General features: G+C 56.7%; 7 protein-coding genes across 7 annotated transcripts; 5 read left to right on the top strand and 2 right to left on the bottom strand.

Moving 5' to 3' along the window:
* Positions 1–3: 3 nt before the first annotated feature.
* Positions 4–3268, bottom strand: LOC133215420 (kunitz-type protease inhibitor 2-like; the record flags this gene model as incomplete). The annotated part of the gene is made up of 4 exons (XM_061359446.1): positions 3022–3268; positions 1522–1680; positions 1028–1075; positions 4–176 (listed from the first exon to the last, which is right to left on the bottom strand). Coding segments are annotated over exons 1-4 (627 nt in total), but the record flags the coding sequence as incomplete, so codon positions are not given.
* Positions 3269–4559: 1291 nt separating this feature from the next.
* Positions 4560–6503, top strand: LOC133215421 (protein phosphatase 1 regulatory subunit 14A-like). Its single transcript, XM_061359447.1, has 4 exons — positions 4560–4796; positions 5884–5964; positions 6100–6132; positions 6417–6503. The coding sequence occupies exons 1-4, from the start codon at positions 4560–4562 to the stop codon at positions 6501–6503; spliced, it is 438 nt and encodes a 145-aa protein (XP_061215431.1).
* A 2453-nt stretch (positions 6504–8956) lies between these two features.
* Positions 8957–22713, bottom strand: ZC3H4 (zinc finger CCCH-type containing 4). Its single transcript, XM_061359449.1, has 14 exons — positions 22544–22713; positions 16628–16847; positions 16041–16151; positions 15690–15912; positions 15163–15305; positions 14994–15081; positions 14156–14301; positions 13878–13985; positions 13678–13794; positions 13376–13480; positions 12949–13295; positions 11822–12189; positions 11461–11709; positions 8957–10359 (listed from the first exon to the last, which is right to left on the bottom strand). Exons 1-14 carry the CDS (start codon positions 22711–22713, stop codon positions 9053–9055), a joined length of 3702 nt encoding a protein of 1233 aa, XP_061215433.1. The 3' UTR covers positions 8957–9052.
* A 537-nt stretch (positions 22714–23250) lies between these two features.
* SAE1 (SUMO1 activating enzyme subunit 1) lies at positions 23251–30896 on the top strand. The gene is made up of 9 exons (XM_061359444.1): positions 23251–23386; positions 25001–25112; positions 26576–26749; positions 27101–27243; positions 27669–27771; positions 28826–28931; positions 30125–30269; positions 30600–30669; positions 30791–30896. Exons 1-9 carry the CDS (start codon positions 23283–23285, stop codon positions 30881–30883), a joined length of 1050 nt encoding a protein of 349 aa, XP_061215428.1. The 5' UTR covers positions 23251–23282; the 3' UTR covers positions 30884–30896.
* Positions 30897–36008: 5112 nt separating this feature from the next.
* CCDC9 (coiled-coil domain containing 9) lies at positions 36009–44686 on the top strand. The gene is made up of 12 exons (XM_061359443.1): positions 36009–36077; positions 36781–36885; positions 37937–38026; positions 38166–38381; positions 39384–39464; positions 40923–41105; positions 41193–41365; positions 42308–42454; positions 42527–42590; positions 43343–43559; positions 43653–43730; positions 44610–44686. Exons 1-12 carry the CDS (start codon positions 36075–36077, stop codon positions 44684–44686), a joined length of 1434 nt encoding a protein of 477 aa, XP_061215427.1. The 5' UTR covers positions 36009–36074.
* Positions 44687–51507: 6821 nt separating this feature from the next.
* On the top strand, positions 51508–52560 carry C5AR1 (complement C5a receptor 1). The gene has a single exon (XM_061359450.1). It carries the CDS (start codon positions 51508–51510, stop codon positions 52558–52560), a length of 1053 nt encoding a protein of 350 aa, XP_061215434.1.
* A 2891-nt stretch (positions 52561–55451) lies between these two features.
* On the top strand, positions 55452–62671 carry DHX34 (DExH-box helicase 34). Its single transcript, XM_061359445.1, has 16 exons — positions 55452–56087; positions 57289–57600; positions 57684–57947; positions 58417–58519; positions 58604–58821; positions 58932–59106; positions 59176–59369; positions 59472–59573; positions 60030–60257; positions 60342–60509; positions 60587–60698; positions 60796–60902; positions 60988–61245; positions 61607–61783; positions 61857–61986; positions 62535–62671. The coding sequence occupies exons 1-16, from the start codon at positions 55452–55454 to the stop codon at positions 62666–62668; spliced, it is 3318 nt and encodes a 1105-aa protein (XP_061215429.1). The 3' UTR covers positions 62669–62671.
* The last annotated feature ends 5614 nt before the right edge of the window (positions 62672–68285 follow it).

Raw genomic sequence — 68285 nt, forward strand, 5'->3', positions numbered from 1 at the left:
GGGGCGCTCACCGCGGCCGCAGCGCTTCCAGCACTCCTCCCGGCTGCCGTAGTTGTTGCGGTTGCCCTGGCAACCGCCGTAAATGAAGCGGCGGCACGCGCCGTCGCGCGGGCTGTAAAACCAGCGCGGGAAAGCGGCGCGGCACGGCCCGGTCTGCGCGGGAGCCAGGCAGTGCTCTATGGGGGGAGGGGTAAAGAGAGGGCATCAGTGTGGGGAACGTATATAGGGTATGTATATAGGGAGTGTATATAGGGAGTGTATACAGGGAACGTATATAGGAGAATGCATAGGAAGCGTATATAGGGTATGTGTATAGGGCATGTATATAGGGAACATATAGGGAACATATATAGGGAACATATAGGGATTGTGTATAGGGAACGTATACAGGGAACATATATAGGGCATGTATATAGGGAATGCATAGGGAGTGTATATAGGGAACATATAGGGAACGTGTATAGGGCATGTACATAAGGAATGTACATAGGGAACGTATAGGGAACATGTATAGGGAACATACAGGGGACGTACATAGGGCATGTATAAGGCACGTATAGGGAACGTATATAAAGAATGTATATAGGGAACATATAGGGCATGTATAGAGAAATGTATATAGGGAACATATACGGCATGGATAGAGAAATGTAGGGAACAGGCTGCCCAGGGAGGTTGTGGAATCTCCTTCTTTGGAGACATTCAAGACCCGCCTGGACACGTTCCTGTGTAACCTTATCTAGGTGTTCCTGCTCCGGCAGGGGGATTGGACTAGATGATCTTTTGAGGTCCCTTCCAATCTCTAACCTACTGTGATACTGTGATACTGTGATAAGGCACGTATAGAAGTACATATGTGGGGCATATATAGGGAACATACGGGGCATATAAAGGGAATATGTATGGCACATATAGGGCATGTATATAGGGAACATAAAGGGCATATAGAGGGAACATATAAGGCATGTATAGGGCACATGTATAGGGCACACATAGGGCACATGGGGCGGAGGGGGCAAGCAGTTACCGGCATAGCTGGAGGCAGTGCTGGGCCCAGGCAAGGAGCGGAGTGGAGCTGGGGTGGAAACAGCACCAAAAGAGCATTATTTGGGGTCAAAAAGGGCAGAAATGGCTCGTTTTGGGGGGGAAGAGGCCAAAATGAGGAATGAATGAGATCTAGTGGCTAAAAGCTACACACACCCCCCCCAAAATGAGCCGATTTGGGGGGGATTTTGGAGGTGTTCAGCATCCAAAAGCACCTCAAATGCCCCATTTTGAGCTTCTTTCGGAGCAGTTTTGAGGCCAAACCATGAAAATCCTCATTTTATGGGGTGGGGGGGGGGTGACCCCCAACTGCTCCAAAAGACCCCAAATATCCCATTTTAAAGGGTTATTAAATAGGGTTTGCAACCACACACCCAACCCCAAAGCAGGATTTGGCCCCGTTTTGGGGCTGTTTGCCTATGGGATCGAGTGGGAACGATCCCAGCGCCTTCCCAACCCCGTTCCCTATGGATTCACCGCAGCTCTCCCGGCATTCCCGCTCCGTGGCGAAGTTGTTGGCGTTGCCGTCGCAGCCGCCGTAGGTGAAGGCCTGGCAGGAGCCGCTGGTGCTGTTGAACCAGAAGCGCGGCACCGCGGCGCGGCACCGGCCCACGGCCTTGGGCAGCCAGCAGGGACCTGGGGGGAGAGGGTTCATGGTGGGGATGGGGTGGGGATGGGGATGGGGTGGGGATGGGATGGGGATGGGATGGGGATGGGGGTGGGGGATGGGGATGGGATGGGGATGGGATGGGGATGGGGATGGGGATGGGATGGGGATGGGATGGGGATGGGGATGGGACCCAAGGGATGGGCTAATGATGGGGTAATGAAGCAAAGAATGGTGATGATGGAGCTGCGAATGGGAAGAAAGGCAAGAATGAAGGGAATAATGGGGATAAATTCAAGAATGGACCCAAAAAATTGGACCCAAGAAGGAGAATAAAGCAAAAAATCAAGGAAATAATGGGAATAAAGGCAAGAATGAAAGGAATAATGGGAATAAAGGCAAATATGAAGGAAATAATGATAATAAAGGCAAATATGAAGGAAATAATGGGAATAAAGCCAAAAATGAAGGAAATAATGGGAATAAAGGCAAATATGAAGGAAATAATGGGAATAAAGGCAAACATGAAGGAAATAATGGGAATAAAACCACAAATGGACCAAATTATGGGAATAAAGCCAAAAATGAAGGACATAATGGGAATAAAGCCAAGAATGGGCCACAAAATGGGAAGAAACTCATTAATAAAATGAATAATGAACAATAATGAGTACGGACCCAAAAATGGACCAAATAGTGAGAATAAACCCAATAATAAACCCAGTAATGAGAATAACCCCAATAATGGGCCAAATAATGAGAATAAACCCATTAATAACCAAATAATGTACCCAATATTGAGAATAACCCCATTAATAACCCCAATACTGAGAATAACCCCAATAATGGGCCAAATAATGAGAATAAACCCATTAATAACCAAATAATGGACCCAATATTGAGAATAACCCCATTAATAACCCCAATACTGAGAATAACCCCAATAATGGGCCAAATAATGAGAATAAACCCATTAATAACCCAAATAATTGGGTCAATGATGACAATAACCCCGATAACAACGGGAACCCCGTTAACGGCCCCGATAACGACAAGAACCCCGTTAACGGCCCCGATAACGACAAGAACCCCGTTAACGGCCCCGATAACGACAAGAACCCCGTTAACGGCCCCGATAACGACGGGAACCCCGTTAACGGCCCCGATAACGACAGGAACCCCGTTAACGACCCCGATAACGACCGGAACCCCGTTAACGACCCCGATAACGACAGGAACCCCGTTAACGGCCCCGATAACGACAGGAACCCCGTTAACGGCCCCGATAACGACGGGAACCCCGTTAACGGCCCCAATAACGACCCCGATAACGACAGGAACCCCGTTAACGACCCCGTTAACGCCATTACCGGGCACGGGGAGGCCGCTGGGCCCAGGCCGGGGCTCGGCGGAGGCCGCGGGGAGGAGCAGCAGCAGCGGTAACAGCCTCCCGAGCGCCGCCATTGCTGTGACGTCTCTCAGGTGCGCCGTCTCGTCCCGTCCCCCACCGCGGCTAAGCCACGCCCCCTGCCCAGCAGTGCCGTCACAGTTGAGGGCGAGGCCACGCCCACGTCGAAACCACGCCCAGATGGCCCCTCCCCGCCCCTTCATTTGCATGCGGCTCGCGAAACAGCGCTGCAGCGTCGCTGGTGGGGAGGTGGCGGTATGGGAGCTATAGGGAATATAGGGAATATAGGGGTCTATGGGGCTACTGGGCACTATGGGAGCTATAGACCCTATGGAGCCTATAGGGAATATAGGGGTCTATGGGGAATATAGGGGTCTATGGGGGTTACTGGGCACTATGGGAGCTATATACCCTATGGAGCCTATAGGGAATATAGGGGTCTATGGGGAATATAGGGGTCTATGGGGTTACTGGGCACTATGGGAGCTATAGACCCTATGGAGCCTATAGGGAATATAGGGGTCTACGGGGAATATAGGGGTCTATGGGGGATACTGGGTGCTATGGGAGCAACAGACCCTATGAAGCCTATAGGGCGCTATAGGGGATATAGGGGCAGTGGGGAATATAGGAGCTATAAAAGGATATGGGTTTAGGGGAGCTGTAAGCGCTATAGGGCACTATGGGGATATAGGGTCCCCCAGCAGCTATAGGGTGCCATAGGAGCCATAGGGAGCTACGGGGCGCTATAGGGACTAGGGGGCCTATAGAGTTAGAAGACCTTTGGGTGCTATAGGGCTCTATGGGATCTATAAGGTACTATAGGCATTATAGGGCTCTATGGGGACTAGAGGGTGCTATAGGGACTAGGGAGAATATAGAATTAGGAGAGCTGTGGGCACTGTGGGGCACTATGTGTGCTATAGGTCTCCATGGGTGCTGCAGGTCTCTATGGCCGCTATAGGGCTCCATGGGTGCTATAGGTCTCTATGGGTGCTATAGGGTGCCCTGGGCACTAAATGTCTCCGTGAGCACTCTAGGACTGTATGGGTGCTCTAGGGCTGTATGGGTGCTATAGGTCTCTACTGGTGCTGTAGGGCTCTATGGGTGCTATAGGTCTCTATGGGCACTATAGGCCTCCTTGATTGCTATAGGGCTCCATGGGTGCTATAGAGCTCCATGGGTGCTATAGGGCTTCATGGGTGCTACAGGTCTCTATGGGCACTATATGCCTCTATGGGCGCTATAGGGCGCTATGGGCTCTATATGTCTCTATGGTCTCTATAGGGCTCTATGGCCACTATAGGGCTCCACGGGTGCTATAGGGCTTCATAGGCACTACAGATCTCCACGGGCACTATATACCTCTATGGGCGCTATAGGGCTCTATGGGTGCTAGTGGTCTCTATAGGGGTCTCCCTTTGTCCCCGCCCCCTTTAGTCCCCGCCCCCTTTTAGACCCCGCCCCCTTTAGTCCCCGCCCCATTCCCTGCGCCGAGCGATGGCCGCGCACCGCGTGGGGCGGCGGCAGGGCCGGGGCGGGGGCTCCCCGGGGGGGGGTTCCCTGGGTGGGGGTGGGGGGGGTTCCCCTGGGCGCCCCCCGCCCTCCGCCCGCAGCCCCGCGCTGCAGCGGCGCCCGGCCCGGGCCACGGTCAAATACAACCGGAGGGAGCTGCAGCGGAGGCTCGATACCGAGAGCTGGATCGACAGCGGGCTCCAGGAGCTGTACCGGGGACGGGTACGGGCACGGGCACGGGGGGAGAACGGGAGCGGAGCGGGGGGAGAACGGGAATGGAGGTTGGAGAGAGAACGGGAACGGGAGAAAGAGAACGGGAATGGAGCGGGGGGAGAACGGGAATGGAGCGGGGAGAGAACGGGAACGGGAGAGAGAGAACGGGAATGGACGGGGGGGATAACGGGAATGGGGGGGGGGAGAACGGGAATGGAGGGGGTAGAACGGGAATGGAGGGGGGAGAGAGAACGGGAACGGGAGAGAGAGAACGGGAATGGAGGGGGGAGAGAACGGGAATTGAGGGGGTTGGAGAACGGGAATGGAGCGGGGGAGAGAGAACGGGAATGGAGGGGGGAGAACGGGAATGGAGGGGGAGAGAACGGGAATGGAGCGGGGAGAGAACGGGAATGGAGCGGGGAGAGAATGGGAATGGAGTGGGGAGATAACGGGAGCGGAGTGGGAAGAGAACGGGAACGGGACCGAGAGCGGGGAGAGAACGGGAACGGAGCGAGAACGGGATCGGGACCGGGAGAGAGAACGGGACCGGGAACAGGGGTGGGAGTGAGAACGGGATCGGGAGAGAGAAGGGGAACGGGAACCGTGATGGGAGACAGAACGGGAGCGGGGGCAGGAATGGGACCGGGAAAGAGAACGGGAACAGGACGGGGAGAGAGAACGGGAGCGGGATCGGGACCGGGAGCAACAACGGGACCGGAACCAGGGGTGGGAGTGATAACGGGGCAGGGAGAGATAACGGGAGCGGGGTGGGAACGGGAACGGGAACAGGGATGGGAGCGAGAAAGGGAGTGGGAGAGGGACCGGGGGTGAAAATGGGACCCAGAGATAACGGGAGCGGGATGGGAACGGGAACGGGAACGGGAACAGGGATGGGAACGGGAATGGGACCCGGGGGTTACAACGGGACCAGGACCGGGATGCTCAGCACCAGATCCCGGCTGGAGAAGGATGCTCGGGATGGGGACCGGTTGGACCAGACCATGGCAGGGAACGGGGGGAGACGGGTGGAAACAGGGGGGTGCCAGGGATAGGGGGCACCACTGGGGACACCGGAGCCCCCCCATGTCCACGGCAGGAGCAGGAGATACCGGATGAGGTGAACATCGACGAGCTCCTGGAGCTGGAGACGGATGAGGAGCGAGCCCAAAAGCTGCAGGTTGGGGGGGGGGGGGTTAGATTGAGGGGGGGGGCCACGCGTGTTTGGGGGGGGGGGACACACGCGTAACCCCCCCCCTTCATCAATGGTTGCATCCATCCCTGCATCCATCCCTGCATCCATCCCTGCATCCAGCTCATCCTCAAGTCCTGCAGCGCCGATCCTCAGGTACGCACCTATGGGGAGGGGGGGGTGTTTTATAGGGCGGGGGGGGGGGGCACATACATTGGACCCCCCCCTTATGAACCCCCCCCCTTATGAACCCCCCCACTTTTGGTATCTCCCTTTTGGCTGTTGTGGCTCCAAACAGGGCTTTAAAAGGCAAAAACATTCATTGAGGGTTGTGCCCTTTGGGGGGGGGGGGGGCACTTCCTTTTCCGGGGGGGGGGGGTAATTAAAGGGGGATGTTAATAAATGGGGAGGGGCTAATTAATCCATTACCCCCCCCAAAGGACTTCATCCAACAGCTCCTGGTGCAGCTCAAGGGGCTCCCGAAGCAGCAGCTCCTGCAAAGACCCAGCCCCGAGGACCCCCCATAACCGAGGGGGGGCCACAAAAGGGGACCACCCCCCCACTCCCCCCCCCCAGCACCCAGCACCCCCTGGGCTTGTATTTAACCATCCCCCCCCCCCAATAAACCCTTATTGTGCCGCATGGGTGGGGTGTGATTGGGCACCCACCCCAAAATGGGGACCCCCCAAAATGGGGACCCCCCCATAATTATGGGGGACACCCCCAAAATATGGTTACCCCCCCAAAATGGGACACTCTCCCCCCCCCAAAATGGGACCCTCCCAATATATGGGCCCCCCCCCAAAAAATGGGACCCTCCCAATATATGGGCCCCCCCCAAAAAATGGGATCCCCCCAAAATGGGACCTCCCCCCAAAAAAAAGGGCACCCCCAAAATGTGGGGCCCCCCCGATAAGCTTGGGATGCTCCAAATAACTTGGGACACCCCCAAAATATGCCCCCCCCTTTGTCCCCAAGGCCCCCCCATTTGCGTCATGAGCTTCCCCCCCCCCGCCAGCTGTTGATGGAAGAATCCAGATGTCAGGAACATCTGGCAGGAAGTGCCCCCCCGCCGCCGGTTCCATTCCATTCCCGGGGGGGCCCCGCTTCTTCCCAACTCACTTCTATGGGGTGAAATTGGGGGGGGGGGCACCCCAAAACTGCCACCCCCGCGGCTGAATGCAATGGGGGGGGTGTCCCCCAAGCCAGCTCTGGGGGGGGGGATTGCATATGCACCCCAAACCCCCCCCCATACACCCTCATGTGGACTCCATACATACATATATGCACCCCATACATCCATATATGCACCCCATACACCCCTATATGCACCCCAAATCCCCCCATATGCAACCCCAACCCCCTCATATACCCCTATATGTACCCCAAACCCTCCCATATGCACCATATACACACCCCAAAACCCCCATATTCACCCCAACCCCCCCATATGCACCCCCCAAACCCCCCTATGCACCCCATACATCCCTATGTGCACGCCAAGTCCCCCAAATGCATCCACACCCCCCCATATGAACCCTATCCACCCATATATGCACCCCATATGCCCCTATACACACCCCATATACACCCCTATATGCACCCCATTCACCCCTATATACACCCCATTCACCCCTATATCACCCCACACCCCTATATGCACCCCATCCACCCCTATATGCACCCCATCCACCCCTATACACACCCCATACACCCCTATATGCACCCCATCACCCACCCCTATACACACCCCATCACCCTATACACACCCCTATAACCCCTATATACACCCCATCCACCCCTATATGCACCCCATATACACCCCTATACACACCCCATATACACCCCTATGCACACCCCATATACACCCCTGTATGCACCCCATATACACCCCTATACACACCCCATATACACCCCTATACACACCCCATATACACCCCTATACACACCCCATTCACCCCTATACGCACCCCATATACACCCCTATACACACCCCATATACACCCCTATACACACCCCATTCACCCCTATACACACCCCATATACACCCCTATACACACCCCATATACAGCCCTATGCACACCCCATATACAGCCCTATACGCACCCCATCCACCCCTACACGCACCCCATATACACCCCTATATACACCCTATATACACACACCCCTATATACCCCATATACACCCCTATATACACCCCATCCACCCCTATAGGCACCCATTCTCCGGGCGCCATTCCCAGTTTTCCAGCCTCGACTCCCACTGGTATTTACACCTTTATTACAATGGAACACCCCCAAACCACCCCCCCCCCCAAACCCCAAACCCCAAACCCTCCTGGTCCGGGGATCCATAGGGAAAACACCACTTTAGACCCAAATTCCATCTCCGGCCTCTTTTTGGGCCCCTAAATCCCCCTTTTCCAGCTGCAAATCCCGCAGGAGCGAAGGAATGGGAGCGGAATAATTTAATGTCAAGAATAGAAACTTTTCCTTCTCTTTTTTTCCTGCTTTTTGGCTCGGTTTGGGGGGGGGGGGGGGTGTTGGAAAGATCCCGAGAATCCCAAAGTGTAAAAATCATGGAATTCCGCTAAAAAAAACCCCAAAACACCCAGGAAAACCGGATGCAAGCGGGAAGCGATGGACGCAAAGCCCGATTCCCACCTTTTTTAGGGAGGTTTTTGCTCATGGCCCATAGAAAAAAGGTGGGAATGGTGGGATTTGGGGCTGAAACGTGGCTTTGGGAAGGTGGAGGTGCCCAATGGAACATTCCCGATTCCCCCCCCCACCCTGGGATGACTTTGATCAGGGATTGGGTTGGGAAAAGCAGGAAAACGATGGAAACGCCGCTTTGTATCAGAGGAAAACGCTGATTTCTCATGGAAAACATGGTTTTGGGAAGGGGGAAAATCGGGAATTCCAATGGGAATTCCATTGGGAATGGACGGGAGGGGGTTATATACAGGATCTACGGCTAAAGTGAGCGCTAATGGGCTTAAAATAAATGGCAAAGAACCAAAAGAACACCCCAAATCCCAGGAGCGGTGCCGGGAATGGTTGGGAATCACTGGGAATCCTACTGGCAAAAAGGCGACGCTGTGGGATCAAAGCCCTTGAAGACATCCTTGAGGGATGCAGCATCCTGCTGCTCGCTGTCCTGGGCCGGGCTATTCCCAGCAAAGGGGCTGCCGGCTCCGGATTTGGAGCTCTGTTTCACCATCCCATAGACAGGGGGGACTGGGAGGTTATGGATACCGGGATGGGGAGCACTGGGATCCGCGGTATTCCCGGTGGCTTTGGGACGAGGGCGGTTGTAGCTGTTGTACCTGTCCGTAGCGGATTCGCCGCTTCCTTTGTCGGTGTCGGGTTGTTCCAGAGCGGAACGTCGGACAAAAAGGGGTTCCTTGGGTTTAGGGGGGGGTTTCCCACATTCCGAAGCCTTGGAAGATCCCTCGGGAATGGGCTCGGAGGCTTTGCCACCCGAGTTGGGAGTTCTGGGATCATAGAGGCTGATGGCGCTGAGGACGCTGCTCTGCCCGGTGCCAGTCAGGAGCCGGGGGTCATAGGGAGCAATGGCTGGAGCCGTTTCCCCTCCCGGAGCGGGATCCGTAGGTTTGGAAGCTCGGGATGGGGATGGATCCATGGATTTCTGGAGCCTGGGATCAGCGGGAGCTTTGCGCACGCGGGGGTCGCTGGGTTTGTCGCTTTGGGGGCTCCCCCCCGCCGACACCGTCTTTAGGATCCGGGAAAGGAGCTCGAAATCCGGGAGCCCCGATCCCGATCCCGATCCCGAGGGATTGGCGTCTCCCGGCGCGCTTCCCGCTCGTTGCCTGGGATCCGATTGGGATCTGTTGAGGCGCGGATCCAGGCTGGGCATGGCTTGGAGGGCGGCCGGGATGGGGATGAATTCCTGCTTTGGGATAGGGAGCGGGATGAGATCCTCAGGGCTCCATAGGATCATGCGGGCGAAGTTGGGCTTGTTGAGGACCACGTCCTTCTTGATGTGGCTGAACTGCTGGAGCTGGGAGCGCGGATCCCGTAGGGAATGGCCGGGAAGAGCATCCAATGGGATACTGATGGGTTTATCCCGGAGAGCCCGCTCCCCTTCCTCATCATCGGGAAGCAGAGGGGGTTTCTGCTCCGCTTTGGGAACGTGGCGGGCGAGGCGGGGGTCCGAGGGGCCCGGTTCTCCGCTGGCATCGGAATTCCGGGATAAACGGGGATCCCGGAGGCGGGGATCGGCCGGGCGGGAGCTGCTCCCGGCCTGGCCTTTGTGCGGGCGGGCGGCGTTCCCGGAGCTCTGCTGCCGGAGGGATTTGAGGATGGAGGTGACGCTGCTGCCACCCTCGTCCTCGTCGCTGGAATACCAGTTCCCGGGATCGCCTGCTGGGAGGAGGAGGAGGAGGTGAAGGGGGACAGATGGGAAGCACATGGGAAGCCCCTCTCCCTGATCCCAAATCCCGGTTTCCCAACCGCTTTCCCGTGTTTTGGTGCGTGGCAGCCTCGGCAATCCCTGCTCCTGCCACTGGGATGCCGAGCACATCCCTCTGCCTTCCCCTCTGCCTTCCCCTTTCCCTCTCCTTTTCCCTTCCCCTGTTCCTCTCCCTTTCCCTCTTCTTTTCCCTTTCCCTCTCCCTTTCCCTTTCCTTTTCCCTTTCCCTTTCTCTCTTCCTTTCCCTTTCCCTCCCTTTCGTTTTCCTTTTCCCTCTCCCTTTCCCTTTCCTTTTCCCTTTCCCTTTCTCTCTTCCTTTCCCTTTCCCTCCCTTTCGTTTTCCTTTTCCCTCTCCCTTTCCCTGTTCCTCTCCCTTTCCCTCTTCTTTTCCCTTTCCCTCTCCTCTTTCCCTTTCCTTCTCCCTTCCCGTTCCTCTCCCTTTCCCTTTCCTTTTCCTTTTCCCTCTCCCTTTCCCTCTTCTTTTCCCTTTCCCTCTCCTTCTTCCTTTCCCTTTCCCTTTCCTTTTCCTTTTCCCTCTCCCTTTCCCTCTTCCTCTCCTTTTCCCTCTTTTCCCTGTCTTCCTTTCCCTTTCCCTCTCCTCTCCCTTTTCCCTTTCCCTCCCTTTCCCCTTTCCCTCTCCCTCTCCTTTTCCCTTTCTCTCTTCCTTTCCCTTTCTCTCTTCCTTTCCTTTTCCCTTTCCCTCTTCCTCTCCCCTTCCCTCTTCCTCTTTTCCCTTTCTGTCTTCCTTTCCCTTTCCCTCTCTTCTCCCTTTTCCCTTTCCCCTTTCTCTCTTCCTCCTGCTCTCCCCTTTTCCCTTTCCCTTTCCCTTTCCCTCTCCCTCTCCCCCTCCCCACACCACACTCCACTCCCATTCCACCCCCTGCTTCCCACTTCTCCAGCTCCCCTCCCTCCCCTTGGTACACTGCAGATGCTCTCCAATGCGCTCAGCTCTCCCTCTTCCCTATTCAATTCCCTTTGCTCCCCCCATTCCTCCTCCTTTCCAAGCTCCCACCTCCAGATCCCACCTGGAAAACCCCCATTTTCCCACTTGCCTTCCTCATTCTCACGCTCCTGCTTGCTGCTCTCCAGCCTCCGAGCCCTCTCCTCCTCCTCCTGCTGCTTCTGCTGGATGCGCAGGTACAGAGCCCTCTGTGCCGAGGGCAGGAAGTCGGGAATGCTGCCCGGAGGCTTGGCCAAGCCGGGGGGGCCTCCTTCACACAGGGCATCGGGATCCATGGAGGGATCAGGGAACATGTGCTCTCCCGGGGGTCCTTCCAGCTCCTCATAGCCTCCATAGTCATCTGTTAACAAGAGAATCCAAGGAGAAGCAGATCCCATCAATACCCCCCCATTCCCCATCCTTTTCCTGCTCAGTATCCCGGGAATATCCCCTCTCTGCTGCTTGGGATGTACCTGGGTCTCCCATCATTCCATGATCCATCTCCAGCCCTTCCTGCTGCTGGTAGAAGTTATCATAGAAGCCTTGACCGGGTGGACCGGGTGGCATCATTCCGGAATGTGGGGAATCATCCGGCCCATAGGGCATCATGGGGGGGCCAGGACCCATGGGAGGGCCAGGATTCATCCCAGGGCCCATCGGCATGTCCGGGTGCATATCCGGGTGCATGTCCGGGTGCATATCCGGGTGCATGTCGGGATGCATGTCAGGATGCATGTCGGGATGCATGTCCGGATGCATGTCAGGGTGCATGGGTCCAGGCCCCATGGGTCCTGGGGGTCCTCCTGGTCCAGGGAATCTTGGAGGGGGTGGACCTGGGTGCCTGGAAAACAAAGGAAAACATGGAGGGATGGACACTGATGGGCTGGGATGATCCCATGGGAATCTTGGGGGGGGTGGGACACATCCTCACTATGAGGATAGAGAAGGTTTGGTACCCAAGGCCACATTCCCTATGGAAGTTGTCCCCTCACTATGGAGGTTTGGTACCCAAGGCCACATTCCCTATGGAACTTGTCCCCTCACTATGGAGAAGGTTTGGTACCCAAGGCCATGTTCCCTATGGAACGTGCCCCTCACTATGAGGATGGAGAAGGTTTGGTACCCAAGGCCACATTCCCTATGGAAGATGTCCCCTCACTATGAGGATGGAGAAGGTTTGGTACCCAAGGCCACGTTCCCTATGGAACTTGTCCCCTCACTATGAGGATGGAGAAGGTTTGGTACCCAAGGCCACATTCCCTATGGAACATGCCCCTCACTATGAGGATGGAGAAGGTTTGGTACCCAAGGCCATGTTCCCTATGGAAGTTGTCCCCTCACTATGGAGAAGGTTTGGTACCCAAGGCCACATTCCCTATGGAACATGCCCCTCACTATGAGGATGGAGATGGTTTGGTACCCAAGGCCATGTTCCCTATGGAAGTTGTCCCCTCACTATGGAGAAGGTTTGGTACCCAAGGCCACAATCCCTATGGAAGATGCCCTTGCTCATGGATCTGCCGGATCCTTCCCTTCCTCCCATGGATCCAAGCCCCCATGGATGGGGATGGGGATGGGGGGGGGGATGCTCATCACCAACCTGACTCCCAGCTTCTCTGCCAGCTGCCCCGTGGGCCTCACCACGATCTCAAACAGCGATGGGATCTTCTTGTACATATCCTGCTGCTGGGGGGACAGTGGCTCATGCATGGGGGGGGGCATCTGCGGCCCGGGGGGGGGCAACGGAGGGGGAGGAGGCGGGGGGGGACCCCCAGGCATCGGCCTCCCATTGGGAGACGTTGGAGCTGGGGGGCCAGGGGGTCGGGGGGGGGTTGGGAGCAGCCCGACCCCGGGGGGGGGTTTGGGGAGGGGGTTGATTCCTTGTTTCTTGAGCTCTTCCACTTCCTTCTCATCCTCGGCGCCCGCTTCCGCGTCATCCGCCAGCATCTGGGATGGGGAAGGGAGGAAGGGGTGATTCCAGGGAGCATTCCCAATGTTGGGAAGCAAAGCAGGGTCCCCCCCTGTACCTTATCCAGCAGCTCCCGGGTCTCCTCGGTGAGGGGTTCATGGGAGAACATGCAGTCATCCCCATTGATGCAGTTGCCTGTGGTGTGGAAGAGCTTACACGGGAAGTCCCGTGCTGGGAGTTAAGGAAAATCCCAATGGATGCTCCCGTTATACATGCATTTACACCAGTACAACCCCCCCCATCGTGTTGCCCTTCCTTTTCCTTCCAAATCCCCCCACTTTTCCACCAGGAGGAGCTGCACATCCCAGTTCCCCGCTCCTTGTGCATCCCAGCAGGGCTGATCCAGGCCGAATCCCATAGGATATCATGCATGTAGGGGCAGTTCTCAGCCCGGGCACAGTAACCAGTGATGTAGAACTTGCAGAGCTCCCGTTTCTTTGGCAGTTCAATGTCGTGGCTGAAGTTGCAGTGGTCGCCCTGAGGAGGAGCGGGAGGTGGTACCGGAGCAGCCTCGGGATCCATGGCTGCATCCCTAAGGATGCTCCGGGTTTCCTCCTTACCCAGGTGCACCGGCCCTCCACAAAGTACTTGCAGATCACTTTGCCCTTCTTGTCTGCCTGCTGGTGGGGTTTGTCGTGGTCGTTGCGGCGGTAATTCCCACCGCCGTCCTATGGGATGCAGGGAATTCCATAGGGAATTGGAAATGGGAAGCAGGGAGAAGTCCCCACAGGGATTTGGGATGAAACATGGCTGCTGGGAAGACCCATTGGGGATTCCCTTGGGAGTGTGGCTGGGTTTAGAGCATCCCAATGGAGGGAGCAGGAACCCCGGTACTCACCCCCATGTCCTCGTCGTAGTAATCATCCTCTTCATTCATGCCACCACCTTTCCCCATCCCGCTCCTGTTCCCACCTCGGCCCCGGCCTCGGCCCATCCCTTTGTTCCCTCTTCCTCTGGGACCACGGCCACGGCCTCGGTTCAAACCTGAAACAGATCCCCTTGGATCTCAGACCAGTGCTTGTGGAGAGGGGAGGGGAGAGGAGAGGAGGGGAGGGAATGGAATGGGAAAGGGAAAGGGATGGGATGGGAAAGGGAAGGGAAGGGAGTGGAAAGGGAAACGGAAAGGGAAGGGAAGGGATGGGATGGGAAGGGAAGGAAAGGGAAGGGAAGGGAAGGGAAGGGAAGGGAAGGGAAGAAGGGAAGGGAGAGAAGAAGGAAAAGGTGAAAGGGAGAAGGGTGAAGGGAGGGAGAAGGGAGCAGGGGGAAGGAAGGGAAAGGAACAGAAGGGAAGGGAAGGGAAGGGAAAGGAAGGGAGAAGAAGGGAAGGGAGGGGAAAGGAAGGGAAGGGAAGGGAAGGGAAGGGAAGGGAAGGGAAGGGAAGGGAAGGGAAGGGGAAGGGAAGGGAAGGGAAGGGAGGGGAAGGGAAGAAGGGAAGGGAAGGGATAGAAAGAAGGGAAGGGAGGGAAGAAGGGAAGAAGGGGGAAGGGAATGGAAGGGAATGGAAGAGAAAGGAAGGGAAAGGAAGGGAAGAAGGGAAGAAGGGAAGGGAGAAGGGAAAGGAAGAAGGGAAGGGAATGGAAGAGAAAGGAAGGGAAAGGAAGGGAAGAAGGGAAGGGAGAAGGGAAAGGAAGAAGGGAAGGGAATGGAAGGGAAAGGGCAGGGCAGGCTCCCCTCACCCCGGCCGCGGCTCTCCTTGCTCCTGCGGTACTGGTTGAGCTCTTTCATGTAGTCATCCTCATCCATGGGCTCCTCAGCATCGCAGTACTGCAGGGCAGGAGGGGGGGAGCGTGAGGGAGCAGGGATCCTTCCCAGGCTCCCATGGATCCCATGGGAAGTGGGGCTCACCTCCATCTCCTCCTCGTACATCTCCTCCTCCTCCTCCGGGTGCTCCCCTCGGCCCCGGCCCCGGTTGCCCCGGCCCAGGCCTCGGCCTCGCATCCCACCACGGCCACCTCGGCCCCGGTACCCACGGCCCCGGCCCCGGCCTCCTGTGGATATAGGGATGGGTTAGGTTGGGATGGGGTTCATCCCATTGGGAAGCACAGGAAGAGGCCATGGGAAGAGCAGGAATGGGATCCCACAGCCCCGGTTGTGAAGGTATCACATTTGTGGGAGAAGCCAATTGGATTTGAACCCCCCCATCCCATCCAGGGACATCACAATGGGACCAGGCTCCATCCCAAATGGTTTTCATAGGATCATGGAATGGTTTGGGATGGAAAAGAGCTTAAAAGCTCATCCACAGGCAGGGATGCTCCAACCTGGCCCTCAATGGGGATGAAGCATCCCCAAACCTTCCCCATTGAACCCATCCCAGCGTGCCACCACCTCCATAGGGAAGAGCTTCCCGATATCCCATGGTAGGGATGCACCTCGGCCACGGTGGGAACCCTCCTTGACCCTTCGGTACTGGTTGAGCTCCTTCACGAAGTCATCGTAGTCCTCCTTGCCCAGCTCTTCATCCTCCTCTCCCTCGTACTGAGCGTATTCCTCGTTCTCATAATCCTCATACATCCCATAGCTCTTGCTTTCCATCTTGGAATAACTCTTCTTTGGCATGGAAGCGCCGTGAGAGGATGGATACTGCTGGTGGGACTTTGGGGAAGAATGAGGAAAGAGGGAATTCCATCAGTTCCCAATGCAAACTAAACCTAGGGAAGAGGAAGCAGGAGGAAAGGGGTGGTTGGATGGGGAGCAGCTCCTGCATCCCATGGGATACTCACGGATGCATAGGGAGGGCTGTATTCCCGGTATTTCCTATGGCCTTTCTCCCCAGGGCTGAAGTCTGAGTCCTCGCTGTAGTCTGAGAAGTCATCACTGGAAGATGCATGGCGCTGTGGGGTGGGATACAGGGAATTTCATCCCGGATCAGCACCAGGATCCGGCCTCTTCCCCCCACCCAACGTCTCCCATGGCTCTTTGGGATGCTCACGTTGTCATGGAATCATGGATGTGGGGTGGAAAGGACCTGAAAAGCCTTCTCCATTAACCCATCCCAGTATCCCACAGGGAACAGCTTCCCAATATCCCATCTCAACGGCCCCTCATTCCCCCCTTGTGTCCCATTCCATGCTCAAAGCCCCTCTCCAGGTTCCCTGTAGCCCTTTTAAGCACTGGGAGCTGCTCCAGCTCTCCCAGCTTTTCCTTAGCATGTCCCATGTACCAAACTGGGAGGCTGGGATAGGGAATTCCTTGTTTTCTCCAGGCTTGGATGGGCAAAGGAACGCCATGGCATCGTTATCCCACAAGCTGTATTCCAAAGGTAAGGCCAGGAAAGGGATTCCTGGGAGATTCCCAAGGTTCTGCTCACCTTGTGCTTGGATTTCCTCTTCTTCTTGGACCTCCTCTTCTCCTTCTCCCTCTCTTTCCGACGCTTCCGCTTCATGCGCCGATGGGATTTCTCCTCCTCCGAGTCGCTGTGGTGCTTTTCCCCCTTCTCCTTCCGGCCCCGTTCCTGGGATTCGGTGGGATCCTGTGCTTCCTCCCCTCCATCATCCTCCAGTTCCCCTTCCTCCAGCTCCCCATCCTCCCTGCAGAGTGGGAACAGGGATAATGAGCATGGAAAACAGCACCAACACCGCATTCCCGGTTTTCCATAGCCACTGGGATCTGCTCCAGATCTCCCACCAGCAATGAGGAGAAGGCATCCCCATTCCATAGGGAATGAGCTCCAAGGCTGGGAATGGTGTTGGAAGGGTTGGCCCATTCCCAGCGTGGATGCTGGTGGTCCAGGACAAGGATAGCACCATATTGGTTGCCCTGTTATTCCTCAGGGAAGAATAACGAATCCCAATCTTCCACAGCAGAATTCCCTAAGCCCCATCCATGGAATTCCACTCTGGAATGGGCCCCAAGAGACCCTGCATAGCCTTGGAATGGGTTAAGCATGGAATACGCAGGAATTCTGTCTGCTCCCATGGGTTTTCCTTGTCTCCCAACAGGATTCAGGTTGTTGCAGTGGGATTGAAACCCAAAAGGGGGGGGATCCTCATCCTTTTCCTTCTCCTTTTCCTACTCCTTTTCCTACTCCTTTTCCTATTCCTTTTCCTATTCCTGCTCCTTTTCCTTCCCCTTCTCATCCTCATCCCTTCCCTAAAAACCAAACTCCAGCTTATATCCATCACCAGCATTCCCAAGCATCCCTTAGGGAGCGGATCCCTGACACTTCCACCCCTTGGAAGCATCCTGGGAATGTTACAGGCTCCTGGAGTAAGGAAATCCCCAGCTCCACAGGGAAGCTCACTTGGGAATTACTCCCAAAGCCGAGGTGGAATTCCCAGATTTTAAAGGTATCCATGGGCATGATCCCAATCCCAGGAATGGAGCATTCCCTGCATAGGGAATGAAGCCACCCAGAGCTGGGATGCTCTGCACCCTCAAAGCCCATTATTATCCATGAATGAATCCATGAAGGGATCCCATTCATCCCAACACCTTGGGATGGGTTCTAACCCTGCTTTCCCTGTGGGATTCCAGCAGGAAAAGCTTTGGGAAAGCTGGGATTTAAGCTGGGAGGGAGGATGCTGGGAAGCAACTGGGTGATTCCAAAGCTGGATACCTATGGAATACCATTATGGCCACTGTCCCAGTCACCCCTGGTTGGAAAGAGCTCCCATCCCTGGAAAACAAATGGGAATGGGATGGATTTCAGGCACACAAAGCAGGAACACCCCTTCCATGGTGGGAACTGGGCACTGCTGGAGCCGGCTTGGAATTCCAGGCTTTGAATCCCAGGAATGCAAAGCACGAGGTTGAAGGGGGGGAGGCCTCTGCAGTTGTGGATGGAGCTGGATAAGGAGGGATGCAGGGGGAGGAAAACACTTGGATTTAATGGGATCAAACAGCATCAGGCTGGGAAAACCCAAGCATTGGCCATAAAAGCCTGAGTTCAAAGTGATAGGGAGCATTCCCAACTCTCCGTTCCCTATCCCAGGGCTGGCTCCTGCTCTGTATTCCCGGTTTTCCTTAGGTTTAACAGCACAGTTAAATCCAGCCTCACAAAAGCCTGGATTATCCCAACCTGATCCCAAAGGGCCTGAGCTCTTTGCCTTAGGTTTCATTCCCATTGGGAAGCAAAGTGGGAAGAGCATCCATGAAGGAATAAGGGAGATTCCTCAGGCCCATCCCTAATTCCAAGCCTCATTTATCCTTATCCCAGCTCTCTCTCCTCCCAGCTGGGGTTTCCATAGGGAATGTGCTTCCAGGATGGCTCTTTCCCATTACTCCTATGAAATCCTACTGTGGAACTGGGTACACTGGCACCAGTTCCTGGAATAACACCCAATTCCAGGGACTGGGATTTGCTTTAACCTGGCCCTACAAAGCTTGGGCCCAAAAACCCTTGGAAAAGGAAATCCAGGGAATGGAAGGATCCGGATGGGCCCTGTGCTGGGATACAGAGGAGCGGCTCCATCGGGATCCTGAGCATCAGGAGGAGCTGGGAATGGCACCAGGGAAAAGGGCTGGGGTTGGGCCTCCTCCTGCTCCTGTTTAACCATATGGAACCATCCACCAATCCCTAAGAATTCCCAATGCCAACAACTCCTGCTTTGCCAAAGGGGGAAAGAATCCCGATTCCATGGCAAAGTTCAGGCATGGAGGGAACAGGGCCCTTAAAAACTGGGATAAAAAGGCAGGAAAGTCAATCCCTGGCTGGTGTTTGATGTGGAAATCCCTTTGGAATGCCATGGGATCTGCTTTGAGGGGGGTGTTTGCAAGGGATGGAGCCACCCTTTCCCATCTTAGGGAGCAAACCATCACTGTGTGCTTAGAGGGAACACTGGGAATTGCCCCCCCACACCAGTGGGAAAAGGGGAAGCGGGGCAGGAATGTGTGCTTTGGGCAGCCAGGGAATCCCAAATCCCATAAAGTGGAAGGGAAAAGTGGGAATTCCCAGCCTTGGGAATGGTGTTGAACCTGGGATGGTGTGAAGGGGAGCTGGGCACAAGGCACCTGATGGGGCAAGGGAATGGCACTGGGATGCTCCTGGTTTTCCTTGGATCCAATACGATCCATGGGGATGGGGGGGGGTGTGTGATGACGTTTGGGAACAGTGCTTGCTTTGCCACCTTTTTTTGTTGCTTTTTTGACACTTTTTGGCGTGATTTTAACCAAACTTTGTGACTTTTTGCTGGTTTTTTGTTTGTTTTTTTGCCAGGCCAAAGGCTGGAGCAGCCTCTTTGGGAAGGAGCGGAGGTGGGGATGTCGCCACAGGCACGATTTTGGGGGGGAAAGTGTGCTTTTGGTCACTTTGGGGCTTTGAAATGGTCACATTGAAGATTTAAGGATTGGGGGGGGACCAATGCGGTGCTTCCACAATGGGGGCCTGTGGAGGAGCTTGGGGGTTACTCATGGGTTACTCATAGGATACTCATGGATCACTCATGGGTTACTCATAGGATACTCATGGATCACTCATAGGATACTCGTGGATTACGCATGGGTTACTCATAGGATACTCATGGGTTACTCATTGGTTACTCATGGATCAGTCATAGGTCACTTCAGGTTTACTCAGGTTACTCATGGATCACTCATGGGTTACTCATGGATTACTCATAGGTTACTCATGGATTACTCATGGATATTCATAGGTTACTTATGGATTACTCATGGATACTCAAGTTACTCATGGATCACTCATAGGTTACTTATGGATTACTCATGGATACTCATAGGTTACTCATGGATCACTCATAGGTTCCTCGTGGATTACTCATGGATCACTCATAGGTTACTTATGGATTACTCATGGATACTCATAGGTTACTCATGGATACTCATAGGTTACTTATGGATTACTCATGGATATTCACACGTTATTTATGGATTACTCATGGATACTCATAGGTTACTCATGGATCACTCATAGGTTACTCATGGATTACTCACGGATACTCATAGGTTACTCATGGATCACTCATAGGTTACTTATGGGTTACTCATAGGTTACTCATGGGTTACTCATGGATCAGTCACAGGTTCCTCGTGGGTTACTCATGGGTCACTCATGTACTACTCATAGGTTCCTCAGGTTACTAATGGGTTTCTTATAGGCTCTTCATGGGGTTCCTCATGGATTACTCATGGATTACTCAGTGCTGGGAAGAGGCAGGAAAAGCTCCCATGGCCTGATTCAAGCCAAAGCACTTTGGTTTCACATAGGAACAAACCACTCTGTGCTGCTCGGGGGGGGGAAGGCAGAAACTTCCCCCTCTAATTCCCTATGGATGTGATCCCTCTTCCCACACCCCCCTTGGGCCATGTTTGTGCCTGCCCAGACTTCCCACTGAGGGGCTTGAACTGGGAAATGGAAGTGCTGGGAATAGGAAAGGGCTCCAGTTATGGGGGGGGTGTGTGTCTGGGACACAGATATGGATATATAGGGGTATATATGGATACATAGGAATATACATGGATATATAGGGATATATCAAGCTTTTTAAGGCCTGGGAGCACTGGATATGAGCCTTTCCCTATCAAAGGGACCCCCCTGTACCAAGTTAGAGAACCCCCCCCCAGTAGCTAGGGCAGCCCTATGGAGGCTAAGACCCCCCTAAAGGGATTAAAACCCCCCTAAAGAAGCTATAGGGCACCCCTAAAGCAGCTAAATCCCCCCTAAAGAGACAAAAACCCCCCTAAAGAAGCTAAAATCCCCCCCAAACCACCTAAACCCCCCCTAAAAATGCTAAACCTCTCTAGAACACCCCAAAAGCACCTAACCTCCCCTAAAAAAGCTAAAACACCCCTAAACCACCCCAAAAGCCTCTAAATGCCCCCTAAAGAAACTAAAACCCCACTAAAACACCCCAAAAGCACCTAAACCCCCCCTAAAAAAAGCTATAACCCCCCTAAAACACCCCAAAAGCACCTAAACCCCCCTTAAAAAACTAAAACCCCCCTAAAACACGCCAAAAAGCATCTAAACCCCTCTAAAGAAGCTAAAACACCCCCAAATCACTTAAAACCTACCTAAAGAAGATAAAACCCGACTAAAACACCCCAAAAGCACCTAAAACCTCCCTAAAAAAAAGGTAAAACCCCACTAAAACACCCCAAAAGCACCTAAACCCTCCTAAAGAAGCTAAAACACCCCTGAAACACCCCAAAAGCACCTACAACCCCCCCTAAATAAAGCTAAAACCCTGTAAAACCCCCAAAAATCACCTAAAACCCCCCTAAAAAAGCTAAAACCCCGCTTAAACCCCCCAAAAGCACATAAAACCCCCTAAACCCCCTCAAAAGCACCTAACCCCTCCCAAAGAAGCTAAAACCCCGCTAAAACACCCCAAAAACACCTAACCCCCCCTAAAGCAGCTAAAACCCCCCTAAAACCCCCCAAAAGCACCTAAACCCCCCCTAAAGCAGCTAAAACACCCCAAAATCACTTAAAACCTACCTAAAGATGATAAAACCCCACTAAAACACCCCAAAAGCACCTAAACCCCCCTAAAAAAAAGCTAAAACCCCCCTAAAACCCCAAAAGCACCTAAACCCTCCTAAAGAAGTTAAAACACCCCTGAAACACCCCAAAAATCACCTAAAAACCCCTAAAAAAGCTAAAACCCCGCTTAAACCCCCCAAAAGCACCTAAAACCCCCCTGAATCCCCCCAAAAGCACCTAACCCCTCCCAAAGAAGCTAAAACCCCGCTAAAACACCCCAAAAACACCTAACCCCCCCTAAAGCAGCTAAAACCCCCCTAAACCCCCCCAAAAAGCACCTAAAACCCCCCTAAAAAAAGCTAAAACCCCCCTAAAAGCACCTAAAACCCCCCTAAACCCCCCTAAAAGCACCTAACCCCCCCCTACATAACCTAAAACCCCCATTAACGTCCTAACCCCCCCCCGCGGCCTAGTCCCTGGCCTCCTCCATTCCCCCCCCTCAGGCCCCGACTCCCCGCTAGGCCGCGGCCTCCTGCCCCCCTCAACCCCCCCCAAACCCCCCCTATCGCTGCCTCTTCCTCCTCTTCCCCCCCCCCATAAAACCGGGCCTAAACCCCCCCAAAATCACCTCCGGCCTTACCCCCCCCCCCCCCCCAAAACCACCATCACCTCAGGCTCCGGCCTTAACCAACACCCCCCCCCCCCACCTCCCAGTTCCAACCATTACCGGTACCCCCCCCTCCCCACCAACCAACCACCTCCGCCCCCAAACCTGGTCCGGGGAGCCGGACAGACAGACAGAGACAGACAGAGAAGGCTCTCGGGTAGAGGCGGTTACTGGACCTTTCGTCCGGGCCGTGGTGATGGTGGAGCGGCGGCGGCCGGGGGAGGCTGCTGCTGCCGCTGTCGTGGTGGTGGTGGTGGTGGTGGCAGGACGGAGAAGGGGGCTTGGAATGAGGGCTTGGAGGGGAAGCGGCGGCCGAAGGGGGGACACTGGGGCTCTCCACGGCCATGGGGTGGTAAAAGGTGGTGGTGGGGAAAGGGATGGGGGGGGAAGAAGAGAACCGGGGGCACAGTGACTCTTACAGCGGGGCGGCGGCCCAGGCCCGGCCCGGCCCCCGCGGCCCACGGGCAGGCACACAAAATGGCGCCGAGGCAGCGCCCCACACGGCGGCCGGAAAGGGCCGAGACGACGGCGGAAAGGGCCGAGCAACGGCGGAAATGGCCGAGCGGCGGCGGAAATTGCCGAGCACCCCCCAAAACGAAAGGCGCCGAGGATGAATCCATTTGACTCGGTGCATAGGGGGGATGGTGGTCGGTGGGTGGTTTAAGTGCTTCCTCAAGAGAACAAATGCGGCTTTACTCCTTGTTGCGGCGGTTATAACGAAGGGAAAAGTCGCCTGAGGTGGTTTTAATTGAGGTTGAGGATAAGAGGCCTCCGGTACCGGGAGGTGAATCCCTCCGTACCCCCCCCCCCTCCGGTAAAGATGGAAAGTGCCGGGTACCGGCGCGGTGTTTGCGCGGGCCGGCAGAGGGCGCTGTGGTGGCCGTGAGGTGAAGGAGACGGCGGCGGTGGTGGTGGATGATGGTGGAGAAGGAGGAGGGAGGCCCCGGCGGCATCAGCGAGGAGGAGGCGGCCCAATATGACCGCCAGATCCGGCTCTGGGGGCTGGAGGCCCAGAAGCGGTCAGTGGGGGCCCTGGGCAGGGGGCGGGCTGCGGGACGTAGTCGGAGGGGAGATGGGGTTGAGGCCTATGCGAGCCCCTGGGAGAGCTTGGGGATGGGGGGGGCTAAAGGGAGTCCTGTGAGAGACCTTATGGGAGGGGCCTAAGGGGATGTGTAATGAGAGGAGGGCCTTAAAGAGGCTTTTGGGGGGTCCTATAGGGGTCTCACAGGCCGTGGGAGACGCTTAAGAGCTTCTAGGGGGTCCTAGAGGGCACCTGCAGCGTGAGGAAGGCCTTAAAGAGGCTTTTGGAGAGCCCTATATGGGCCTAGAGGGGCTTCTAGGGGTCCAGTAGGAGTCTGGAGGGGTGTTTGGGGGTCATATAAGGGCTTCTAGGGGTCCTATAGGGGCCTGGAGGGGCTTCTGGGGGTCCTATAGGGGCCTGGAGGGGCTTCTGGGGGTCCTATAGGGGCCTGGAGGGGTTTCTGGGGGTCCTATAGGGGCTACTGGGAGTCCTATAGGGGCCTGGAGGGGTTTCTGGGGGTCCTATAGGGGCCTGGGGGTTCCCTGGAGGGTCTTATGGGGCAGCCCCACAGCCATTGACAGACCCTATAGCAGCTTATAGGGACATTGTTGGAGCTTGTAAGGGTCATGGAGGCCTTTATGGGGGTCTATAGGGATCAAGGGGGTGTTGCAATGGGAAGGGAGCCTATAGATGCTGAGGGGGACACCTGTGGTGGGAGTGACCCCTATAGAAGCTTGTAGAGGTGATTGAGGGGGGGTTATGGGGGCCCTATAGGAACCTGTGGGGGCTGTATATGGGCTTCTGTAGCTGCTGGGGGGGGTCCCAGGAGCTCAATAAGGCTTGAAAATGGGGGGTATGGGGGGGAAGGAGAAACAGCTCCTGCTTTATTCCCAGCTGGAATTGCCAGTGCCTCCCTATTCCCTGCTGGAAACCCTCTTCCTCAGCCCCTCTTCCCTCTATAAGGGTTCAGTTCCCAGCTGGAATTGCCAATGCTTCCCTATTCCCTGCTGGAAACCCTCTTCCTCAGCCCCTCTTCCCTCTGTAAGGGTTCAGTTCCCAGCTGGAATTGCCAATGCCTCTGTATTCCCTGCTGGAAACCCTCTTCCTCAGCCCCTGTTCCCTCTATAAGGGTTCAGTTCCCAGCTGGAATTGCCAATGCTTCCCTATTCCCTGCTGGAAACCCTCTTCCTTAGCACCCGTTTCCTCTATAAGGGTTCAGTTCCCAGCTGGAATTGCCAATGCCTCCCTATTCCCTGCTGGAAACCCTCTTCCTCAGCCCCTCTTCCCTCTATAAGGGTTCAGTTCCCAGCTGGAATTGCCAATGCCTCCCTATTCCCTGCTGGAAACCCTCTTCCTTAGCCCCTGTTCCCTCTATAAGGGTTCAGTTCCCAGCTGGAATTGCCAATGCCTCCCTATTCCCTGCTGGAAACCCTCTTCCTCAGCCCCTGTTCCCTCTATAAGGGTTCAGTTCCCAGCTTTCAGAGCACCCTCTCCACATTCCTTCTCCTTCCAGGCACAGCATCCCTATTCCCAAGCAGGAATCGTGCCTTTCCTGCCTTGTTGTATCCCTGCTCCCACTTTTCCCTCTCCCAAAGGGCTCTTTGTGCCATAGGTTACGAGCATCCCGAGTGCTGCTGGTGGGGATGAAGGGGCTGGGAGCAGAGGTGGCCAAGAACCTCATCCTAGCTGGAGTCAAAGGCTTGACCATGCTGGACCATCAGCAGGTGAGCTGCTTTCTTATGAGGTGGGATGGGGCCCTTTTGGGGTGGAATTGATGCATTTTGGAGCAGAGAATGAGTCTGCTTTGGGGTGGGAAATGCGCCTTTTGGAATGGGATGGATGTGTTTTGGGGCAGGGTTATTCCAGTTTTGAGGCGGGATCGTCTGTTTTGGGGTGGGATTATCTGTTTTGGGGCAGGACGGCTCCGTTTTGGGGTGGGATTATCCCTTTTGGGGCAAGACGGCTCCGTTTTGGGGTGGGATTATCTGTTTTGGGGCAGGACAGCTCCGTTTTGGGGTGGGATTATCTGTTTTGGGGCAGGACGGCTCCGTTTTGGGGTGGGATTATCTGTTTTGGGGCAGGACGGCTCCGTTTTGGGGTGGGATTATCTTTGGGGCAGGACGGCTCCGTTTTGGGGTGGGATTATCTGTTTTGGGGCAGGACGGCTCCGTTTTGGGGTGGGATTATCTGTTTTGGGGCAGGACGGCTCCGTTTTGGGGTGGGATTATCTGTTTTGGGGCAGGACGGCTCCGTTTTGGGGTGGGATTATCTGTTTTGGGGCAGGACGGCTCCGTTTTGGGGTGGGATTATCTGTTTTGGGGCAGGACGGCTCCGTTTTGGGGTGGGATTATCTGTTTTGGGGCAGGACGGCTCCGTTTTGGGGTGGGATTATCTGTTTTGGGCAGGACGGCTCCGTTTTGGGGTGGGATTATTGTTTTGGGCGGTCCGTTTTGGGGGGTTGCACGGCTCCGTTTGGGGGATTATCTGTTTTGGGGCAGGACGGCTCCGTTTTGGGGTGGGATTATCTGTTTTGGGGCAGGACGGCTTCGTTTTGGGGTGGGATTGTCTGTTTTGGGGCAGGACGGCTTCGTTTTGGGGTGGGATTTCTGTTGGGCAGGACTCCGTTTTGGGGCGGGATTATCTGTTTTGGGGCGGGATTATCTGTTTTGGGGCAGGACGGCTCCGTTTTGGGGTGGGATTATCTGTTTTGGGGCAGGACGGCTCCGTTTTGGGGTGGGATTGTCTGTTTTGGGGCAGGACGGCTCCGTTTTGGGGTGGGATTATCTGTTTTGGGGCAGGACGGCTCCGTTTTGGGGTGGGATTTTCTGTTTTGGGGCAGGACGGCTCCGTTTTGGGGTGGGATTATCTGTTTTGGGGCAGGACGGCTCCGTTTTGGGGTGGAATTGCTCCATTTTGGGTCACAATCCCTAAGCATCCCCATGGATGGGATGGAATTCCGAGCCCTGTGGCAAACATGTTCCTTATGTGAACATGGGCTCTCCTTGGGCACAAGAGGGAGCTGCGAGCCCAGCATCCAGCTCTGCATCCATAGGGATTGGGGACCAGTGGGAAGCACCCAGAGCTTGATTCCTTCCTCTGCTTGTCCCTATCCCACATTGAGCTCCAAGGGGCTTCTCCCATTCTTTCCTATGGAAACCTCATCCCACTGTTTCCCCCCTTATCCCAGGTCTCCCAAGAGGACACCCGGGCTCAATTCCTCATCCCAGTGGGATCCTTGGGCCGGAATCGCGCTGAGGCCTCCTTGGAGCGGGCGCAGAACCTCAACCCCATGGTGGACGTCAAGGCTGATGTCGGGAACGTGGATTCCAAACCCGAGGAATTCTTCACCCAGTTTGATGCGGTGCGATGGGATGGGGTCTTCTTCACCACCCCGGTGGTCATTGGGCCGGGGCTTTGCTGCTCCTGCCTTGGCCCGCTTCCCTTGGGAATGGGACGTGGAGGATTCCAAGCTGCTTGGAGGAGGAACAGCAGCACATCCAAGTGTGGAGCTCCTATGGATCCCTAAGGAGCTCCCTTTATCCATGCATCCCATGTTTAAAACCATCCTTGTTTGCTCCATCCCAAAGCAGCTTCCATGACCCCAAATCCCCGGAGCGAAGCTGCTGTGACAAGAGGGAAAACGAAGCCATTAACATAGAAGGATCCAGGGAAAAGGGGGGGGGGATAACATCATTCCCATTGCCATTCCCAGGTGTGCCTGACCTGCTGCTCCCGGGATGTGATGGTGAAGATCAACCACATCTGCCACAAGAACAGCATCAAGTTCTTTGCTGGGGATGTCTTTGGTTACCATGGTTACATGTTCGCCGACCTGGGGGACCACGAGTTCGTGGAGTGAGTATGGAAGGGGCAGGAATTCCCCCTTGGAAGTGATGGGAAAGGAGGAGCTCAACGTGATCCATGAAAAACCCCTTCCATGTGTTGGTCCCTTGGGATCAAGCATCTCCGGCGCCTAAAACAGGGATACAGGAAACCTGGAGAGCAGGGCTTTGGATAAGGGATGGGGTGAGGAGAAACAGCTTCCGATTGGAAGAGGTGGATGGGATATTGGGATGGGGCTCTTCACTCGGAGGCTGAAGGGATGGGGAAGCTTTGGATGCTCCTGGAGCAACTGGGGTTAATGGGAATGTGTCCCTGCCCCTGGGTTGGAACTGGATGAGCTTTAAGCTCCTTTCCAACCATTCCATGAATCCGGGATCGTTTGCTGTGGAGCAGCACAAACAAGGATTTGGGGGTTTCTCCCTGCTTTACTTCCATAGGGAAAAACCCAAAATCGTGCCCAAAGCCAGCCCAGGTGTGGAGGATGGACCAGACACCAAGAAAGCCAGAGTGGATCCTTCCGAGACCACCATGGTGAAGAAGGTGAGTGGGAAAATCCCAATGGAGACCTCTGGGATCCAGCCTAGCACAAGGGGGGGGGTTCCATGGGAATCTCAGCTCCGGTATTCCCAGCATCTCCAGGGTGAGGTTTTGGTGTTCCAATGATCCTTTGGGCCAGAGAGGGGGGTGCTTATGGGGACACCCCCCCCTCAAAGCTCCTTGCTTCCCATACTGGTGTGAGGCAATTCCATACTGGTTTTGATGGGAAAGGGGGGGGATGCAACCAGTATTCCAGGCTGAGCACCCTTGGAGGAGGTTTTCCATGGCTTGGGTCTGGAATCTGCTCCCAAGCCAACCCGTTTCACATTGAAATGCCTCCAGCCAGGCATTGTTTCCCATTCCCAGCTGGAATTTGGAGGGAGGAGTGGAAATCCCCCCCCTCTATGGCTATGAGAAGCAGCTGAGCCCCCCCTTCCCCTTAAAGGATTGGGAATATTCCAATGGAATGCCGTTGGAAGCAGCTGTCACCCTCCTGCCATTTGGGGGGGGGGTATGATTCCAAGCCTGGAATTCCTCTGGATCCATTTCGGATCATGCCCTGAGCTGTTCCTTGTGTTCCTATGGGAGACCCTCAGCTCATTGAACACCTCCAGCACTGGTTTTCCCAAAGATTCCAGAGTTTCTGCTTGGTAAATCCCATCCATCCACAGCTCCCATCCCAAGGGATAGCAATGGAGCTGGGCTGGAGAAGGGAAGCTCCAAGGAGACCTTAGAGCAGCTCCGGGGCCTAAAAGGGGTTACAGGAAACATGGAGAAGGGCTCTGGATAAGGGATGGGATGAGGAGGAGCAGCTTCCCATGGGATACTGGGATTGAGGGCGGTGGGATACTGGGATGCATTTGGATGCTCCATGCCCGGAAGCATTCAAGCCTGGAAGGTGCCCCTGCCCCTTGCTTGCAACTGGATGAGCTTGAAGACCCCTTGCACCCAAAGCATTCCATGGTTCCATGCTGCAGTTGGGGCTGATCCCGGGCTCATCCATGGGGAAGAGCCGGGGCCTTTTTCCATGCATCCTGCTCATCCCATATCCTGGCAGCGCCTCGTCTTCTGCCCGCTGAAGGAGGCTCTCTCTGTGGATTGGAGGGGGGAGAAGGCAGCAGCGGCCCTGAAACGCACGGCTCCGGATTACTTCCTGCTCCAAGGTAAGCTCCTTGCTTCCCATTCCCTGCTCCCTGCTCCCCATTCCCTGCTCCTTGCTTCCCATTCCCTGCTCCTTGCTTCCCATTCCCTGCTCCCTGCTTCCCATTCCCTGCTCCCTGCTTCCCGTTCCCTGCTCCCTGCTTCCCGTTCCCTGCTCGCTGCTTCCCGTTCCCTGCTCCTTGCTTCCCGTTCCCTGCTCCTTGCTTCCCGTTCCCTGCTCGCTGCTTCCCGTTCCCTGCTTCCCATTCCCTGCTTCCCATTCCCTGCTCCCTGCTTCCCGTTCCCTGCTCCCTGCTTCCCGTTCCCTGCTCCCTGCTTCCCATTCCCTGCTCCCCGCTTCCCGTTCCCTGCTCCCTGCTTCCCGTTCCCTGCTCCTTGCTCCCCGTTCCCTGCTCCCTGCTTCCCGTTCCCTGCTCCCCGTTCCCTGCTCCTTGCTCCCCATTCCCTGCTCCTTGCTCCCCATTCCCTGCTCCGTGCTCCCCATTCCCTGCTCCCTGCTTCCCATTCCCCGCTCCCTGCTTCCCGTTCCCCGCTCCCTGCTTCCCGTTCCCCGCTCCTTGCTTCCCGTTCCCCGCTCCTTGCTTCCCATTCCCTGCTCCTTGCTTCCCATTCCCTGCTCCCTGCTCCCCATTCCCTGCTCGCTGCTTCCCGTTCCCTGCTCCCTGCTTCCCATTCCCTGCTCCCTGCTCCCCATTCCCTGCTCCCTGCTTCCCGTTCCCTGCTCCCTGCTTCCCATTCCCTGCTCCCTGCTTCCCATTCCCTGCTTCCCATTCCCTGCTTCCCATTCCCTGCTTCCCATTCCTTGCTTCCCATTCCCTGCTCCCTGCTTCCCATTCCCTGCTCCCTGCTTCCCATTCCCTGCTCCCTGCTTCCCATTCCCTGCTCCCTGCTCCCCATTCCCTGCTCCCTGCTCCCCATTCCCTGCTCCCTGCTTCCCATTCCCTGCTCCCTGCTCCCCATTCCCTGCTCCCTGCTTCCCATTCCCCGCTCCCTGCTCCCCATTCCTCCTGCTCTTCCCGCCCCGCACTGGGAACTGAGATCCACAAACAAATCCCAGTGCCTTTTGGGTTGGATTTGATGTTTTTTGGGGCACCCCTCACTGTCAGCTTCCAGGGAATTCCAAAGCATTTCAGAACCTTGGGAATGCTCCTATTGGGGTGGGGGTGGGGGGGTGACTGCTCCATCCCTATCCCAGTGCTGCTGAAATTCCGCACGGATAACGGCCGGGATCCGTCCCCCCAGAGCTACGCTGAGGACTCGAAGCTGCTGCTCCAGATCCGCACGGATGTGCTGGATGCACTGGGAGTGAGCACCTCGGTGCTTCCCGATGACTTCATCAGGTGAGCCGGGAATGCCGATGATTCCCATGGGAATGGGCCTGACCCACAGAGGAATCGATCCCATTGGGGTGACACCATAACCCTGGCACTTTGGGGTGGGATGGACACACTGGGACCTCGCATCCTTCCCTGCATGGCCCCACACGCTTCCCATTGGGAATGGTGGGAATGTGCCACAGGGGTAGCATCCGGATGGGCTTATTTTTGGCAGGGTGGAGCCACCAAACCCCTATTTTTTTGGGGGGGGGGACCCCTCAGTGTTTATTTGGGAGGGGGGGTGCCCCCATGGTGCCATCCCAAACTTTTCCCATTGGATCCTTCCCATTCCAGTTTCTGCTTCTCCGAGATGGCTCCGGTCTGTGCTGTGGTTGGAGGCATCCTAGGCCAGGAGGTGGTCAAGGTATGGGCTGGTTATGGGGGGGGGGGGGGTGTTAAAAGGCAAAGACCCCCCCTTTGCACCCCAAAACCCACTTTTGGGGGGGGGGAGCCCAATCCTGACCCCCAACTCATCCCCCCCCCAGGCCCTGTCCCAGCGTGACCCCCCCCACAACAACTTCTTCTTCTTCGATGGCATCAAAGGCAATGGGACTGTGGAGTGTATGGGCCCCCCCTGAACAATGGGGGGGGTGGGGGTCCCCCATTGCACCCCAGGTTTTGGGGTGGGGGGTAGGGGGGGTGTTTTGGGTTAATAAAAGCTGGTTTGTAGAAAGTGGTTTATTGGGGGTTGTAAACCAAACCCCATGGTCCCCAATGCTGCAGCCTCAACTTAGGCCTTATGGAACCCCTAAATCCGACCCCCCCCATAAACCCACGCCCCCCCCAACCCCTCTGTACCCCCAAATTGCATCACTCCCCCCATCTCCTTCAAATCAGTTTATTGGAAACAAAGGTACAAACCCAGGAATAGCCCCAGTGCCCACCCCATAGGGACCCCTATAGGGCCCCCCCTATATACACCCCCCCACATCCATCCCCCATATGTACACCCCATATATACACCCCCTATGTACACCCGTATGTACACCCCTTATATACAGTCATTCTGTACACCCCTATATACACCCCCCCCATACATACACCCCTATATACACTGTACACCCTATATACAGCCCCATATACACTATAGACAGCACCAGCACCCCCACTGAAGGGGGGGTACCCCCCATTTGTCTCTCCCCCCCCAGCCCCTAAAATGCACCCCAATAAATAGGAATGGGGGGGATGCAGCGACACCCCTTGGGGTGCAGGCAGGATCCAAGCCCTGTTTTGGGGTGCAGGCAGCACCCAGGCTCCATTTTGGGGTGCAGGCAGCACCCAGGCTCTGTTGTGGGGTGCAGGTAGGACCCAGGCCCTGTTTTGGGGTGCAGACAGGGCCCTATTCGTGCAGGTTGTAGATAGCTCCCAACAACTGTGAGAGCAGACGGCAGAGGGGACCCCAAAACACGCCACCGCCGACACCACGTTGCTCCCGCTGCAAAAGGGGGGGCAGCGTTAATATGGGGGTGCCCCCCCAAAATCCACCCCCCCCCTTTCCCTGTGGGGTGTGGGACAGGGGGAATGGGGGATTTTGGGGTGCCCCCACAGTAACAGTCCCCCCAATAGGAACCCCACCATAACGTCCCCCCCATCATAACAGCCCCCACAATAGGACGCCCCACAAATAACAGCCCCCCCCCAATTTGGGGTCCCCCCTAAAATAATCCCCCCCCCATCATCCCCTTCCCTGTGGTGATCAGATTGGGAATAAGGGTATTGGGGGGGTGGATTTTGGGGTGCCCCCCCAAATTAGGACACACCCCCCCCCACCCCCTTCAACTGTAGTGACCAGGAAGGAGGGGGAACAGCACTGGGAAGTGGGGGGGATACCATTAGGGACAATGGGACTGGGGGGGGGGGGTTTGCAGGGTTTTGGGGTGCCCCCCCTCACCTGCAGCTCGTGCTGGCGCTGGAACGCATCCCCCAGGCGACGCAGGCGGGCGCCCACCTCCCGTCCATTGGGGACCCCCCCCTGGACCCCAGTGCTGGGGGGGGGGGGCCCCGTGCGCTCCCCAGCGGCTGGGGGGGGGAATTCGTCTTTGGGGGGGGGAGAGGGAGAGGGAATTAAAGGGGGGTCAGCGTGGGGGGGGTGCAACAGGAGCCCCCAAATACATTGATGGGGGGGGGGCTTGTTCTGACATGGGCAGAGGGACACCCCCCCCCCCCCATGGGTAATGGGACCCCCCATAGGTAAAGGCATCCCACCCCAGTAATGGGACACCCCCCAGTAATAGGATCCCCCTGATAGGTAAAAGGACCCCTCCCCTCCATGGATAATGGGACCACCCATAGGTAATGGGACCCCCCCCATAATGGGACCCCCCCATAGGTAAAGGCACACCCCATAATGGCACCTCCCCATAGGTAAAGGGACACCCCATTAATGGGACCCCCCCCCCCATGGATAATGGGACACCCCATAGGTAATGGACCCCCACCATATTGTGACCCTCCTATGGGTAAAGGGACACCCCCCATAATGGGACACCCCCTTTCCATGGATAATGGGACCCCCCCATAGGTAAAGGGACACCCCTATAATGGGACCCCCCCATAGGTAAAGGGACCCCCCCATAATGGGACCCCCCCATAGGTAAAGGGATCCCCCCATAATGGGACCCCCCTCGATAGTGGGACACCCCCATAAGGGCCCCCCCATAATGGGACCCCCCCCCATGCAGCAGCCCCCAGTCCTCACCGTGCCCACTGTGGATGGCGCCGGGGGGGGCGAGGGGGGGGGCCGGCTCCCCCCGTGCCCCGCAATGGAAGAGGCCGCAGGCGGGGGGGGGCTCCCCGGGACAGGCGCAGCTCAGGGGCGGGGCACGGCGCGGGGGGGGCGCGGGGGGGCTCGGTTCCCGCAGGGCTCTGGCCATGGCTACCGGGGGGGTCTGCGAGGGGGGGGGAAAGGGGGGGGTCAATGAATTGGGGGGGGGGCACCCTCAAACCAAACCCCCCCCCCCCCCCTTTTAACGTGGATTCCCCCCCCGAGACACGCGGGTGCGGGATGCGGCGCGCCCGCTAGGGGGCGCTACAATGAGCGGGCGTGTTTGTAAACAAACCGGGCACGGCCCGAGGCGGTGGGAATGGGAACGGGATGGGAATGGGAACGGGATGGGATGGGAACGGGATCGGGATGGGAATGGGATGGGGATGGGAATGGGATGAGGATGGGAACGGGATGGGTGAACGGGACCGGCGAAACGAAACCCGCGATAGAAGGCACGGGATCCGGACTGGGAATGGGGGGGACAGGGAGCGGGGATGGCCCCGGGAATGGGGACGAGAGTGGGAATAGGGAACGGGACCGGGAACGCGAATGGGGGTATTGCGGAAAGGGAACGGGAATGGGAATGGGGCAACGGGACTGGGAACAGGGAAACGGGATAGGGGGGAACGAAGAGACCGGGGGACCCCCCCCCCCTCCGATCCCCGCCGCGCCCTCCCGCGCGCCCCCCCCACTCCACGTGCTGCCCCACGGGCGGTTATGGGGTGGTTATAGGGGTGCTTACAGGGTGTCTATGGGGCTGTTTATGGGATGCTATGGCGTGTCTATGGGATTCTATGGGGTGCTATAGGGCGGTTATGGGGTGTCTGTGGAGTTCTATGGGGTGGTATAGGTTGGTTATGGGGCGCTATGGAGTGCCTATGGGGTATCTATGGGGTGCTATGGGTCTCTATGGGGTATCTATGGGGCGCCCCGTCCCTCACTCACCGCAGCCGCATGAACCGCGCGATCCGCGCCGGCACCGGCTCGCTCTGTGCTGCCCGCTCGGGGCGCGGCCCCGCCCCCCTGTGACGTCACCGACACGCCCCCTCCTCCCCCTCCCCCCCCGCGAACAAGTTCGGGCTTGTGGCAGCGACCAACGAGGACCCCGCGAGGGGGGGGGTGGGAGGGGGTGGAAGCCCCCCCCCATCACCCCCCCAATTTCCCCCCCCCCCCCCCCCCCGTTTCCAGGGCAGGTTTCGCCGCCGCCGCCGCCCGGTAACAGCGGGAAGGGTCCAAAAGTCCCCGCCCCCCCCCCCTCCCCCCCCATTCCGGACCCCCCCCCCCGACACCCCCAAATGGGACTGACCCGACCCCCCCGACCCCCTAATCCTGACCTTTGACCTTTGACCTCGGACACTGCTCGCGGGGGGGGCCCCCCAATCCCGCGCGCGCCCTCCGGCCTCCCCCCCCCCCCTTTTCCTTTTCCCTCCCCGCGCGCCGCTGCCGCCGCGCTCTGATTGGACGGAGCCGCCTCCGCCGCAGCCAATCGGAGCCCGCGGCGGCGCCTGTATCCAGCGGAGCGCGCGACAGTGCGGGAACCCCACGGATGAACCTATGGAAAACCCTATGGAAAACCCTATGGAAAACCCTATGGATAGCCCTATAGTGACCCTATAGAGAGCCTTATGGCGACCCTATAGGTAGCCCTATAGATAACCCAGTAGTGACCCCATAAATAGCCCTATAGATAGTCCTATGGATAACCCTATAGTGACCCTATGGATAGCCCTATAGATAACCCTACAGTGATGCTACAGATAGTCTTGTAGATGACCTTATAGTGATCCTATGGATAGCCCTATGGATAGTCCTATAGGTAACCTTACAGTGACCCTATGGAGAACCCTACAGTGACTCTATGGGTAATGCTATAAATAACCCTACAGTGACCCTATGGATAAGCCTGTAATGACCCTACATATAACTGTAGAGATAAACTTATGTATGGAAACCCTATAGATAACCCTATTGGTGACCCCCATAGCAGCTGACCCTATAGGTAACCCCGACTATGGGTGACCCTTTCCATGGGTGATCCTGCTGGTGACTGTACCTATGGGCACCCTCTGGGCAGCACTATGGACACTGCTATAGGGAGCGACTATAGGGACCAGCCATAGGGAACAGCCATAGGCACCTGCATAGGTACCGCTGCGGGTGTAGGCACTCTGTGGGCACTTCTATAGGTCTGGCTGTAGGTATGGCTATAGGTACAGCTGTAGGTATGGCTATAGGTACAGCTGTAGGTACTGCTTTAGGTACAGCTGTAGGTGTAGGTATAGGTGTAGGTATTCCTATAGTTACTGCCATAGATGATGCTGTAGTTATCACTATAGGTACAGCTGCAGGTACCAGCATAGATGCAGACTGTAGGTACCGCTATAGGTCCCACTATGGGTCTCTATAGGTCCCTATGGGTCTCTATAGGTCCCTCTATGAGTCTCTATGGGTCCCTATGGGTCCCTCCACGGGGGTCTCCCCCCCTCCCCGCTTGTCCCTGCCTCGCTCCCGCCGCCCTTTAGCCCCGCCCCCCGGCGCCACGCGCCGGGCCCGGCTCAGCCAATCGCGTGGGGCGGCCGCGGCCAGAGCCGCAGCTGCCATGGAGACAGGCGGGGGGCGTGGCCAAAGGGGCGTGGCCACGCCCACCGTGGCGGGAAAAGCAAGGGGAGGGGGGGCGGTGGGCGGGGATATGGAGGGAGATGGGGGAACACGTGGGGAGAGAGGGATATAGGGGGGCCACAGGAGACATGGGGGGCAGGTGGGGATGGGGGGACATAGGGGGACATGGGGGGCACAGGGGATGTGGGGCGGGACACACGGACACGAGGGGGGATACGGACCCTATGGTGGGCCCCACCGTGTCCGCACATCGCCCTTTTAATGCCGTCTCCCAGCCCGTACCGGAAGCGGAAGTCGCTCTGACGGCAGAAGGGCAGAGGGGCGGGTACAACCGGTACGAGCGGATCGCGGCCCGGTCCCGTCCCGCCGCCGCCACCGGCACCATGGTGAGGCCGGGACCGCGCTCGGGCGGCTTCGGGTGGCTCCGGACGGGCTTGGGTGGCTTCGGTTTGGGTTCAGGTGGCTCCGCTTTGGACTCCAGTGGCCTCGGTTTGGGCTCGGGTGACTCCGGTTCGGACTCGGGTGGCCCCGGTTCGGACTCGGGTGGCCCCGGTCCGGACTCGGGTGGCCCCGGTTCGGACTCGGGTGGCCCCGCTTCGGGCTCGGGTGGCCCCGCTTCGGGTTCGGGTGGCCCCGCTTCGGGTTCGGGTGGCTCCGCTTCGGGCTCGGGTGGCCCCGCTTCGGGCTCGGGTGACTCCGCTTCGGGCTCGGGTGGCCCCGCTTCGGGCTCGGGTGACTCCGCTTCGGGCTCGGGTGGCCCCGCTTCGGGCTCGGGTGGCCCCGCTTCGGGCTCGGGTGGCTCCGCTTCGGGCTCGGGTGGCTCCGCTTCGGGCTCGGGTGGCCCCGGTTCGGGCTCGGGTGGCCCCGCTTCGTGCTCGGGTGGCTCCGCTTCGGGCTCGGGTGGCTCCGGTTCGTGCTCGGGTGGCCCCGCTTCGGGCTCGGGTGGCTCCGGTCCGGGCTCGGGTGGCTCCGGTCCGGGCTCGGGTGGCTCCGGTCCGGGCTCGGGTGGCTCCGGTCCGGGCTCGGGTGACTCCGCTTCGGGCTCGGGTGTCTCCGTTCCTCGCTCTCATCCCCCTCCGTTGCCGTCAGGCGGCGGCGCTGGACCTGCGCTCCAAGGAGGAGAAGGATGCGGAGCTGGACCGGCGCATCGCGGCCCTGCGCAGGAAGAACGAGGCCATCATCCGGCGCTACCAGGTGCGGGTGGGACCCGCTTGGCACGGGTTTAACCCCGCCTCAATGAGGCCTTTCCCAGCCTCCGTGGTTCCATGGGTCCAGGCAGGGATTCCGTGCATCCCTGGCTCCGGGCGGGCAGGGGTCCATGGGGTACAAGGAGGGCGTCAATGGGTTTGGTTCCGTGCTGCACCTCCTCAAGACTCACATTGGAATGGGGTGGTGAGGGGGGGGAGTTATCCTGATGCATCCCTGCATCCCACCTGCATCCCACCTGTGTCCTACCTTCATCCCTGCATCCCAAATCATCCCTGCATCCCGCTTTGTGCGTCCATCCCACCTTCATGCCTTCATCCCACCTGCATCCCACCTCATTCCCTGCATCCCACCTGCATCCAACTTCATCCCTGCTTCCCTCTTTCATTCCTGCATCACACCTTCGTCTTTGCACCCCAAATCATCCCTGCATCCCACATCGTCCTTGCATCCCGCCTTCATCCTTGCATCCTTCCTTCATCCCTGCATCCCTCCTGTATCCCATCTGCATCCCACCTATATCCTTGCATCCTTCCTTTGTCCCTGTATCCCACCTCATCCCTGCATCCCTCCTCCATCCCTGCATCCCACCTGTATCCCATCTGCATCCCTCCTTCATCCCTGCATCCCCCCTTTACCCTCGCATCCTTCCTTCATCCCTGCATCCCTCCTGTATCCCATCTGCATCCTTCCTCCATCCCTGCATCCCACCTTTACCCTCGCATCCCACCTCATCCCTGCATCCCTCCTCCATCCCTGCATCCCACCTTTACCCTCGCATCCCACCTCATCCCTGCATCCCTCCTCCATCCCTGCATCCCACCTTTACCCTCGCATCCCACCTCATCCCTGCATCCCTCCTCCATCCCTGCATCCCTCCTGTATCCCATCTGCATCCCTCCTCCATCCCTGCATCCCACCTTTACCCTCGCATCCAACCTCATCCCTGCATCCCTCCTTCATCCCTGCATCCCACCTATATCCTTGCATCCCTCCTGTATCCCATCTGCATCCCACCTTCATCCCTGCACCCCACCAGGAGATCGAGGAGGACCGCAAGAAGGCCGAGCAGGAGGGGGTGGCCGTGACCACCCTGCGCCGAGCACGGGACCCCCCTGCTGCCCCCCAGGTCAGTTGAGGCCATTGGGGACCCCCAAAGGTGGAAGTTGGGGGGGGGGCTCCCATTGGGCTCCCATTGGGTTCCCATTGGGTTCCCATTGGGGTCCCATTGGGGTCCCTCTGACCCCCCCCCCATGCCCCCGGTGCAGGAGCAGCGCCTGGGCAAGGAGAAGAAGGCACCGGGGGGGGGGCCCCGGCTCGGCCGTGGCTCCGGGTCCCGCCCCCCCCCTCGGGGGGACCCCCCCGGGGACCCCGCTTTGGAAGGGGCCGGTCCCGGTCCCAGCCCCAGGGACTGGAAGCAGCGGGGGCGGGGCCTGGGCAAAGGGGGGGCGAGGGGGGGGCCCAGCCCCAGCCAGGCCTCAAAGGTGGGTGATGGGGGGGGGGGGGGGCAGGGTTTTGGGGTAAAAAAGGGGTATTTTGGGTGTTTCTGGATGGGTTTGGGGGTGAAAAGGGGGGGTTTGGGGTAAAAAAAGGGGATTTGGGGTATTTCTGGATGGGTTTTGGGGTAAAAAGCAGGGATTTGGGGTGTTTCTGGATGGGTTTGGTGGTGAAAAGGGAAGGTTTGGGCGTAAAAAGGGATTTGGGGTGTTTCTGGATGGGTTTTGGGGTGCAAAGGGGAGTTTTGGGGGTAAAGAGGGGGTTTTTGGGGTGCTTCTTCATGGGTTTTGGGGTGAAAAGGGGTGATTTTGGGGTGTAAAGGGGGGGTTTTGGGGTGAAAAGAGTTTTTTTGGGTGCTTCTGGATGTGTTTGGGGGGTACGAAGGGGGTTTTGGAGGTGATTTTGCGCTTCAAAGGGGGTTTTGGGGTGATTTTAACCCCTCAAAGGGGGTTTTGGGGTGATTTTAACCCCTCAAAGGGGGTTTTGGGGTGATTTTAACCCCTCAAAGGGGGTTTTGGGGTGATTTTAACCCCTCAAAGGGGGTTTTGGGGTGCAAAGGGGGTTTTGGGGTGATTTTAACCCCTCAAAGGGGGTTTTGGGGTGATTTTAACCCCTCAAAGGGGGTTTTGGGGTGATTTTGCCCCTCAAAGGGGGTTTTGGGGTGATTTTGCCCTTCAAAGGGGGTTTTGGGGGTGATTTTGGGGTTCAAAGGGGGTTTTGGAGGTGATTTTGCGGTTGAAAGGGGGTTTTGGAGGTGATTTTGGTGTTAAAAGGGGGTGATTTTGGGGTTCAGAGGGGGTTTTGGGGGTGATTTAGGGGTTCAAAGGGGGTTTTGGGGGTGATTTTGGGGTTCAGAGGGGGTTTTGGGGGTGATTTTGGGGTTCAAAGGGGGGTTTGGGGGTGATTTTGGGGTTCAAAGGGGGTGATTTTGGGGTTCAGAGGGGGTTTTGGGGGTGATTTTGGGGTGCAAAGGGGGTTTTGTGCCCCAGTGGGAGCTGCGCCGGCGCCAGAACATCGAGCGCATGAACGAGGAGATGGAGAAGATCGCGGAGTACGAGCGGAGCCAGAGGGTACGGGGGGGGGCCCCCTTTCCACCCCCCTGCCCCCCCATTCATCCAATTCCCCCCTATTCACCCAATTTGCCCCCCTTCTGCCCCTCTTTATCCATTCCCCCCCATTCCCTTCCATTTCCCCCTTCCTCCCCCTGTTCCCCCCATTCTCCCCCATTCCACCCCATTCCCATCTCATTCCCATCTCATTCCCCCCCATTCTGCCCCCCATTTCCCCCCCTTCTGCTCCCTTTATCCATCCCCCCATTCTTCCCCCATTACCCTCCTATTCCCCCCATTCTCCCCCAATTCCCCCAATTTTCTCCCCTTCTGCCCCCCTTTATCAATTCCCCCTTCTCCCCCCACATCCCCCCATCCCCTCCCCATTCCCCCCATTCTCCCCCCATTTACCCCCCTTCTGCCCCCCTTTATCCATTGCCCCCATTCCCCCCTTCCCTCCCCTTCCCAACCATTCCCCATTCTCTCCCCCCTTTCTCCCCCCTTTCTCCCCCCTTTCTCCCCCCTTTCTCCCCCCTTTCTCCCCCCTTTCTCCCCCCCTCCGTCCCCCCCCCTATTGCCCCCATTCCCTTCCATTCCCCCTCTCCTTGCTCCCTTCCCCCCCGTTCCCCCCTATTCCCCCCCTTCTGCCCCCCTTTATCCATTCCACCCCATTCTGCCCCTTCTGCCCCCATTCCCTTTCATTCCCCCATCCTCCCCCCCTCCTCCCCTGCATTCCCCCCTTCCCCCCCTTGCCCCCCCTTCCCATTGTCCCCCCTTCCCCCCATCCCCCCCCCTCCCGCCCCCCTTTATCAATTCAACCCCATTCCCAGTTTCCCCCATTCTCCCCATTTACCCATCCCTCCCCATCTCCCCCCATATTCTCCCAAATTCCATCTCTCCATTTCCCCTTCTCCTCATCCCCCCATTTCCCATTCCCCCCCTCTCCGCCCCCTTTATCCATTCCCCCCATTCTAAACCCCCATCCCCCCATCCCTCCCCCCATCTTCCCCTCCCCCCCTTCTCCCCCTTATCCATTCCCCCCTCCTCCCCATCCTCCCCCCCCGTTCCCCCCATCCTCCCCCCCTGTTCCCCCCCATATTCCCCCCCATTCCTCCCCCAATCCTCCCCCCTCATTCCCCCCCGTTCCCCCCATCCCCTCCCCTGTTCCCCCCCATTCCCCCCATTCCTCCCCCCCTGTTCCCCCATATTCTCCCCCCCTATTTCCCCCCATTGCTCCCATTGCCCCCATCCCTCCCCATCCTCCCCCCATATTCTCCCCAAATTCCCCCATTCCTCCCTCCATTTCCCCCCATTCCCCCCCTTCCGCCCCCCTTTATCCATTCCCCCCATTCTCAACCCCCCATCCCCCCCATATTCCCCCCCATCTCCCCCCCATCCCCCCCATTCTCCCCCATATTTCCCCCCATATCCCCCCCATCCCCCCCATTCTCCCCCCATTTCCCCCCCGTTCCCCCCCAGGACGGGCTCCCAGACAAGAACCCCGTCCGTAACTTCCTGGACGATCCCCGCCGCTCGGGCCCGGCCCAAGACCCCGACCGCCGGGACGGGAGCCGCCGCCATGGCCGCAACTGGGGGGGCCCCGACTTCGACAAGGTCAAAACCGGGATGGACCGGGACCGGGACCGGACATGGCCAAGCCCTGTACATTGATCCCCATCACCCCCCCCCCCCTTTTTTCCCCATCATCCCATGGGATCTGAGCCCATTCCCCCCCTCTCTCATTGCCAGGGTCGCTATGGGGGGGCCCCGGATATGACGCTGTCCATGACGGGCCGGGAACGCGCCGAGTACCTGCGCTGGAAGCAGGAGCGGGAGCGCATCGACCGCGAGCGGGTGGCGCGGCACCGGAAGCCCGGAGGGCAATGGAGGAGGGAGTGGGATGCGGAGAAGACGGAGAGCATGTAGGGAACGGAGCGGGATGCGCGTGGGCATTGGTACCCATATCCCATTGGCACCTATGGTCATTGGTACCCATATCCCATTGGTACCCATGGCCATGGGGACCCATCTCCCATTGACACCCATGGTCATTGGTACCCATATCCCATTGGTACCCATATCCCATTGGTACCCATCTCCCATTGGCACCAATGGTCATGGGAACCCATCTCCCATTGATACCCATGGTCATTGGTACCCATCTCCCATTGACACCCATGGTCATTGGTACCCATCTCCCATTGACACCCATGGTCATTGGTACCCATATCCCATTGGTACCCATATCCCATTGGTACCCATATCCCATTGGTACCCATCTCCCATTGGCACCTATGGTCATTGGTACCCATCTCCCATTGATACCCATGGCCATGGGAACCCGTCTCCCTTTGACACCTATGGTCATTGGTACCCATCTGCCATTGGCACCTATGGCCATGGGAACCCATCTCCCATTGGCACCCATGGCCATGGGAACCCATCTACCATTGATACCCGTGGTCATTGGTACCCATATCCCATTGATACCCATGGCCATGGGAACCCATCTACCATCGATACCCGTGGTCATTGGTACCCATCTCCCATTGACACCCATGGTCATTGGTACCCGTCTCCCATTGACACCCATGGTCATTGGTGCCCATCTTCCATTGGCACCCATGGTCATTGGTACCCATCTCCCATTGATACCCATGGCCATGGGAACCCATCTCCCATTGGCACCCATGGTCATTGGTACCCATCTCCCATTGGCACCCATGACCTTTGTCACCGGTGTCCATTGGCACCCATCTCCCATTGGCACCCATTCCCCATTGTCTCCCATTGTCTCCCATTCCCCATTGTCCCCCATTGTCCCCCATTGTCTCCCATTGTCACCGTGTCCGGTCGGATTCCAGGTTCCTGGAGGGCTCCGCTCCCTCCCCATCCTGGGATCCGGGATCCAGGGATGAGCTCCAGCGCCCGGCTCCCAAACCCCCCACCCTGGCTGAGTTCCTGCCCCAGCACAAGCCTCGGGGCCGGGGTTTAGGGGCCAAGTCCTACAGGTCCGTTGTGTCCGATGGGGGGGGGTTCCATTCCCTATGGGATCTCCCAGTGGCTGGAATCTCGCCCTGCAGCATGCACGACAACCGGTGGGAGGAGAGGGAGCCGATGGAAGCACCTGAAACACACAACTGGGAGGTGAGCAATGGGCCTAAAGCATCCCAGTGATCTCCGTCCCTGTATCCCAGTGCCCTGGTACCTCCCATTCCAGTGTGCTCCATCCCTGTATCCCAGTGCCTTGGTACTCCACATCCCAGTGTCCTCCATCCCGGTGTCCCAGTGCCTTGGTACCCCACATCCCAGTGTCCTCCATCCCTGCATCCTGGTACTCTGCATCCCTGTATCCCAGTGCCCTGGTACCCCACATCCCAGTGCCTCCATCCCTGTATCCCAGTGCCTTGGTACCCCACATCCCAGTGCCTCCCATCCCTGTATCCCAGTGCCTCGGTACCCCACATCCCAGTGTCCTCCATCCCTGTATCCCAGTGCCTTGGTACCCTGCATCCCAGTGTCCTCCATCCCTGTATCCCAGTGCCTCGGTACCCCACATCCCAGTGCCTCCCATCCCTGTATCCCAGTGCCTTGAACCCCCCAGTCCCAGTGTCCTCCATCCCTGCATCCTGGTACTCTGCATCCCTGTATCCCAGTGCCTTGGTACCCCACATCCCAGTACCCCCCATCCCTGTATCCCAATGCCTTGGTACCCCCGCATCCCAGTACCCCCCATCCCTGTATCCCAATGCCTTGGTACCCCCGCATCCCAGTACCCCCATCCCTGTATCCCGGTGCCCTGGTACCCCGCATCCCTGTATCCCGGTACCCTGAAACCCCCCATCCCAGTACCCCCAACCCCAGTACCCCTCTGATACCCCCCTTTTTGATGCCCATAGACAGAGGCAACACCAACCAGGACCCCCCTGGACCCCCCCCATTCCCTGAGCCAGGAGGAGGAGGAAGAGCAATGGGAGGATGTGAGCGAAGAGGATGAGGATGAGGATGAGGATGAGGATGAGGATGAGGATGAGGATGAAGATGAGGAGGAAGAGGAGGAGGAGGAAGAGGATGGAGCCAGCACAGAGCCATTGAGCAAGGAGGAACCCCCCCCCAGTGCGTCCCTATCCCTAAGGAGGGGGGCACCAGAGCTGGGATAAGAGGGGGGGACACAGGGGGGCTTCACCCTGGTTCCCCCCCCTTCTATAGGGCTGAGCCCCCTGGAGCCCCCCCAGAGGGATGAAGCGAGGCCCAGTGCGGAGCAGGAGGCAGAGGATGGGATGAGAGGTGCTGGGAGGGGGGAATCCCCAAAGATAAAGGGGGACCCCTGGAGCTAAAGGGGGACCTTGGAGCTAAAGGGGGGGCTGGTGGTAAAGGGGGGGTGGAGCTAATGCAGGGGTGGAGCTAATGCAGGGGTGGAGCTAAAGGGGGCCTGGAGCTAACGGGGGGGTGGAGCTAAAGGGGGGCCTGGAGCTAACGGGGTGGACTAAAGGGGGGTCCTGGAGCTAAAGGGGGGCTGGTGGTAAAGGGGGGGTGGAGCTAATGCGGGGGTGGAGCTAAAGGGGGGCCTGGAGCGAAAGGGGGGTGGAGCTAAAGAGGGGGCGGAGCTAAAGGGGGGGTCCTGGAGCTAAAGAGGGGGCAGAGCTAAAGGGGGGGTCCTGGAGCTAAAGAGGGGGGTGGAGCTAAAGAGAGGGGTGGAGCTAAAGAGAGGGGTGGAGCTAAAGAGGGGGGTGGAGCTAAAGGGGGGATCCGGAGGTAAAGGGGGGGACCCGGAGCTAAAAGGGGGGCCCGGAGCTAAAGAGAGGGGTGGAGGTAAAGGGGGGATCCGGAGGTAAAGAGGGGGACCCGGTGCTAAAAGGGAGGCCCGAAGCTAAAGAGAGGGTGGAGCTAAAGAGGGGGTGGAGCTAAAGGGGGGACCTGGAGGTAAAGGGAGGTGGAGCTAAAGGGGGTGGAGCTAAAGGGGAGACCTGGAGCTAAAGGGGGGGTCCTGGAGGTAAAGGGGGGCCCTGGAAGTAAAGGCAGGGACTTGGAGCTAAGGGGGGGGGGTGGAGCTAAAGAGGGGGCGGAGCTAAAGAGAGGGGTGGAGCTAAAGGCGGGCGTGGCGCTAAAGGGGGTGGAGCTAAAGGGGGGGGGGGGATCCGATCCCTTTCCCATCCCCTGCCGCAGGCTCCCCGGACGCGGCCCCGGGCTCCGTGGAGATCTCGGGCTTCCACCGGGTGCGTTTCCGTAGGCGCCGCTCGTAGCGGGGGCCGGGGCTCCCGGCGGCCTCTTCCCCCCCCCCCCGCTTCCCGGCGCTTCCGCCTCCGGCTCCCGGTATTTCCCTGCCTGCCCGTGCGGCTTCCCAAGGGATTGGGGGGGGGGGGGGGGGTTGCCATGGGAACGCAGCGCCCATGGGGATGGGGATGGGGTCGGGGTCAGCAGCCCCTGCTCATGCGCTTTCTCCTCCTCTTTCTCCTTTCCCTTTCCCCCTTTCCCTTTCCTCTTCTTCTCTTTCCCTTTTCCCTTTCCCTTTTTCCCTTTCTCCTTTCCCTCTTTCCCTTTCTCTTTCCCTTCTTTTCCTTCCTCCTTCCCCTCTTTCCCTTTCCCTTTCCCTTCCTTCTTCCCTTTTCTTTCCCTCTCCCCATCCTTTCTTTCTCTTCCCTTTTTCCCTTCTCTCCCTTTCTCCTTTCCCTCATTCCCATTCCCCTTCTCATTCCCCTTTCCCGTTCTCATTCCTTACTCCCATTCGCTTTCCTGTTCCCATTCCTTATTCCCATTCCCCATTGCCCATTCCTGTTCCCATTCCTTATTACTGTTCCCATTCCTTATTGCCATTCCCCATTCCCTTTCCTGTTCCATTCCTTATTATTGTTCCCATTCCCTTTCCCATTCCCCATTCCTTATTCCCACTCCTGTTCCCGTTCCCCATTCCTTATTCCCTTTCCCATTCCCATTCCTTATTACTGTTCCCATTCCCCATTCCCTTTCCCGTTCCCATTCCTTATTCCATTCACCATTGCACATTCCTGTTCCCATTCCTTATTCCCATTCCCATTCCTTATTCCCATTCCCTTTCCTTATTCCCATTCCTTATTCCCATTCCTCATTCCCATTCCTTATTCCCACATCTTATTCCCATTCCCTTTCCTTATTCCCATTCCTATTCCTTATTCCCATTCCCATTCCTTATTACTGTTCCCATTCCCAATTCCCTTTCCCCTGCCCATTCCTTATTCCTGTTCCCATTCCCCATTCCCTTTCCCGTTCCCATTCACCATTGCCCATTCCTGTTCCCATTCCTTATTCCCGTTCCCATTCCCCATTCCCTTTCCCGTTCCCATTCACCATTGCCCATTCCTGTTCCCATTCCTTATTCCCATTCCCATTCCTTATTCCCATTCCTTATTACCGGTCCCATTCCCTTTCCTGCTCCCATTCCCGTTCCCATTGCCCATTCCCGTTCCCATTCACCATTGCCCATTCCCGTTCCCCTTCTCTATTCCCCATTCCCATTCCTGTTCCCATTCCTTATTCCCATTCCCCATTCCTTATTCCCATTCCCCATTCCTTATTCCCATTCCTGCTCCCATTCCCGTTCCCATTCCCTTTCCCGTTCCCATTCACCATTGCCCATTCCCGTTCCCCTTCTCTATTCCCCATTCCCATTCCCGTTCCCATTCCTTATTCCCATTCCTGTTCCCATTCCTTATTCCCATTCCTGTTCCCATTCCTTATTCCCATTCCCCATTCCTTATTCCCATTCCCGTTCCCATTCCTGTTACCATTCCCCATTCCCGTTCCCATTCCCATTCCTTATTCCCATTCCCATTCCTTATTCCCATTCCCGTTCCCACTCCCCCCTCACTCCCGCTCTCCCCCCAGGACCTCCGCTCTGCCCCCCCCTGATCCCGGCCCCACCAGGACCCTGGGAGCCGCCGGAAGCACCGGGAAGGAGGGAAAGGCCCCGCCCCCCCCCCCCATCCCCCCCCCATCCCTTGGGAAGCGCCGGCGCTCACTGAAGGCTCCAAAGGGCTCCGGGGGCGGAGCTGGACCGAGGAGGGGGGGGGGGCCCGATCCTGGCCCCTGCCCTGGAGATGGGGTTCGGGGGGGGGGGCGGTGGCACCCCCGGGTCTTTGTTAATAAACGGCTGCAGCAGCTCCGGGCTGTTGGCGCTGATCCGGGCATTGATCCCGATATTGATCCCTACATTGATCCTGATATTGATCCTGATACTGATCCCAGCATCCCGATATTGATCTGAGCATCCTGACATTGATCTGGGCATCCCAACTTTGATCCCGACATTGATCCCGACACTCATCCCAACACTGATCCCGACATTGATCTGGGCATCCTGACATTGATCCCAACATTGATCCGGGCATCCCAACATTGATCCTGACACTGATCTGGGCATCCCGACATTGATCCAGGCATCCCAGCATTGATCCTGACATTGATCTCAACACTGATCCCAACACTGATCTGGGCATCCCGACATTGATCCCAACATTGATCCGGGCATCCTGACATTGATCCCAACATTGATCCGGGCATCCTGACATTAATCCTGACACTGATCTGGGCATCCCGACATTGATCCAGGCATCCCAACATTGATCCCGACATTGATCCCAGCATCCCAATATTGATCCCGACATTGATCAGGGCATCCTGACATTGATCCCAACACTGATCCAGGCATCCCGACATTGATCCTGGCATCCCAACATTGATCCCGACATTGATCTCGACATTGATCTGGGCATCCTGACACTGATCCCAACACTGATCCAGGGATCCTGACATTGATCCTGCCTCCCAACAATGATCCCTGGGTCCCAACACTGATCCCAGTATCCCAACACTGATCCCAGTATCCTGACACTGATCCCAGGATGCTGACACTGATCCAGGCATCCCAACACTGATCCAGCATCCCAGCACTGATCCTGGGATCCTGACACTGATTTGGGGACCCCTTTAACCCCTGGGGTCCCCCTTTAACCCCTGGTCCCTCTTTAACCCCTGGGGTCCCCCTTTAACCCCTGGGGTCCCCTTTAACCCCTGGTCCCCCTTTAACCCCTGGGGTCCCCCCTTTAACCCTTGGGTCCCCCTTTAACCCCTGGTCCCCCTTTAACCCCTGGTCCCCGTTTAACCCCTGGGGTCCCCCCTTTAACCCCTGGGTCCCCCTTTAACCCCTGGGTCCCCCTTTAACCCCTGGGTCCCCCTTTAACCCCTGGGGTCCCCCTTTAACCCCTGGGTCCCCCTTTAACCCCTGGGTCCCCCTTTAACCCCTGGGGTCCCCCTTTAACCCCTGGTCCACTTTAACCCCTGGTCCCCTTTAACCCCTGGGTCCCCTTTAACCCCTGGGGTCCCCTTTAACCCCTGGGTCCCCTTTAACCCCTGGTCCCCCTTTAACCCCTGGGTCCCCTTTAACCCCTGGTCCCCGTTAACCCCTGGGTTCCCCTTTAACCCCTGGTCCCCTTTAACCCCTGGGTCCCCTTTAACCCCTGGGGTCCCCCTTTAACCCCTGGGTTCCCCTTTAACCCCTGGTCCCCTTTAACCCCTGGGTCCCCCCTTAACCCCTGGGTTCCCCTTTAACCCCTGGTCCCCTTTAACCCCTGGGTTCCCCTTTAAGCCCTGGTCCCCTTTAACCCCTGGGGTCCCCCTTTAACTCTTGGTCCCCCTTTAACCCCTGGGTCCCCTTTAACCCCTGGGGTCCCCCTTTAACTCCTGGGGTCCCCCTTTAACCCCTGGGTCCCCTTTAACCCCTGGGGTCCCCCTTTAACCCCTGGGACCCCCTATAACCCCTGGATCCCCCCTTTAACCCCTGGGTCCCCTTTAACCCCTGGGGTCCCCCTTTAAATTGGGGGTCCCCCTTTAGCCCCTGGGGTTCCCCTTAACCTCCTGGGTCCCCCTTTAACTTTGGGGTCCCCCCTTTAACCGAGGGTCCCCCCTTTGCTCCTGGGGTCCCCCTGTTCTCCATGCCGAGGCGGGGGGGGGGGATCCCACTAATAGGATGCTCCCTGTTGGGGGAGGGGGGGGCTCCAGTATTTTTGGGGTGAAAAGAGGCATTTTGGGGGCTCTAAAAGGAGGGGTTCGGGGCTGTCGGAGCCCTCCTGTTCCTCCCTACTCATGGAACCATTGGGAAGCAGCATTCCCTGATGGTATCCATTGGGATCATCCCTCTCCATTGCCCGGCTTGGGGGGATCCATTGGGGATCCCCCCCTTCATCCTATTGGGATCTGGACCCTTCCCACCCCCTTCCTCCCCCCCCTAACAGTGCTTTGGGGCCGATCTCTTCTTCTTCCTCCTCCTCCTCTTCCTTCCCCTTGGCCCGGCCCCATATAAAGGGCGGTCGGGACCGTGCCGGGCACGGGGCTGCGGGGCCGGGACGCAGGTAAGGGAATGGGATGGGTTCGTTGGGGTGGGATCATGGGAAAAGGTGGGATATGGGGCTCTGCATCCGCCCCATTCCCATTGGGATCGCTTGGGATGGGTCTTACCCGTTGAGGGCAGGAGGGGGGTGGTGGCTCCTGTGGTGATGATGATGATGATGATGATGATGATGATGATGATGGATGGAGATGGATGATGATGATGATGGATGATGATGATGATGGATGATGATGGATGATGATGATGATGATGATGATGATGGATGATGATGATGATGATGGATGATGGATGGAGATGGATGATGATGATGATGATGATGATGGATGGATGATGATGATGATGATGATGATGATGATGATGGATGATGATGATGGATGATGATGATGATGGATGATGATGATGATGGATGATGATGATGATGATGATGATGATGATCGATGATGATGATGATGATGGATGATGATGATGATGGATGATGATGATGATGGATGATGATGATGATGATGATGATGATCGATGATGATGATGATGATGGTGATGATGATGGATGGATGCTCTTCCCATGCTCCACATCCCTGGCTCATTCCCAAGCTTTCCCTGGGGTCTCCTCCTCCATCAGCGTTCCCCCATCCCCACTTTCCTGCATTGAGGGGGTTTCTCCTTATCCCTTGGGGCCCAACCCCAGTTCATCCCCATGGTCCCCTCCCCAGGGCTGGAGAAGCCTCCGGAGCAGAAGCTCCTTTGGTGTTTCCTCATCCGAGCTCTTGCGCCATGGCTGTGGCTATGGGGGGAAGTGGGGCGAGGAAGTGGGGCAATGCCGGCTTCCTGCTGGCCATAGGGACAATGAGGGGGGGTCATGCATGGAGGAGCACCCCATAGGGCTGGTTTGGGGTGGATGGAGGGGGGATGCTGATGGGCATAAGGAAGAGGTGGTTTATGGGGAGAGGATGGTGGAGGTTGGGCAGTGGTGGGGGGGATGCTCCAGGTCCAGGTTGGGTTGGGTGGATCATTGAGGGTCCTTCCAACCCTAAACCCATTGTAGGACATCATATATGGGGCTTTGAGGACCTTGGTGTGGTGGATATCCCCTTGTCCATGGCACCTTGGGTGACCATTGAGGGTCCTTCCAACCCAAACCCATTATAGAACATGATATATGGGGCTTTGAGGACCTTGGTCTGGTGGAGATGCCCTTGCCCATGGCACCTTGGGTGATCATTGAGGGTCCTTCCAACCCTAAACCCATTGTGGGACATGATATATGGGGCTTTGAGGACCCTGGTTTAGTGGAGATGCCCTTGCCCATGGCACCTTGGGTGATCATTGAGGGTCCTTCCAACCCTAAACCCATTGTGGGCCTTTGAGGACCTTGGTCTGGTGAAGATGCCCTTGCCCATGGTGCATAGAGTAGGTACCAATGAAGGTTCCTTCAACCCAAACCCATTGTGGGCCTTTGAGGACCTTGGTCTGATGGAGATGCCCTTGCCCATGGCACCTTGGGTGATCATTGAGGGTCCTTCCAACCCAAACCCATTGTAGGGCTTTGAGGACCTTGGTCTGATGGAGATGCCCTTGCCCATGGTGCATAGAGTAGGTACCGATGAAGGTTCCTTCAACCCAAACCCATTGTGGGCCTTTGAGCACCCTGGTTTAGTGGATATCCCCTTGTCCATGGCACCTTGGGTGATCATTGAGGGTCCTTCCAACCCAAACCCATTGTGGGCCTTTTGGGACCTTGGTCTGATGGAGATGCCCTTGCCCATGGTGCATAGAGTAGGTACCGATGAAGGTTCCTTCAACCCAAACCCATTGTGGGCCTTTGGGGACCTTGGTCTGGTGGAGATGCCCTTGCCCATGGTGCATAGAGTAGGTACCAATGAAGGTCCCTTCAACCCAAACCCATCATGGGCCTTTGAGGACCTTGGTCTGATGGAGATGCCCTTGCCCATGGTGCATAGAGTAGGTACCGATGAAGGTTCCTTCAACCCAAACCCATCATGGGCCTTTTGGGACCTTGGTCTGATGGAGATGCCCTTGCCCATGGTGCATAGAGTAGGTACCAATGAAGGTCCCTTCAACCCAAACCCACTGTGGGCCTTTGAGGACCTTGGTTTGGTGGAGATGCCCTTGCCCATGGTGCATAGAGTAGGTACCAATGAAGGTTCCTTCAACCCAAAACCCATTATGGGCCTTTGAGGACCTTGGTCTGATGGAGATGCCCTTGCCCATGGCACCTTGGGTGATCATTGAGGGTCCTTCCAACCCAAACCCATTGTGGGCCTTTGAGGACCTTGGTCTGGTGGAGATGCCCTAACCCATGGTGCATAGAGTAGGTACCAATGAAGGTCCCTTCAACCCAAAACCCATTGTGGGCCTTTGAGGACCTTGGTCTGGTGGAGATGCCCTTGCCCATGGTGCATAGAGTAGGTACCAATGAAGGTTCCTTCAACCCAAACCCATTGTGGGCCTTTGGGGACCTTGGTCTGATGGAGATGCCCTTGCCCATGGTGCATAGAGTAGGTACCAATGAAGGTCCCTTCAACCCAAACCCATTGTGGGCCTTTGAGGACCTTGGTCTGGTGGAGATGCCCTTGCCCATGGTGCATAGAGTAGGTACCAATGAAGGTCCCTTCACCCCCCTATAGCCTCACAAGGGGTTCTCCCAAGCCCAAGATCACCACAATGGACTTGGACTACCCCTTCCCCAACACCACCACCACCAACGACTCCATGTGGGACACCTACGACATCTCCGACCTGGACTCCTTCACGGTGCCACCGGGCCACCGCGCCGTGCTGGCCCTTTACACCCTCATCTTCCTCATCGGGGTCATCGGCAACGGCGCCGTCATCTGGGTGACGGCCTCCGAGCTGCGCCGCACCGTCAACGGCGTCTGGTTCCTCAACCTCTCCATGGCCGACCTCTTGTGCTGCTTGGCGCTGCCCTTCTTGGCCCTCCCTTTGGCATGGGACCACCATTGGCCATTGGGCCGCTTTGCCTGCAAGCTCATCCCATCCATCACCATCCTCAACATGTTCGCCAGCGTCCTCCTCCTCACGGCCATCAGCGCCGACCGCTACGCCTTGGTCGCCCGCCCCGTTTGGTGCCACAACCACCGGCGCCCGGCTTTGGCGCGGGCCTTGAGCGCCGGCGCTTGGGCTTTGGCGGCGGCGTTGACGGCGCCGTCCTTCGCCTTCCGCACCGAGCGCCGCGACGCCTTCGCCTTCAAGGCCACGTGCGTCTTGGACTACGCCGCCGTCGCGTCCCGGCACCGACGCTTGGTCGAGGTGCTCACCGCCGGCACCCGCTTTGCGTTGGGTTTCGCCGTGCCCTTCGCCGTCATCACCGCCTGTTACGGCTCGCTCTTAGCGCGGATCCGCACCAAAGGCTTCGCCCGCTCTCAACGAGCCACCAAGCTCATCCTGGTGGTCATCACCACCTTCTTCACGTGCTGGTTGCCCTACCACGTGGTGGGCATCATCTTGGCGTCGTCCCATCCAAGCAGCGCCTTGTACAAGGGCGCCGCCGACGCCGACGCCGCCGTCACCGGCATCGCCTACGTCAACAGTTGCGTCAACCCCGTCATCTACGCGGCCATGGGGCAGGGCTTCAAGGGGAGGTTGTGGAGGTCCTGGCGGGCGGTGCTGCGGGGGGCGTTGAGCGATGAGGTCACCGAGGGTAGGGTGAGGAGCAAGGGTACCACCGAGGAGCAGAGCGTCAGCACCATGGTGTGATGGGGTGGGCAATGAGGTCCCATAAAGGATGAGGTCCCCTTTTGTCCCCCATCATCACTATCCAGCCCCATAGGAGCTGCGCTACCTCCCTGCCCTACATCTCCATTGATCACTGGGGTAAACCCATCTCCATCACCCAACTAATGGGGTCCTGCGTCCCATTCATCACCCTTTGGCATCACCGTTGCCATCGGACGCCGTCACCAATAAACCCTAAAGCTCCAACAAGCCCCGTATGGGGGGGCCTTGGTTCTGCTTTTTGGTGGCTCATTGAGCAATGTTCCTGTTGCTTGGGTTGCCAAGGAGACGGTGGTGATGCAAGAGGGACCGCAGCGTTTCCGGTCCCCAGTCTGTGCTGGGATCTCCATGGGGTGATGGGAGGTCAATGGGGGGGGTTGGAGATGGAGGGGGCAGTTGGGCATCAATGGGGATGGAGGGGGCAGTTGGGCATCGATGGGGATGGAGGGGGCAGTTGGGCACCAATGGGGATGGAGGGGGCAGTTGGGCGTCAATGGGGATGGAGGGGGCAGTTGGGCGTCAATGGGGATGGAGGGGGCAGTTGGGCATCAATGGGGATGGAGGGGGCAGTTGGGTGTCAATGGGGATGGAGGGGGCAGTTGGGCACCAATGGGGATGGAGGGGGCAGTTGGGCGTCAATGGGGATGGAGGGGGCAGTTGGGCGTCAATGGGGATGGAGGGGGCAGTTGGGCATCAATGGGGATGGAGGGGGCAGTTGGGCACCGATGGGGATAGGTGGGATGGAGGGGACATGGGAATATTGAGCACGTTGTGACATGAGGACATTGGGAACATGGGAATGGGGAAGACATGGGTGGGATATGGAGGAATATGGGGGGATATGGGGGAATATGGGTGGAATATGAAGGGATATAGGTGGAGTAGGCATGGATATGGGGGGGATATGGGGGGACATGGGTGGGATATGGAGAGATATGGAGGGATATGGGTGGGATATGGAGGGATATGGGGGGATATGGGTGGGATATGGGGGGATATGGAGGGATATGGGGGGATATGGAGGGATATGGGGGGATACGGGTGGGATATGGGGGATATGGGTGGATATGGGTGGATATGGGGGGATATGGAGAGATATGGAAGGATATGGGTGGATATGGGGGGTTATGGGGGGATATGGGGGGATATGGGTGGGATATGGGGGGATATGGAGAGATATGGAGGGATATGGGGGGGATATGTGGGGAATACGCGTGGGATATGGAGAGATATGGAGGGATATGGGGGGACATGGGGGCACTTGGTGGGGATACGGGTGGGATATGGGGGATATGGAAGGGATATGGAGGGATATGGGGGATATGGAGGGGATATGGGGGGATACGGGGGGACATGGGGGCACTTGGGGGGGATACGGGTGGGATATGGGGGATATGGATGGGATATGGGGGGGATATGGGGGGGATATGGGGGCATCTGGGGACACACAGGGACAAGGCGGGGCCGGGCAGCTCCGGGAAGCCCCGCCCCTCGCTCCGCCCCTTGAGCGCCTCCGGCTCTTGAGCGCCCCCTGGCGGCCTGGCGGTGCTTCCTGGCGGGGCGCTGCGAGAGCGGAGCGGGCCGGGGCCCGGCTCCGGTTCCGGTTCCGGGGGAGCGGCCTCAGGGCCGGAACGGGGCCTGGAACGGAGCCGGAGCGGGTGAGGAACCGGGTCTGGGGCCGGTGAGGGGCTGGGACCGGAGCGAGTCCGGAGCGGGTGAGGGCTTGAGGTCGGAGCGGGGCCTGGAGCTGGCCCGGAGCGGGACCGGAGTGGGGCCAGAGCGGGTGAGGGGCTGAGACCGGGGTGAGGGCCTGGAGTCAGTGAGGGACTGGGGCCTGGAACGGGGCCGGAGCGGGGCCAAAGCAGGTGAAGAACCGGGGCTGGGACCGGAGGGGGGCCAGAGTGGGTGAGGAACCGGGTCTGGAGCCGGAGAGGGGCTGGGACCGGAGCGGGTCCGGAGCGGGTGAGCGCCTGAGGTCGGAGGGGGGCCTGGAGTCAGTGAGGGACTGGGGCCTGGAACGGGGCCGGAGCGGGACCGGAGAGGGGCCAGAGCGGGTGAGGAACCGGGTCCGGAGCGGGTGAGGGGCTGGGACCGGAGCGGGGCCTGGTGTCAGTGAGGGACCGGGGCCGGAACGGAGCCGGAGCGGGTGAGGGACCGGGTCTGGAGCCGGTGAGGGGCTGGGACTGGAGCGGGGCCTGGAACGGAGCCGGAGCAGGCCTGGGGTCAGTGGGGGACCGGGGCTTGGAACGGGGCCGGAGCGGGCCCAGAGCGGGTGAGGGACCGGGTCTGGGGCCGGTGAGGGGCTGGGACCGGAGCGGGGCCTGGAGCAGGGCCTGGAACGGGGCCGGAGCTGGTGAGGGAGCGGGTCTGGAGCCGGAGAGGGGCTGGGACCGGAGCGGGACCGGAGCGGGTGAGGGCCTGAGGTCGGAGGGGGGCCTGGGGTCAGTGAGAGACCGGGACCTGGAGCGGGGCCGGAGCGGGCCCAGAGCGGGTGAGGAACCGGGGCTAGGACCGGAGCCTGGAACGGGGCCGGAGCGGGACCAAAGCGGGTGAGGAACCGGGTCTGGGACCGGAGCGGGGCCTGGAACGGAGCCGGAGCAGGGCCTGGGGTCAGTGAGGGACCGGGGCCTGGAACGAAGCCGGAGCGGGGCCAAAGCGGGTGAGGAACCGGGTCTGGGGCCGGTGAGGGGCTGTGACCGGAGCGGGGCCTGAAACGGGGCCGGAGCGGGGCCTAAAGCAGGTGAGGATCCGGGGCCTGGAACGGGCCTGGAGCCAGTGCGGGGCCGGGCCGTCCCCCCTCCCGTCCCCCCTTCCCCATTGACCCCATTGATTCCCTTGGCACAGGAGGCTCCAGATGCGCCCCCCCTGCAGCGATGCCTCGGGTCAAAGAGAACCGGGATCCTTCCCCTTCCCCTTCCCCTTGGGACTGGGACTGCCCCAGCACACAGCGCCGCTTGGAGGAGCTCTACTTCCACGGGCAGGATCCCATCGGCTCCCAGGACATTCCCAACTTCTGGACCTTCTTCCAACGCCTCCGACGCTTCCAGAGCCAGCGACCGAGGCAGGAACCGGCTCCAGACCCAGCTCCAAGCACCCCTGGTCTCCTCCTACCCCCCCGTTATGACCCCCGGTACCGCATCAACCTGATGCTGAACCCCGATGGGGAGGATGCTGCGATCCCTATGGAACGCCGCCGGGAATTCCGGGGTGCTCTCCTCCATTATTTAGACTTCCAACAGAAACAAAGCTTCTCCAAACTGCTCCGAATCCAACGGGAACGCGCTGCCCTTCCCATCGCCCGGTACCGGCACCGGCTCCTGGCCGCCGTGGCTCAGCACCGAGTGGTGCTGGTGGCGGGGGACACGGGCTGTGGGAAGTCCACCCAAGTGCCCCAGTTCTTACTGGCGGCCGGTTACAGCCGCGTGGCCTGCACCCAGCCCCGCCGCATCGCCTGCGTCTCGCTGGCCAAGAGGGTGGCATTGGAGAGCCTGCACCAGTACGGGAGCCAGGTGAGCGGTGCGGGGCTGGTCCCGCACATTCAGACAGCGTTTGTCCTCTTCGGTCGGTTTTATCCCGGGTTTGGATGGATTCTCTTCAAGTTTCCCACAAATTTCCACAAATTTCCCCAAATTTTCCCCAAATTTCATGAAATTTTCCCCAAATTTCCACAAGTTTTCCCAATTTTTCCTCAATTTTACCGTATGTCCCCATTTTTCTGAAATTTCTCCTAAATTTCCCCAATTTTTTCCTAATTTCCCCCAAATTTTCCCAATTTTCCCCAATTTTTTCCTAATTTTTCCCCAAATTTTCCCAAATTTCACCAATTTTTCCCAATTTTTCTCGAATTTTCCCAAATTTCCTCAAATGTTTCCATTTTTTTCCTATATTTCCCCAAATTTTCCTAAATTTTCCCAAGTTTTCCCACATTTCTGCACATTTCTGCACATTTCCATGTATTTCCACAGATTTTATCCAGATTGCCTTCAAATTTGCACAACATTCTTCAATTTTCTATGAATTTTACCCAGATTCTTTCAGTTCTATCAAAATTCCTTCAATTCTATCAAAGTTTTACAATTTTTTTAATTTTACCCGAATATTAGCCATATTGTCTTCAATTTGTTACAAATTTATGCAAGTTGTTTTCACATTTCAATTTTATTCAAATTTCATTCAAGTTCCTTCAATTTTATCCAGATTCCTTCAATTTCATCCAATTTTGTCCAAATTTTTTCAATTTTATCTGAATTTTGTCCAAATTCCTTCAATGTTATCCAAATTTTGTTTAAATTCCCTCAATTTTATCCAAATTCCCTCAGTTTTATCCAAATTTTTTCAATTTCATCCAAATTCCTTCAATTTTCTCCAGTTTTGTCCAAATTCCTTCAATTTTATCTGAATTTTGTCCAAATCCCCTCAATGTTATCCAAATTTTTTCCAAATCCCTTAAATTTTAACCAAATTCCTTCAATTTTATCCAAATTTCATCCAAATTGCTTCAATGTCATCCAAATTCCTTCTATTTCATCCGATTTTGTCCAAATTCCCTCAATTTTATGCGAATTTTTTCAATTTCATCCAACTTCCTTTTCTTTTATCCGAATTTTATCCAACCCCTGTCACTTTTCTCCCGTTTCTCCCCATCTCATCCCAAATCCCCCTCCATTTCCCCCATAACCCCCCCCTTTCCCCACCCTCTCCTTTGCACAGGTCGGGTACCAGATCCGCTTCGAGAGCACCCGCTCGCCCGCCACCCGCCTCCTCTTCCTCACCGAGGGGCTGCTGCTGCGCCAGGCACAAGGGGACCCAGGCCTTGGGGCCTACAGCATCCTCCTCATCGACGAGGTCCACGAGCGCCATCTCCATGGCGACGTCCTCCTGGGGGTCCTCCGCCGCCTCCTGCCCCGGCGCCCCGACCTCAAACTGGTGCTGATGTCGGCCACCATCAACATCCCCCTCTTCTCCAGGTACTTTGGGGATGCTCCGGTGCTGCGGGTACCCGGGAGGAGCTTCCCCATCACGGTGAGCACAGAGCAGGGGCTTGGTTACGGACATGGACCCCATTGCAACCCATTGGCGCTGAGCATCCCATCCTCCTCCCGTAGGTCATCTACCAACCCATCCCTAAGGAAGAAGCCCAAGGGAAAGGGGGGAAATGGGAACGCCTGGATCCCATGCCCTACCTACGGGTGATGCAGGCCATTGACCACAAGTACCCAGCTGAGGAGCGAGGGGACCTGCTGGTGTTCCTCAGTGGGGTGGCTGAGATCGGGGCCGTGATGGAGGCAGCAAAGGCTTACGCTGCTTGCACCCAACGTTGGATCGTGCTCCCGTTGCACAGCACCCTCTCGGTGGCAGAGCAGGATAAGGTGGGTGGAAGGAAGGGAATGGGATCAGCCACTGGTTTGAGTGGGGAGGGACCATAAAGCTCACCCAGTTCCAAGCCATGGGGTTCTTTCCGTGGAGGCTCCAAGCCTGGTCCAACCTGGCCTTGATGGAGCATCCAAACCTTGTCCATTCCACCCATCCCAGTGTCCCTCATAGGGAAGAGCTGCCTCAGATCCCATCTCCATCTCCCCTATAGCAGCTTAAACCCATTCCCCCTTCTCCCATCCCTTTACCCCATCCCTTTTCCAGTGTTTCCTGCACCCCCTTTAGGCACTGGGGCTGCTTTAAGCTCCCCCCTTATGGCTCACCCAACCCAGCTCTCTTAGCCTGACTCCAAACCCATCTCCCCCATCCCTTCCAGCATCCCTATGGCCTCCCCCAGCTCAAACCAGGTTATGGGGTGGGGGGGTTCTCCTGCTCTTCGATGCTCCATGGTTTCTCCCCCTCCAGGTCTTCGATGTCCCCCCTCCTGGCGTCAGGAAGTGCATCCTCTCCACCAACATCGCCGAGACCTCGGTGACCATCGATGGGGTGCGCTTCATCCTGGATTCAGGTTTAACCATCACCACATCCCCATCCCGATGGATTCCCCTTGCTGGCTGGGAGGAAAACTCCCTTCCCATCCTGCTCCTTGTAGGGAGGGTGAAGGAGATGAGCTACGACCCTCAAGGCAAGCTCCAACGCCTGCAGGAGTTCTGGATCAGCCAAGCCAGCGCCGAGCAGCGCAAGGGCCGTGCGGGCAGGACCGGGCCTGGGGTCTGCTACCGGCTCTATGCTGCATCCGACTACGATGCTTTCCCCCCTTATCCCATCCCTGAGATCCAAAGGGTGGCTTTGGATGCTCTGGTGCTGCAGGTAATGGGGGTGAGGGGGGATAAGGAAGGGAAAGAGGGGGGTCAAGCCTCAGAGTGTGATGGTGTTGGGGGGGGGGTCTCCCCATCATCATTGGGCTCATTCTTTTCCAGTTGAAGAGCATGGGGTTGGGTGACCCCCGCACCTTCCCCTTCCTGGAGCCTCCTCCCTCTTCCAGCCTGGAGACAGCCGTGAGGTACCTGAAGGACCAAGGAGCCCTGGATGAGGCCGAGCAATTGACTCCCATTGGGAACATCCTGGCCCAGCTGCCCGTGGACGTGGTGGTGGGTGAGTAACCGAGGGGCACCCCTTTGATGGAGCTGGGATGCTGATGCTCATCCTGCCCTCACCCCATAGGCAAGATGCTGGTGCTGGGCACCCTCTTCGGCCTGGCTGAACCCACGCTGACGGTGGCAGCGGTGCTGAGCATCCCATCCCCTTTCCTACGCCCCACGCACCCCAATCCGGACTGCGCCACGGCCCGGCACCCCCTTGAGAGCCCCCATGGGGACCCCTTGACGCTGCTCAACATCTTCAACGAATGGGTCCAGGTGGGGATTCCTGCCCTCAGGATGGGGCTGCTTCCCTTGGGATGGATTTGGGGGGGGGGGTCCATGAGTTAGGGGTGCTGTGAACCCCTCAACCCCATGCAGGTGAAGTCGGAGCGTGGTGGCAGCTCACGGAAGTGGTGCCGGCGGCGGGGTTTGGAGGAGCATCGCCTCTATGAGGCTGCCAACCTGCGGCGCCAGTTCCAGGTAGGACCCGCTCCAGAAGGTGGGATTTGGCCTTATCCACCCATCCATCCATCCATCCATCATCCATCCATCATCCATCATCCATCCATCATCCATCCATCCATCATCCATCCATCATCCATCATCCATCCATCATCCATCCATCATCCATCCATCCATCATCCATCCATCCATCCATCATCCATCCATCATCCATCCATCATCCATCCATCCATCATCCATCCATCCATCATCCATACATCCATCATCCATCCATCCATCATCCATCCATCATCCATCCATCATCCATCATCCATCCATCCATCATCCATCCATCATCCATCCATCATCCATCCATCATCCATCCATCATCCATCCATCCATCCATCATCCATCCATCATCCATCCATCCATCATCCATCATCCATCCATCCATCCATCCATCATCCATCCATCCCTCTCCTCACCCCATTGCAGGAGCTGCTTCGTGACCACCAGCTCCTGGAGGATGCTTCCCAACAGCCCAGTGATAGCCACAGCCGGCAGAGCCGGCACCGGGAACGCCGGGAGCTGCACCGGCTCTGGCGTTCCCATAGGGAAACCGAAGGCCGGAAGAGGAAGATGCTGCGGCTGCATCCTGGACCAGACCCCTCCTCCGGTGAGGAAGAGGAGGGTGGTTGCCATGGGAACAGCATCGATATCCAGGTGAGCATCCTGCATCCATCCGGCTCCTCTATGGGATGAAGGATGCTTTTAACCAGCTCCATGACTCCCATTCTCCCCCTTCAGGATGTCAAGTTCAAGCTCCGACACGACGTGACCGAGCTCCAGGCCTCATCCAGCTTGGTCCTGTCCCCCTCCCAGCTCACCCTGCTCAAACTGGTGCTGTGCCGGGGCCTGTACCCACAGTTGGCTCTACCGGACCAGTTCAACAGCAGCCGCAAGGACTCAGAGCAGGTCCTGAGCCATCCCCATCCCCATCCCTTGGTCCCCTCCTGCTGCCCCTCAATGCTCACTGTTGCCTCTGCCTGCAGCTCTTCCATACCAGGAGCAAGGCAGGCGTTGTTCCTCATCCCACCTCCATCTTCGCCACCAGCCCGGAGCTGCTCCATCCCAAGGAGAAACGGGACAGGGGAGAGGGAAGAGGTGGGAACAAACCCCATTCCCTAAGGAATTGGCTCCTCTTTAGCGTTCCTTAGGGATGAGAGCTTGGGATGCATCCAACCGTCCCCCTCCTCTACAGACCCCAATGAGGGGCTGAGCCACCACCACCAGCTCCTTGCCTTTGTCTCACTGCTGGAGACCACCAAACCCTACCTGGTGAACTGCATGCGGGTACCAGCCCTACAGGTGAGCCCTTCACCCCTTCCACCCCCTTTAGAAGCCTTCCTCACCCCCCCTCCATCACTTGGCTTTCCTCCTCCTCCTCCTCCAGGCCCTCCTTTTGTTCTCCCAGTCCCTGGACACCAGTGCTGACTGCACCCGCCTGGTGGCTGATGCCTGGTTGGAGGTCAGCATCCCCAACAGGGACCAGGCCGTGCGCCTGCTCTCCAGGGCCCTGCAGCTCCGTTCTGCTTGGGAAAAGCTCCTCCATCAGCTCCTGGAGCATCGGGATGAGGAGCTGGGCCCACGGCCTAGGGGGCAGGATGTGTCCCTGTTGAGCCAGGGGCTGCTGGACTTCCTACAGGAGAAGGTGATGGGGATCGCTGCATCATAGCCTCATAGCAGAGCCATTGGGGCTCACCCAGTGCAATCCTCACCCCAAGCACCCTCTGGGGGTGGAATCATTCCCAATACCCATCCAGACCCCCCCTATCTCATCCATTGGGAGCAGAGCCCAACCCCACCTCCTTACAACCTCCTTTTAGTGATCAAATCCCCCCCCAAAACCTCCACACCCCATCATTCCCCATCCCAATTCCCTTCCCCAGCTCTGATTCCCTTTGTGACCATGCTACAGGTGCCTCTGCCCCCATCTCCAACACCTTGGAAGCCTGGAAGAGGGATGGGGTTTGGAGCTGGAGCATCCCTGATGTCCCTGTATCCCCTCGCAGGTCCCGTACCGCCTGCACCAGCTCACAGGGCTGGAGAAGCAGAACCTCTACATTGGTCCTCAGCCCATGGCTGCAGCTCCTCACCTCCCAAGCCTCTTCCATGGCATGGAGATGAGGCCTGATGAGGTGAAAGGGGGCCATAGGGTCACCGATTTCCTCACCTACAACTGCTTGGCTGTGAGTACCTCCCCTTTACCCCCCCCTATTGCTCCTCCTGCATCCCTTTGAGCATCCTCTTTGCGCCCCATAGACGGACACAGACCTCTACAGCAACTGCCTGCGGAGCTTCTGGACCTGTCCCCATTGCCAGCTCCACATGCCCTTCACCCCCTTGGAGAGAATGTGCCATGAGAGCTCCTGTCGGCCCCCCCAATCCGAGGGTGAGCTTGGGATTGGGATTGGGATTGGGATTGGGACCTGGAGATGGTCCCATTCTAACCCCCCTGCTAGGAGCTGGGATGTCTCACACTAAGACCGTGTCCACCCAACCTGAATGGAGCATCCAACCCTCCTCCTTTCACCCATCCCAGTGTCCCAGTTCCTTATCTCCACCCTTCCAGCTGGAACCCATCACCCCTTGTCCTATGGCTCCAATCCCCGATGCAGGTCCCCTTGTACCCCTTAGAAGCTGCTCTGAGCTCCCCATGCCCCTTCTCTCCTCCAGCCCCAATGCTCCCAGCCTGGATCCCTATGGAAGCTCCTGCTCCCATATGGATGCTCCATCCCCTGAGCATCCTTAAGGCCTTCCATGCCTTGCTCCAGCATCTCCACATCCCCTTAATGCTGAGCCCCCCACAACTGCACCCACTGCATCCTATTGCTCCTATTGATACAACCCAGCGCAGAGAAGGGGGTTCTGACCCCAAGCACCCCAAATCCTTCCCCTCAGGCTCCCTAATCCCTTCCTCATCCCTGTTTTTCCCCATAGCCCCCCTTGAAGAAGCACCCAAGAGCTCCTCCAAGCCTTCAGCCCTCCATCGGCCCTACCACTGTGCCATCTGCCAGCAGGACTTCACCTTCACCCCCACTGAGATCCTACGCCATAAGAAGCAGCATCATTGACCAGGCTGGTGCCTCCTGCATCCCCCCCCCTTTATCCCAAAGGAAAAGCCAGGAATTCCCCCCCCCAAACCTCAAAACAACAGGAACATCACCCCCCCCCCCCCCAAAACCCTATTGCTGTTGGGTGAGTGTGGATGCTCTTGGGTGTCCCCAATTGGGGAGACTTGGGGGGGGGGTTACCCCAATTTCACCCCTTTGTAAATAAAGACTTGGGGTCACGTTTTGGAAGTTGGGGTTCCCCTTTGGTGTCGTGGACATGGGAAGGAGGGGGGGGTGTTTGGGGTTGTGTGGTGCAGCACAGCCAGTGGGTGGCACTGCAATACCAGGCTCTTCCCTGCTTCAGCTCCTTCCCTTCCTGTATCCCATGGGAAGAGCATCAGAGGGGTCTGTGCTAGGAATTCACCACCCCCAAGCCTCAAAACCTCTCCCAAACCCCCCCTAATCCCAAATCTTAGTGAGCTTGGGATGCCCCCTTCACATCCGAAAGCCTCAGGAGTTGGGGCTGGCTCTGATGCACTGGAAAATGCCTGGAAAAGGGCAAATCCACCCCCCTTGTGCCCTTTGGAAGCAAATCCCACAAGGACAGGGATGTGGAGAGGCATCTAAAATGCATTGGTTATTGTGCTGTGTTGGGCTCAAGCAGGGTCAGGAGCTATAAAACAGGGGAATGGATGCAAGTGGAAGGATGCTGAGTGCTTCCTGTCCCCTTTTCTCCTTCCTAAATGGGTTTTCTTCCCATTTTTCCCCTTTTTTCCCCTCCCAGGGTGGCTTCCCCTTCTTTACCAGTCACAAATCCCTGCTGGATGCAGGGAATTCCAATGGCAGGAATCCCTTTGAGGTGATGGCTTGAGCACACTCCTTGGGTCAGGGGCTTCATTCAGGCCTTAGCTCAGCACCATCCCATCCCACTTTGGGGGTACAGGGAGAGCCGTGTCCCCCAGTTTAGTGCTGTTGATGGGAGGATGCTCTGAGTGCGTCCCTGTTGCCATGGCAACGAGGCGGGATGGAGATGCTCCTGCCATGGCAACAGCCATCGGCTGCCTCTGCTGTTGTAGGCTACAGGAACCCCAATTCTTTGCCATCCCCTTTAGGAGAGGCTCTCATAGGATGGGGTGAGGTGGAAAGGACCTGAAGGTGATCCCTGGCCCCTCCAATGGTTTTTGCCTTGGGCTGGGTTCCTCCCTCTGTGCCCCCTGGGTATGGGAGGAGAAGGAGGTGGGAAGAGGCCGGATTTGGCTTGGATTTGGTGCTGGAAGAGGAGCAAACCCCTCCTCCCTCCCCATCTTCATCTGGAGATGTGCCTGCACTGGAAGCTCAATAAAGAACTCGCTGGCTTTACCCCCCCGTCCTCCTTTTATCTCTCTGGGATCCCATTGGATTCGGTTCTCTTCCTTGAGCTGAGCATGGATGAAGACAGGAAAAGAAGGAAAAGGGGAAAGCATTCCCTGCTCTTCACCAGGAATATCCCTCTTTTCAGGCTCTTCTTCCCCACTGCTTTGGGAGCATCCATTCATCCATCCATCTATCTATCTATCTATCTATCTATCTATCTATCTATAATCTATATCTATCATCTATCTATCTATCTATCTATCTAAAAGGGGAAAGCATTCCCTGCTCTTCACCAGGAATATCCCTCTTTTCAGGCTCTTCTTCCCCACTGCTTTGGGAGCATCCATTCATCCATCCATCTATCTATCTATCTATCTATCTATCTATCTATCTATAATCTATATCTATCATCTATCTATCTATCTATCTATCTAAAAGGGGAAAGCATTCCCTGCTCTTCACCAGGAATATCCCTCTTTTCAGGCTCTTCTTCCCTACTGCTTTGGGAGCATCCATCCGTCCATCCATCTATCTATCTATCATCTATCTATCTATCTATCTATCTATCTATCTATCATCTATCTATCTATCTATCTATCTATCATCTATCTATCTATCATCTATCTATCTATCTATCATCTATCTATCTATCTATCTATCATCTATCTAGCATCTATCTATCTATCTATCATCTATCTATCTATCTATCTATCATCTATCTATCATCTATCTATCTAGCATCTATCTAGCATCTATCTATCGATCATCTATCTATCTATCTATCTATCTATCATCTATCATCTATCTATCTATCATCTATCTATCTATCATCTATCTACCTATCATCTATCTATCTATCTATCATCTATCTATCTATCTATCATCTATCTATCTATCTATCAATCATCTATCAATCATCTATCAATCATCTATCTATATCTATCTATATCTATCTATTGTCTATCTATATCTATCTATCTATCTAACATCTATCTATCATCTATTATCTATCTATCTATCTTATCTATATCTATCTATCTGTTTCTATATATGTCTGTCCATCTATCTTTATATGTCTGTATCTATATCTATCTCTATCTATTTACACCCAGAACTCCAGGTAAATTCCATGTATAAATAATACTATAAATATAAAAACATAATATAAAAAACATGTAATATAAATGTGTAAAATAAAAATAAAATAACATTCATGTAAAAATATAAATGTAAAAAATATAGAACCATAAGATTATAAAAATACAAAAACATATCAATATAAAAATATGCTATCAGTATAGAAGCTCTCCTATCAAAAAGCTAAGCAATAAATCAGAGCTGAGCACTCCTGCCCCTTTCTGCCACAGCGAGGCAGGGCTCTATTCCCCCCAGTTAGCCCAGCATCCTCCTCCTCCTCCCCTGCATCCCTGACTGGTACCCAGCCAGGCCGCAGCATCCCTGCGCCTTAGGGATGCTGCCCATATAGGATGCATCCGTGCTGTGTTAAGGGGTAAACCCCAACCCATGGGGGGGAGCAGGGTTTGTTCCTCCTTTTCCCAGTGGGAATGTGGGGAAAATCCCATTTATGTGGCTTTTAATAGGGAGGAGGAGCGATGGATCCATCCCCTCCTCCTTCAGCCTGGGGTCTATGCAGGGTAAAGGAGGCAGCTTGGGATGATGCCTCCCGGTGCTTGGATCTGGTTCCTGTGCATCCCTGGTCCAAAGCATCCCTGGGTTTGGAGGGATTGCTTCCGGTCTGCATCGTTGGTTACGTGGTTTAATGGGGGTTTAACGTGGTTTTAATGTGGTTTAATGTGGTTTAATGTGGTTTAATGTGGTTTAATGTGGTTTAATGTGGTTTTAACGTGGTTTAATGTGGTTTAATGTGATTTAATGTGGTTTAACGTGGTTTAATGTGGTTTAATGTGGTTTTAATGTGGTTTAATGTGGTTTTAACGTGGTTTAACGTGGTTTAAGATGGTTTAACAAGGTTTTAACGTGGTTTTAATGTGGTTTTAACATGGTTTTAACGTGGTTTATCGTGGTTTATCATGGTTTAACAAGGTTTAACATGGTTTAACATGGTTTTAACGTGGTTTATCATGGTTTAAGATGGTTTAACATGGTTTAACTTGGTTTAACATGGTTTAACATGATTTAACAATGTTTAACATGATTTAACAAGGTTTAACATGGTTTAACATGGTTTAACAAGGTTTAACAAGGTTTCACATGGTTTCACATGGTTTAACAAGGTTTAACATGGTTTAACATGGTTTAACATGGTTTAACATGTTTTAACATAGTTTTAACGTGGTTTAACATGTTTTAACATGCTTTTAACATGGTTTAACATGGTTTCACATGGTTTAACAAGGTTTAACATGGTTTAACATGGTTTAACATGGCTTTAACAAGATTTAACATGGTTTAACAAGAAGGTTTCACATGGTTTAACAATGGTTTCCCATGGCACTGGGTCCAGTGTGAGGCATCCCAGCCTGGAACTGGATGATGCTAACCTCCTTTCCAAGCCATTTACATGATCCTATAGGACACCTATGGGGAGGGATAAGCCCCCATATCCCTTCCCCACGCCTGGAAGAGCAGGAGCATCCCTTGGGTAAGCCAACCTCTCCCCATCCCCTTCATCCCTGCTCCCCCCTCAGCGCATACAGAGCCCATTGAGCATCCCCCTTTCCCATCTTCATCACCCCCCCCCTATTCCCCCTGCTCCCAAGGCCTCATTGTCACATATGCTGCAGGTTGGCAGCCTCCCAAGTGCTCTCATGAAGCAGGAGCTGGAGCTGGTGCCATAAATGAAGGCGTCGAGGGCTATGTTTAGCTGCTGAGCTGCCAGGAATAGCATCTGTTCCCAGGTATGGAGCTGAGGGCGCTGGGCTGCTCTATGGGGGATGCTCCATAGGGCTGGCAGCACCCTTTGGTTGGGATGGGGGCGCATATAGTGATGGGTGCTGTGCTGAGGGTGAGGGGGGACTATGGGAGGGGGGAGCATGGGGAGGGGGGGACCATACAGAGATGGGGACCATGGGGACATGGGTACCATGGGGAGATGGGTACCATGGGGAGATGGGGACCATGGGGAGATGGGTATCATGGGGACATGGGTAACATACAGAGATGGGGACCATACAGAGATGGGGACCATGGGGGCATGGGGACCATGGGGGGACATGGGTAACATACAGAGATGGGTACCATGGGGACATGGATATCATGGGTACATGGGTACCATACAGAGATGGGGACCATGGGGAGATGGGTATCATGGGGACATGGGTACCATGGAGAGATGGGTGCCATGGGGAGATGGGTATCATGAAGAGGTGGGTACCATGGGAAGATGTGTGCCATACAGACATGGGTACCATGGAGAGATGGGTACCATGCACATGTGGGTACCATGGAGAGATGGGTATCATGGGACATGGATACCATACAGAGATGGGTACCATGGAGATATGGGTACCATGGGGAGATGGGTACCATGGGGAGATGGGTACCATGGAGAGATGGGTATGCACATCACCCATTGCACACCACCCATTGCACAGCCAGGAATGCCGTATTCCCAGCTGGATTTCTATCCCCCCCCATGGATGCTGCACATCCCATTATCCCAAACCCATGCCCTGCATTCCCAATGCACTCCCCTTGCACATAGGGGAAGCAGAGAGGAGGTAACACCTCCTGGTAGAGGAATGCAGGGATTTTCCCAGTTTCCAACATGGAAGCAGCTGGTGCAGGGCTGAGCATCCTTGGCATTGCAGGTACTGCTCCTACTGCTGCTTCCAGCACAGCTCCAGAGACTGGGAACACTGGGAGCCTTTGGCACATCCCCAGTACAGGGATGCAGGAAAGGCCTGGAGATGCTTCCAATGCAGTTCCCTGAACCTCCCCCCCATGCACTCCTGCATCCATCTCTGAAGCATCCCCCAGTGCCTAAAGGGGCTATAGGAAACCCAGAGAGGGGCTGGGATAAGGGATAAGGGATGGGACCAGCTTCCAGCTGGAAAAGGAAAGCTTGGGGATGCTATAGGATATGATGCTGGATTTCAATCTGAGCCCTAAAGCTCTTCCTTTCCTCTCCAGTGAGCAGTGATGGGGATGCTGTTGAATTGGCTGCTGTTCTCCCTATGGATTTGGCTCCTCTGTTCTCTCCCCACAGGCTCCTGTCACCTCCTCCAGGCAGGACAAACCTGCTGCAGCATAACCCAGTGCTGCCAAGCTGAAGAGGAGCCAAGGTGCCAGCTCCTCAAGCGTG

This window comes from Neopsephotus bourkii, unplaced genomic scaffold, assembly GCF_033783945.1.
Source record: "Neopsephotus bourkii isolate Nb327-2 ecotype Australia unplaced genomic scaffold, CSIRO-AGI_Nbou_v1 NB_978, whole genome shotgun sequence".
NCBI lineage: Eukaryota > Metazoa > Chordata > Aves > Psittaciformes > Psittacidae > Neopsephotus > Neopsephotus bourkii.

Coding starts and splice junctions, on each gene's coding strand:
- CCDC9 (XM_061359443.1), top strand. Junction 41,106..41,192: donor ACCGGACATGGCCAAGCCCT/GTACATTGATCC, acceptor TCTCATTGCCAG/GGTCGCTATGGGGGGGCCCC. Junction 42,591..43,342: donor CTGAAACACACAACTGGGAG/GTGAGCAATGGG, acceptor TGATGCCCATAG/ACAGAGGCAACACCAACCAG.
- DHX34 (XM_061359445.1), top strand. CDS start 55,452: ATGCCTCGGGTCAAAGAGAACCGGGATCCTTCCCCTTCCCCTTCCCCT. Junction 59,370..59,471: donor TCTTCAACGAATGGGTCCAG/GTGGGGATTCCT, acceptor AACCCCATGCAG/GTGAAGTCGGAGCGTGGTGG. Junction 60,510..60,586: donor GCCGCAAGGACTCAGAGCAG/GTCCTGAGCCAT, acceptor CTCTGCCTGCAG/CTCTTCCATACCAGGAGCAA.
- SAE1 (XM_061359444.1), top strand. CDS start 23,283: ATGATGGTGGAGAAGGAGGAGGGAGGCCCCGGCGGCATCAGCGAGGAG. Junction 27,244..27,668: donor GGGGACCACGAGTTCGTGGA/GTGAGTATGGAA, acceptor TTACTTCCATAG/GGAAAAACCCAAAATCGTGC. Junction 27,772..28,825: donor AGACCACCATGGTGAAGAAG/GTGAGTGGGAAA, acceptor ATATCCTGGCAG/CGCCTCGTCTTCTGCCCGCT.
- LOC133215421 (XM_061359447.1), top strand. CDS start 4,560: ATGGCCGCGCACCGCGTGGGGCGGCGGCAGGGCCGGGGCGGGGGCTCC. Junction 4,797..5,883: donor AGGAGCTGTACCGGGGACGG/GTACGGGCACGG, acceptor TGTCCACGGCAG/GAGCAGGAGATACCGGATGA. Junction 6,133..6,416: donor CCTGCAGCGCCGATCCTCAG/GTACGCACCTAT, acceptor CCCCCCCCAAAG/GACTTCATCCAACAGCTCCT.
- ZC3H4 (XM_061359449.1), bottom strand. CDS start 22,713: ATGGCCGTGGAGAGCCCCAGTGTCCCCCCTTCGGCCGCCGCTTCCCCT. Junction 16,848..22,543: donor CACCACGGCCCGGACGAAAG/GTCCAGTAACCG, acceptor CCCACTCTGCAG/GGAGGATGGGGAGCTGGAGG. Junction 15,306..15,689: donor GGGTTCCCACCGTGGCCGAG/GTGCATCCCTAC, acceptor CTATATCCACAG/GAGGCCGGGGCCGGGGCCGT.
- C5AR1 (XM_061359450.1), top strand. CDS start 51,508: ATGGACTTGGACTACCCCTTCCCCAACACCACCACCACCAACGACTCC.